The sequence below is a fragment of the Eschscholzia californica genome, unplaced genomic scaffold (assembly GCF_041429995.1).
Source record: "Eschscholzia californica isolate CP2 unplaced genomic scaffold, dmEscCali1.0.p SCAF_1, whole genome shotgun sequence".
In the NCBI taxonomy this organism is placed as follows: Eukaryota; Viridiplantae; Streptophyta; class Magnoliopsida; order Ranunculales; family Papaveraceae; genus Eschscholzia; species Eschscholzia californica.
Window position 1 is genome coordinate 46,931,260 of NW_028238198.1, and position 72,089 is coordinate 47,003,348.

The following is a 72,089-nucleotide window of genomic DNA, read 5'->3' on the forward strand; positions in this document are numbered from 1 at the left end:
TATTGTATATGTTGATGACATGGTAATCATTGGAGATGATCCCGAAGAACGAATGGGTTTACAAAATTACTTAGAGTTTGAGATGAAAGACCTTGGTGAGTTGAAATACTTTTTTGGGATTGAAGTATCTCGATCTAGCAAAGGGGTTTACCTATCCCAGAGAAAGTGTACTTTAAATTTGTTACATGAGGTGAGTATGTCAGCATCTGAGCCAACTGATACACCGGTGGAAGAAGGACAAAGTTGTCCATCAAGCCTAATCAAATCCCGTATTGATAAATGAAGATATCAAAGTCGGAAGGGTTATGTACTTGGCGCACACGAGGCCAGATCTCACATATGCGTTAATTATTATTGTTGGTCAATTTATGCACAATTCTGGTGAAGAACACATAAATGTTATTTTACACATTTTGAGATATTTGAAGGCGACTCTTACATGTGAGTAGAAGATCTTATATGGTGGCCCTTATGTTAATTAAGGTCAAATGTGTATGTATTGAGTATTGGAGGATAACTCAAGTGAAAGAGTAAGTGGGATTAATCATGAGTCTGGCAGGTAGAAACGATAAGAGTATATAAAAAGTAAAAATATCTTTGTGGAAGGTCTATAGGGTCCTCCCACAAGTGATAAGTGCTATATGCGTCTCCTCAAGCTCAAGGCAAATTCTAAGAGATTAAGAGAGGGAAAAGGAAAGGGGGCACATCGGCATAAATGAGTAGCAAGATGTCCTTTTTTTCAATTTGGTAATTTGATTATCCTTTTCAACCATCATAAATAAGCTACAAAAATGTGTATGATCAAATTATCTTTTTTAATTTAATTTCGAATCTATCCCTTCTTCTTTTCCTCTACCCACCTTTTTCAAATACTTTTTCAATTGTCAGATTCTTCTTCATCTTTTACCATAAGTTCTTTTTCCTTAAATCACATATTGCACTAGCACCATTATTCATATTGTACCAGCACCATTATTCGTCTATCAATTATTGTTTGAAGGAATAGTTGTTATCGATCCGTTCTACTGTTTTGGCATATGGGAAGGCAAACTGGTGGTCTATAAGTGGTCATCTTACTCGAGTTGGTTTAGTTTGAATCATGTTTATGAGCTCACATGTTGCACTTTTTTGTTCTTTATATTTCGTTATTATGCATTTCTTTTTCCAAAAGTACCTTGTTTTATGTTTAGATGTGTAATCTCTATTATCTATTACAGTAATCTGTAGATGGTTAGTAAGTCCGTGATATTTTGGTTCTTAACTCTTACTCTTTTATCTGTAAATGCAACGATAAGGAGAAACATGTGTGAAAGAGTGCGACACACTAGTCCTTCTAAAATAACAGGTTTTCTCGAACATCTGAGCTAGATATAAAGTTTTGAACCACTTCAGAAAACATAACGCAACCAGAGCTAGTAAACATCTTGCACAACAAACTCATGAATGCTAACACTTTATCACTATGGTTTTTCTGTTCTCCTAAATCCTTACTTCCCAAGTGCCATAGGTGCAGGTTCGTAGTTTGTTTGCGTGCTTCCGGGAAATCAATACTCTTTAATCTTTATTATTATTATTGTTATTATTTTTGCACAGTAATATTTTGAGTGTACAAACCAACTACATTTCAATTCTTTTAAATGAACTTTTACATATGCCAGAGCAACAAGTACATAGCCAAAATGTTATATTTTCCATAAAGAGCTCTAAATAAAGTTGGACATATATTTTCCAAATTCTCTTTCTGCCACACTAGCTAGACTCTTTCTATGATAGAGTTCTCTTTTAGTCCCCTGAGTGGGGATGGGGACCATTTGAGAGTGTAAGGGGGAGCACATAGGTTTGGCTATAAATACAATATTATCTTGGAACATGCTAATGGGGGGAAATGCCTTCCACTTTTGAATTGAAAGTTTATCTATGTTCAATGGATTTTCCTTCCATGTGCAATGGCATCTTCATTTGGTGGTGATCACCTTTTCTCTTCCATTAATAAGACAGCTCACTTCATATATGTTGTTCCTCTGGTTATCAATCGATAAGTCGATTTCTCTATGTCGCTTGATTTAGACAGAGTTTCCTTTCTCTAACTTATAGAGAAATAGACTATTAAAGAATAATGATTTATCAATATTCCTTCTTTCGGATTAACCGAGATAGATGTTAATGTAGTCGAGGCGAGAATAAATTCTCTTTCCTTAAGACATTTTACACCCCCGTAACAGTACCAAACGTTAGGGTGTATGCTTTCGGGATACAACGACTTTCCTTTCAGAGTTTTAAGATGGTACTTTTATATTCTGAAAGCGGACGAACCTTTGTAAGTATTATGAACTCTTGGACTAATGCGGATGATCTTCTAGACGCTTTAAAATTCAGTCGAAACTTCTTTCTTCCTTTTTCTTCTAGATATTCTAGGCAAACCAGAACCTCTAGAATTACTTTTCAATCAGATATTCTAGGCAAACCAGAACCTCTAATTGTTAGAAGAGAAGAGAAGAAGAGAATGAATTTGATGTCCTAGACGACCTATGATTATCACTTCACTCAAAACTTCTTTCTTCCTTTTTCTAGATATTCTAGGCAAACCAGAACACTCTAATTGTTAGAAGAGAAGAAAAGAAGAGAATGAATTGATTGATGAAAAATGAAGTGGGTTTGGGTTGTTTATATAGGAGTTGAATGGATACATGTGTCTGTTGGGTTGAAGGGACATAACACTTCATTTTGTGGACTTGAAACGAAATCTGAACCAGTTATATAGTCGGTTGGGTTATAGACCGTCAGATCTTGGTCAAATTCTCGGACAGAACGTGCACCCTTAGATGAATCCCGACGCGCGCCCAACAAATCATGAGAATGACCGTTAGATCAGATATCTGGGCTTAGCCCACTGGCTGCCCGACGCGGACGAGACCCGCGCCGTTTGATCGCTCAGATCCAACGTTTCTTGGCGCCTCCCGAAATCGTCCCGAAGACCTAAACGCACGACCGTTAGATCGCGCCAAATCTCGCGCATCGAACGCGAGCCTTCCAGATCTGGACGTGCTCGTTTCGCGCAAATGGACCCCAAATTGACTTATCCACTTTGACGTTCTAGTCCCTAATTCAAACGAACTTCGTGCAAACTTCAAACTTAAATTTCTCATTCATCCGGAGTCGGATTCGAGTGATTCTTGGCTCTAAGTTTAAGAGCTCGACGAGATGAACGCAATGATGCATTCCGTTTCTGAGTTTGACGAGTCGGGTCGAGCCAAAATCGGCTATGATTCCAACAATACTTCTAACAACAAAATTGAGTTTGAACAAGATTGATGATTATAATGAATATGACTCTACCCCAATAACTAATTAGTACTAACATGACCATCCACTGTTTCTGGTTTAACATTTATGCTCTTTCTAGCTCTAAGTTGAAAAGTTTTACTGAATTTGACCTCATTTTAGGCGCCTTCCTAGATTGCCCAGTAAAATTATAAAATCAGAATGACCTATCAGTCTTCTGATCGAATCTGGTCGGGTGTAGTGACCAGGGACGGATCTATGGGGGTGCGAGAAGGAGGGTGTAGTGACCAGGGACGGATCGAATCTGGCCTTCCTAGATTGCCCAGTAAAATTATAAAATCAGAACCCGATGACCCTCCATATTTCATAGTTATGATGTGGACATGCGAGAAGGAGGTCTTTAAATCTCTCCCAACACCCAAAGAAGGTCTCCTTTTTGTGTTGCTCAAAATTCATAATTTCTCTTCTTAAGGTGTTGGTTCGATGGATCGGGAAAAACTTTTTCAAAAACGCCCTAGTCATCTCATCCCAACTTCTTATAGTCCTAGGTCTTAGAGAATGAAACCATATCTTTGACTTTTCTTTCAATGATAATGGAAATAGTTTCAGCTTAGCGACTTCCTCAAGTTCTCCATTGATTGGGAGTATCGAGCAAATCTCATCGAACTCTCTCAAATGAAAATATGGATCTTCATTCTCTAGGCCTCGAAATATAGGAAGTAATGGAATAATCTCAGGGTCTATGTCTAAATTACACTCATTACTCGAAAATATGATGCATGAAGGTATGCTAGCCATATTAGGTTCAAGGTAGTCTCTAAGACTTCTAAGTGGTCGATGAACCTCATACCCATCATCCCAACTATCATTCCCATAAGCATCCATTGAAGCACAATTAAAGCAGAATGCAAGCAATCACAAGTGTTCAATTCAACTACTACTATCAATAATAAACAAGATGCAAATGCACTTAAGCCGCTCAAATAGGTAAAGGTTAGGGAACGATACTAGAGGTGGCGTTTGTTACTACAATTCGATCCTCTTCCCTTTTCTTGTGTCTCCCTTTATATCCCCAAACTTGTTAACTTTCGTCCTTTAGAGCTCCTTGGATGAGTACCTTAGAGAAAATCAAAAAAAATTAAGAAGAAACTACGAAAATAAACAAAGAAAACGTCTAAGTAAACAAATAACACCAAACTAATGAACAATACGAAAAACGATATTCAAACTACTAGACCTATCCCCGGCAGCGGCGCCAAAAACTTGATGCACCCGAAAAGGTTGCACACCCAAGCGGAGGTATCAAGTAGTAATCCGGCAAAGCCGGGATCGATCCAAGGATAGGAATGTAGTTTGGATATCGAATGGTCTTATTCGTCGGTTCAGATATCAAAGGCTTACTTAGACAAAAGCGCAAGTAAATGAAGATAATGAAAGGTTTTTAAACGAATGAGCACTAAGAGAATAGAGGAAGTAAAACAAACTAGAATATCAATGTGAGAGGGCGAGAGAGATTCGAGAGAGGAGTTGAAGGAACAAGAGTAGGGAGGCAACAAATAAGTGAGAGAAGTGTCGAGGTCCGGGAATCCGTTGTGGTGAACCTACAACTATTTACGGTCCAATCGAATATATTGATACAAACCTAGTCTCGATTCCTACGGTGGATGTTCATAAGCACTACGTATGTCCGGAGATAATACTTAGTCAAACAAACTTCCCAAACAATTAAAACCGAATCATCGAAAATGTCGTCTAGCCGCCTAACTATGTGAAGTGCATGACAAGACACATGAAATTTGGATCTAGACTACGATCGATATCGATCACTTTGCCTAATCGATTAACTATGCGAAATACTTGATAAGACACATGAAAAACGATTGAAACAAGTAATCAAAATAAGAGAACATCAATTTATTATCAAAATATTAAATCATCACATAGATAATCACGAATTCATCACATTTCATCTCATATAATCGACACACTAAAGTTAGCTAACATGACGATTGAATAAGAAATGGAAAGGAAATGGTGAGAGAATCCCCCTTTTTCGATGTGGTTCGAGGCTAAGATCGTCGGAAAATATGAGTCTTTAAGGTTCAGCCGATCTCCCATTAGAAAATTCTGGGTTCCCCATAGCGACCACCATCATCTTCTCCATTTAGAACACAACCTCCATTAAAGCTAAACCCTAGCTTTCTCTCTCTAGCAATCTTCAACCAAAACCAAATCAAACCATATAGGAAGCTAGATCAAGACATGGGGAGCAAAAGCCCTAAGGTTTCGGATCAAAAAGGTTGCCGGAATACACAAGAAAAACCGGCTAAAGAGATGAAGATTCCGGCCAAAACCCTAGGTGTGTCCGGCAAATGGCTGCTGTTCCGGCAAGAAGTTGCTGTTCCGTGCGCGTCTAAGGTGCTGTCCCGAGCTACAGTTGCTGTCCCGTGATGCTCCTATGCCATCTCGAGCTATGCACGCGTCCCATGGCCAGATCCCGAGCTGCTCGTGCTGGAGAAGCTGCTGTTCGGCCGTGCTTTAGCTGTCCCGTGCTGCTGGTTGTTGCTGTTCCTCCTCCCGAGAGCTGCTGCCGGAAGCAGCCCGAGCTGCTGTTGAAAGCAGCCCGAGCTGCTGTGAAGACAGCAACTCGGCCGGCTAAGCTAGGCCGGCCTAGTGTGCTGGCCGGCCTATGCTTGGCCGGCCCTCCTCCTTCTTCCTTCTCTCTTTCTAGCTCTCAACCCTTTTTAACCTTCAAGAACAAAAACCCTAAAGTTCCTAGCTTCTTCTTCCTCCCTTTCTTGCTTGGTGAAGAAGATGATGAATAGTAGTCCCCCTTTTTCTTTGACCCTTTCTCACTTGTGTATACACAACCCTAGACTTAGTCAAACTTTACTAAGTCTTAGACCATTTGACTTGGACCAAAGAGAGGGTGCTCATAAGTTCTCCATTATTCTCTTCCTCTTTGGGCTCTTGGGTTGGGCTTCTTTCTAAAGCAAGGGAGTGCCTTCATCTTGTCTCTACATTTAGAACCAAGGGGGGTGCCTTCATAGAATCCTTTTTTCAAGACCGAACCTCGGCTTCTTTCATTCACAACTTCTCCGTCCGAACTCCGAATTGACTTCCGTTTTCACCGTCGGACTCGTCATTGACTTCACGTGTTGTTAGACTTCTGATTTTGACCAAAATGACCAAAATACCCCTGGTGCTCTTTTCTTCCCTTTTGCCGCATAAGATGAAAATGTGATAATTTGCTCTCTTTATTCCGAATTACACGCCAAACCACAAATAAACTACCTAACAATAAAAACACATAAATAATTAGAAATAAAACTCGAAAAGAACTAACTCATCAAAGTTAAGTGACCTAAATGTGGCATTTTCACGCCACATCAACATCCCCAAACTTAGAATTTGCTAGTCCTCGAGCAAACAAACAAAACAAGACAATAAAGTAAACCTAACTCACTTTCGGAGGCATCCCAGTTGCATTTAGCGTATGCAACAAGCCTTTAAACCCTTAGGTTACCCCTAAAGGACGAGTTTTGTCTCGTGAGGGTTTCCAGTGAATACACCCACAAAGTTCTAGATTTCCAAGAGACATAAGGGTTCAACTATCGATGCAAATAAGGTGATGATCAACAAGTGAGAGACTTAAGTATGTCAAACATATGAATCAAACCAATAAACACGAAAGCATGCTAAGAATCTCCTCACTAATAGTTTTATACTCAAATGTAAGTATCCCATCATCATGAGTATCATCCAAGTCTAAACTAACAAAACTTTGTTTCCTATCATAGCACATTTCGCCTCGACTTTGGCCTCACGGTCATACGCTCTTAAACATGAAATCACTCAAAATGGAATCTAATGGTTCACTCTCATGTGTGAGCATGGAATAAAGTAAACTCAACACATATAAAAATTAAATGAGGATATCAAGTTCTAAAACGAAATGATCTCTTAGGAATGGAGATAACCACTAACGGAATGGGGAAGCTCACTCACCCTTCTCACCCACTCTACCCTCTAATAATGTCTCCTAAAGGTAAACGGATACAAGTGATGGAATGGAAGATGATGAAATCCCGAGAATGTCGACGCCTTCAATGATAAAAGAACACTCAAACAACCTTTAACTTGACTTTTTGCTTTGAATACTTTATTTATTCCAAATACTTACATAAACACTCAAAAGTTCACATGAACTTTTACACAAAAACAAGTTTCTTTCTTTTTATTTTTCTTTTCTTTTTTTTCTTTTTCTTTTTTTTTTTCTCTTTTTTTTTCTCTTTTTTTTTCTTTTTCTTTTCTCTTTTTTACACACATAACCAAACACAAAAGTACGAACTAGTATTCTCAACAAATCACCTTTACTTTCACACTTTGCTTTCACATTCTTTCTTCTTTACTTTTCATGCCTTCATTCTCGGGAGTAGTACGATGAATGGATGGTGGAGTATCCGTTTCCCTAAAGTTGACACTATTATCGGGTTTCATGGACTACAAGAGTAAGGTTTATTCGCTATCCTAATGTCACTCCTAGTGGCTAAGGAAGTTGAGCTCATGAGATCGTCTAAGCTCTTTTGAAAGTTGCGAAGTTGAGTAGCTCTTCATTCTACTCGGAGTTAGCGCGGAAGAGTACACTCAAAAGCAATAGAAAGGCTCAGATATCTCACATGGGTTGAAGTCTCCACTAATGACTATTTCAGGTCACTTAGAAGTGTTCCTTCTTCCTTAAGATGCTACTCACATGATAAGACACCAACAACAAAGGACTTAACATTCATGAAAAGACTAAGAGCATGCATAAGATTTATCAAGAAAGAACCACATGTATCAACATACTTAAAAATACCACTAGAGTCATACCAAATCTACCCAAAAATTTTCAAATTTGGTCAATTTGTTGAACCCTCTTGCCTTTTGAAATCTAAGGTCATGATGTCATGCGACCAAAAGGTCGTATCCCCATCCCCAAACTTAAAACTAACATTGTCCTCAATGTTCTAAGCATATGTTCACTAAAATATAAGAGGTACAATAAGTTAAAGAGAAGAGTGGAAGGATATTACCATAGTCGAAGGAGATAAAAGTGATACTACCAAGACTTATGTAGTCGAGTTCCAAGTTGATGATAAGCCCATCGCCATTCCCAAACTTGGAACGAACCACGTCCCAAAAGTATACAAATTGAGAAACACTCCTAACACATCAATAAATAGAATAAGAATGAAGCATAAGCATGACCATATAAAAATGACCACTCACGCAGGATCACTCGATTGCATTAAGCTATGCAACTAGCCTTTGAGTCTCTCGTATGCACGAGAGCACGAGTTTTGTCTCGTGGAGGGTTTCCAGAGATGATACCCACAAACATCAAAGCCCATCTTAATCGGTTCAACGATCATAGAGCAAAAGACGAAAGATTTGGGGGTCTACCCAAAGAAAAGATGTAACCGGTAAGAACCGTCTCACAACAATGTAATGACGTTGGTACATTAGTGAGGCGGCCACAAGGAAGAGGTAATCCCCAAACTTGAATGACGAAAAGACAACAAAGTTTGGCATACTAATAGAGGGCACATGCATTTCACCAAAATGATCTACAAAGGTCTCAGGAATCAAACTAGTCATGTTGTTATGGTCCTCCTGAGCATTAATAGTATTGTCCCTTTGAACTACCGGTGCAAGCATATATATATCACAGGTAGGGAATAATTGTTGAGAGAATGAGGGTTTAGGCCTATCAACTGGTTTTGGCTCAGATTTCGACTTTAAAGCCTCATTATGTTCATCTCCTCTCTCAAAATTTGTAAGCTCCTCGGGTATATCTACCTTCATAGGGGTCTCCAAGTTAGATACTTCATCTATTTCGAGAGTGGAACTAAACGTAACACATTTAACACTAGCACTAGGTGTATTACCCTCACCTATACCCTTGGAATTTGTTGGAGTTTGGGGTTGAGAAACCCTTTTCTCGATGTCTTTCAATTTTTCCTCCATCCCTTTAAGGGCGTGCAAGGTGTTTTGGCTAATCTGGGTTTCTGTCTCATAAAATGATTTCGAAACATCTTCAAGAGTCCTCTCATGATGAGACGCATAAGAACCAACTAAGGGCCCTTGAAGATTCTCATAATCATTGGTAAAGATATCACTCCTCGAACCTACGGGCTTCATATGAGTGTTTACGACATTTGTGCATCCTAGCGAGACATCTCGACAAAGAGAAATAGTAGGGCATTTACTCGCTAGGTGTTCTTGACTTGCGCAAATGCTACAGACACTATCAATCGCTAAATCACCATCATGCATATCTATAAATTCTTTCCGAGCCGTGTAGGCAATTTTATCTTCCACTTCCCCGTTCTCCTTTAAGAAGCATATGCCTCCTTTTGAGTAATGGTTTCCTTCGGCTATATCTCCGTCACTCTTAACGGGTGTGTCCCAATCTTGGGCCTTCTCCGCTAAGAGGTCGAGATACTCCCAAGCCTCATTAGGACTTTTACTCATAAACTCTTCGTTGCACATCACTTCCACGAAGTCTTTCATTTTGGAGGTCAAACCATCGTAAAAGAACCCGATGACCCTCCATATTTCATAGTTATGATGTGGACATGCGAGAAGGAGGTCTTTAAATCTCTCCCAACACCCAAAGAAGGTCTCCTTTTTGTGTTGCTCAAAATTCATAATTTCTCTTCTTAAGGTGTTGGTTCGATGGATCGGGAAAAACTTTTTCAAAAACGCCCTAGTCATCTCATCCCAACTTCTTATAGTCCTAGGTCTTAGAGAATGAAACCATATCTTTGACTTTTCTTTCAATGATAATGGAAATAGTTTCAGCTTAGCGACTTCCTCAAGTTCTCCATTGATTGGGAGTATCGAGCAAATCTCATCGAACTCTCTCAAATGAAAATATGGATCTTCATTCTCTAGGCCTCGAAATATAGGAAGTAATGGAATAATCTCAGGGTCTATGTCTAAATTACACTCATTACTCGAAAATATGATGCATGAAGGTATGCTAGCCATATTAGGTTCAAGGTAGTCTCTAAGACTTCTAAGTGGTCGATGAACCTCATACCCATCATCCCAACTATCATTCCCATAAGCATCCATTGAAGCACAATTAAAGCAGAATGCAAGCAATCACAAGTGTTCAATTCAACTACTACTATCAATAATAAACAAGATGCAAATGCACTTAAGCCGCTCAAATAGGTAAAGGTTAGGGAACGATACTAGAGGTGGCGTTTGTTACTACAATTCGATCCTCTTCCCTTTTCTTGTGTCTCCCTTTATATCCCCAAACTTGTTAACTTTCGTCCTTTAGAGCTCCTTGGATGAGTACCTTAGAGAAAATCAAAAAAAATTAAGAAGAAACTACGAAAATAAACAAAGAAAACGTCTAAGTAAACAAATAACACCAAACTAATGAACAATACGAAAAATGATATTCAAACTACTAGACCTATCCCCGGCAGCGGCGCCAAAAACTTGATGCACCCGAAAAGGTTGCACACCCAAGCGGAGGTATCAAGTAGTAATCCGGCAAAGCCGGGATCGATCCAAGGATAGGAATGTAGTTTGGATATCGAATGGTCTTATTCGTCGGTTCAGATATCAAAGGCTTACTTAGACAAAAGCGCAAGTAAATGAAGATAATGAAAGGTTTTTAAACGAATGAGCACTAAGAGAATAAAGGAAGTAAAACAAACTAGAATATCAATGTGAGAGGGCGAGAGAGATTCGAGAGAGGAGTTGAAGGAACAAGAGTAGGGAGGCAACAAATAAGTGAGAGAAGTGTCGAGGTCCGGGAATCCGTTGTGGTGAACCTACAACTATTTACGGTCCAATCGAATATATTGATACAATCCTAGTCTCGATTCCTACGGTGGATGTTCATAAGCACTACGTATGTCCGGAGATAATACTTAGTCAAACAAACTTCCCAAACAATTAAAACCGAATCATCGAAAATGTCGTCTAGCCGCCTAACTATGTGAAGTGCATGACAAGACACATGAAATTTGGATCTAGACTACGATCGATATCGATCACTTTGCCTAATCGATTAACTATGCGAAATACTTGATGAGACACATGAAAAACGATTGAAACAAGTAATCAAAATAAGAGAACATCAATTTATTATCAAAATATTAAATCATCACATAGATAATCACGAATTCATCACATTTCATCTCATATAATCGACACACTAAAGTTAGCTAACATGGCGATTGAATAAGAAATGGAAAGGAAATGGTGAGAGAATCCCCCTTTTTCGATGTGGTTCGAGGCTAAGATCGTCGGAAAATATGAGTCTTTAAGGTTCAGCCGATCTCCCATTAGAAAATTCTGGGTTCCCCATAGCGACCACCATCATCTTCTCCATTTAGAACACAACCTCCATTAAAGCTAAACCCTAGCTTTCTCTCTCTAGCAATCTTCAACCAAAACCAAATCAAACCATATAGGAAGCTAGATCAAGACATGGGGAGCAAAAGCCCTAAGGTTTCGGATCAAAAAGGTTGCCGGAATACACAAGAAAAACCGGCTAAAGAGATGAAGATTCCGGCCAAAACCCTAGGTGTGTCCGGCAAAAGGCTGCTGTTCCGGCAAGAAGTTGCTGTTCCGTGCGCGTCTAAGGTGCTGTCCCGAGCTACAGTTGCTGTCCCGTGATGCTCCTATGCCATCTCGAGCTATGCACGCGTCCCATGGCCAGATCCCGAGCTGCTCGTGCTGGAGAAGCTGCTGTTCGGCCGTGCTTTAGCTGTCCCGTGCTGCTGGTTGCTGCTGTTCCTCCTCCCGAGAGCTGCTGCCGGAAGCAGCCCGAGCTGCTGTTGAAAGCAGCCCGAGCTGCTGTGAAGACAGCAACTCGGCCGGCTAAGCTAGGCCGGCCTAGTGTGCTGGCCGGCCTATGCTTGGCCGGCCCTCCTCCTTCTTCCTTCTCTCTTTCTAGCTCTCAACCCTTTTTAAGCTTCAAGAACAAAAACCCTAAAGTTCCTAGCTTCTTCTTCCTCCCTTTCTTGCTTGGTGAAGAAGATGATGAATAGTAGTCCCCCTTTTTCTTTGACCCTTTCTCACTTGTGTATACACAACCCTAGACTTAGTCAAACTTTACTAAGTCTTAGACCATTTGACTTGGACCAAAGAGAGGGTGCTCATAAGTTCTCCATTATTCTCTTCCTCTTTGGGCTCTTGGGTTGGGCTTCTTTCTAAAGCAAGGGAGTGCCTTCATCTTGTCTCTACATTTAGAACCAAGGGGGGTGCCTTCATAGAATCCTTTTTTCAAGACCGAACCTCGGCTTCTTTCATTCACAACTTCTCCGTCCGAACTCCGAATTGACTTCCGTTTTCACCGTCGGACTCGTCATTGACTTCACGTGTTGTTTGACTTCTGATTTTGACCAAAATGACCAAAATACCCCTGGTGCTCTTTTCTTCCCTTTTGCCGCATAAGATGAAAATGTGATAATTCGCTCTCTTTATTCCGAATTACACGCCAAACCACAAATAAACTACCTAACAATAAAAACACATAAATAATTAGAAATAAAACTCGAAAAGAACTAACTCATCAAAGTTAAGTGACCTAAATGTGGCATTTTCACGCCACATCAAGTGACTACTACCCATATATTTCTCTCCTTTTTTTTTCTATTCTGTAGAAAAACGTGGGAGGATGAGAAATTAGTGGGGAGAAAATCTCTCTTCCACATTCTTGATCGGGTTTTTTATGAAAAACTTCCAAAGTAACTACTTCGAAAAATATATAAATAGAACTCTTGCCAGACTGATATCTTTTCACTATAAGAAAAAAAAACAATCTCTCACATCTATTTTATAGTTCAGGCTTCAATGAAATATTATTTTTCTTTTTTAAATGTAATTCTCTTTTTTTAAATGTACAATGAAATATTATTTTTCTTTTTCAAATGTAATTCTCTTTTTTTAAATGTAAATAGCTTAGTATTTGATTGCTCCTCTTGGTTGTTTAATGTATAATTATTGTTTTCTCTAAATGTAAAATGGCTATTCAACCTAGTATTATATATATATATATATATATCTAATCGTGTGTATGGATGACATCAAGTGGATTTGGTCTCAAACTATCCTAAATTCCTACAAAATTCAGGTTTGTACATTGTTTTGCAAATGTGGGCGAGTGGGAGTTTAAGGTTCCGGGTTCAAATCTCACTATAAGCATTTTGATGTATTTAACTTTTATATATTGAATTCAACTATCCTAAATTCCTACAAATTTTAGGTTCGTACTTAGTCCAGGGAGAAGCAAGAGGAATGCACAACAAATTACAAACTTTTATCACTATCAAGTGGAGATTTTCCATACCATTATTGATATGCAACATCAAGAATTAAATGGTCGTTTCACTGAGAATAATGCCGAGTTACTCCGTTGTATGGCATGTTTGAGTCTGTCTAGAGGTTTCGCCCTTTTCGACAAAAATAAGTTGATGCGTCTTGCTGAATTTTATCCGTCAGATTCTGAGTTCGAGTCCCACTATAAGCATTTTGATGTATTTAACTTTTATATATTGAAAGTTTTCAACTCAACTATCCTAAATTCCTACAAAATCAGGTTCGTACATAGTTCAGGGAGAAGTAAGAGGAATGCACAACAAATTACAAACTTTTATCACTATCAAGTGGAGATTTTCCATACCGTTATTGATATGCAACTTCAAGAATTAAATGCTCGTTTCACTGAAAAGAATACCAAGTTACTCCGTTGTATGCATGTTTGAGTCCATCTTGAGGTTTTGCCCTTTTCGGCAAAAGTAAGTTGATGCGTCTTGCTGAATTTTACCCGTCAGATCTCAGTAGCATGAAAATACATACAACCGTTAAAATTTCATCCAGTCTTGACACGATGCCACTTAGTTCTCAGCTTAATAATTAAGTTTATGACATGAGGCAGAATGAAGATTTCTCAAATTTAGATGGGATTGGAGCTATTGTAGAACATTGGTGGAAACTAAGAGATAAAACATATCATTTAGTTTATTTGTTTATCACTTTAGCACTAATTTTGCCGATTGCAACTGTCTCCGTTGAAAGAGTTTTTTCAGCTATGAAGCTAGTTAACACACGCTTAAGAAACAAGATGAGTGATCCGTGGCTGAATGATAATTTAGTAGTAAAAGAAGTTTTTAGTGGAATTGACAATGAGTCGATTATGCGAACATTTCAAAATATGAACTCTCGTAGAGGTTAATTGCGTCTGTAATCGTTGATGTATTAATATAAATAATAAATATAAATATTTTGTTAATTACTGTGTTTGTAAAAAAAAAAATTATTTAAGTATATAAATCTGCACCCCTTAAGTGAAAATTTTGAATTTGTCCGTGGTAGTGAATCAACAAAATTTGAAAAGAGAAAGTGTTTACCTTTCTCACTGGATTCTCCTAGATTCTCTTGAACATATATATTTATAATATTATATCAAAAAAAATATTATCTTTGTTTTTTATTTTATTTTAAACGTATTTTTCTTAGTACCAACAGGAGTTCTCCGAATTGGCACACTTGTGTTACTTTCTTTTGTGTTTTGTCAATACTGAGAATTATTTTATGTAATATGTTTTTAACCACAATTGACCAATACAATTGTAAGTTTATGCGTCTTAATTTAAATAATAACTTAAAAAAGGTTAGTTTTGGCTCCTTAAGAATGACCAACAATCAAAATGGGCACTTAATGATTACTAACTTCCATTTCAGTCTCTCTTTTTTTTTCCTCCAACTGTTGGCTTTGATGGTTGAATTTTTTTCTTTTTTACCCTTATAGGAAGAAACTCTTCTTATGTCGGAGAAGAGTCACCAACGAGAGTGAGCCAACTGCCAGCAACCCTTCAATATTAAAAAAGAAATAATTATTTTTCCCTTCCTTCCTCCACTCCTTCATTCCCCTCCTTTTCACCACCGCCAAGACTCATTCTTCTTTTCTATTCCGTTCTTTTCTTCTCTCTGTCTCTCAACATTATTAAAAAAGGTGAAGAAGAAAAACAATTTTCTTTCTAATGAAGGAGCTTCAGCTAACAATCGACGACCTTTAAATGTCTCCTATGATTAAGAGAAAAATGATAGGAAGGACAAGAGTTTTTTAAGAAGGGAAAAAACAGTCAACCGTCAAAGTTGATGGTAGAAAAATTAAAAAAGAGGGGCATATTAGAAGTTGATCATCTTTAAGGATCACTCCGATAACACGGTCATCTTAAGGGGTAAAAAATGAAATTCATCCTAGAAAAGTATAGGAAGAAAATGCTTGGACTAAAATAAATAAACAAATAAATAAGAGATACCTAGTTGTCTATTTGCTCTTTATGAGGAGAAGGGACAAGGACAGAGGAAAGTTCCTTTTGGTACATCTTGATTTGATTTGAAGGTACAAAGTGAGTTTCACTCTCAGCCTCCATTATTGTGAAAGCTTTATTTGACAAGAAGATATTATTTCTCTTCTTTTTCTCTTTCAAATCTCAAATAATTCCCTTTCACTTTTTTTTTTTTATTGTGATGTTGAATTATTAGCTAAAAAGTAATATAAATAACATAAAGAAGAAATACATGGATACACTTTTGGTGATGGAAAAATCTTGAGTAAAACCCTAAGTTCAATTATGGTCTCTGCAATCCTATTTTCCGGGTACACGGTAGTAGAAATATCTGATTTCTTTTTATTAGGACAAACCATCACCAACAAAAATTTGGTTAGATTGTCACTCTTTACATTTACTTATTATTTGCTACGTCTAGTTAAGATATAATACGTAGGTGGAGACACAAATATAATCCCGTTAAAAGATCATATTTATCCACAGGTAATTTACTATTAATGTAAGAACTCTTCGTTTTATCTATGCCAGCAATGGCAGGCTAAAATCACCACGACACCGCGACAAGAGAATTGTATAGCTTGTGGTTTAGCTACTCTTCAAGTAAAGATAAGATAGGTTTGAATCGCTTTTTCTAAATGTCTTAATCTAAATTTAAAATCTTATGAGGGATATCAAGGATTCCAGAAAAAGAATTAAATCATGTATTGTTGAGATTACAATTCTTTTTTGAATAGCTATGCCATCACCTATCCAATCATAACTGTTCAAATATATACAATCCAACATAACTATGCAAAGGTAGTGGACTAACAAAAAATACAATTAATATTAATACCCCTATAACTTCGTATTAACCCTTCAGCCGGTTCTACTGTTATAATTGTTTCTTGTACTGCAGGTCGTAGTTGGGAGGGATTACTTTCATTACAACATGTAACCTTCGAACTCTTATCAACCAAACTACGTCTACACGTTGGGCAGGACGAATGTGAAGCTAGCCATTTGTCAATACATATTTGGTGAAACCCATGATTGCATTTGGGTAAAATCCGAATAGAATCACCCGATCCAAACTCAGCGAGACAAATAATACATTCGGTATTTGACCCGGATAGAGTTAACTCAGTCGTGTATGGTATAGTTGGAATGTCCTTGAGAGTCTTCCGCTTTAATCCTGTGTTAACTAATCGAATTGTTGTATTTTGATTCGACTCGGTGATGATGACTCTGTTCTTACACCATAATATACATCTAATAATTGAGTTTAACCCAAGTGAGCAAATTAATGCACATAATATGACTGAAAGAACCATGACAACATTTGAATCGAAACGAGTTTGGGTAATATTGGAATCGGACGAGTTACTACTGATTGGTGAGGTTGCATTGTTTAATATTGGGAAGATTGGTGTATGGATGATTAAGAGTTTTCTTGAATTCAGAGTTGGAAGAATGAAATTAGAAGAAGAAGAAGACATTGTATTAATTGCAATTTATGGAATAAATGGAATTTGTAGAGGTGGTTGTGAGGGGTATTTATAAAGATAGAGAAAGAAATGAGAGAGAAAAAGGGGTTGGGTTTTTAGGTTTTTTTAATGATAAAGTTTGGAGGGGATATTTTTGAAGATAAAGTTTTTTAACCCTTTCAACAAAAAAAAAAAAAAAAAAAAAAGTAATTTAACCCATTCAGGAGATTTAGATCTTGTATAGCTGAGATTACAATTGAATTAATAATTGGGCTAATTTCCCTTTAGCCTCCAAGATGTGATCTACTTGTATGTTTTGCCCTTACATTTGACCAGCTTCCATTTTAGCTCTCTTTTTAACTTTTTTGTTCAAATTAAAGTTGAGTCTACTTTTTTTTTTTTACTTTCACCATTATCATTTTCTTATTTTTCTTAGTACTCTCTCTCCCTCCCTCCCTCTCTCTCTCAATTAGTGTGTTTTTATATGGAGACCTATGGATATCACAAATACATGTATAGAAGAAATAATCAGTTCTGCTGCTAGAAAAACTATTTATTCGGAAAACAATCATTCAGGTTTGAAGAAGTATTAAATGCTTGTGGGTGGACTCTCACTTAAGTATATGATTGCTAGTTGTATGTGGAATATGATCAGTCAAAGAGAACCATTAAAATGTTTTCCAAAATTTATGAATGACTGTTTGATAATTATTATTTTTTTTCTATTTGATGTTACTTTTTTTTGCATTTGTTTTAACCTAATTAATCGATCGCATGTTTCATGAACTATTTATATTGGTAATTGTAATTTTCTTCTGTACTCATTTAAAACTTGTTTGTAATGTAGGAAGATCTAATTACATTTATGAACAAGCTCTTCAGATCACTTTGACCCTTTGACACTGTCACCCTGTCACGAAAGATACTTCGTGATTCTAGTGAGATTTGTACGAAGGAGATGTTGATAAATCTATTAATAGACCCCTTAATAGGGCCCAATAGGTTCAACTTTTTCCTTTGTTTAAGATAAACCCATCTAGATAGTCTCAAAAATATTACTTTATATTAAAGTAGGGTTCCATGATTTGGGTGCTTCCACAACTAAGATCTCATCTCAAGTAATACTTTCACAAATAAGATCTCTAGTTGGCTTAGAAGATGGGGACCCACTTGTCCAAGAAAGTTACAAGAACTTTGAATTACTTATATATTTATCAAAGTGGGCATGAAAAATACATCTCTTTTCTCTAGTTGAACCCCATTATAATTAATGGTTTGCATATGACTCATCAATTCATATCATTCATGATTTGCATGTGTTTTGTTATTTCGGTTTGTTTTATATCTTTTCTTTGTTGGTATTTTTGCTTTTTCCCTTTGTTTTTTTTTTCGGTTAATACACCGTCTGTACAAACTTTGTACTTATTATAAACTGAAATTTTTGGTCTTGGTTAAAAAGATGTGCTAATGTTTTTCTTATCTAGGTTCTTCTCTCTGCAAGCCTCACAACCCCGTTAAAATCTTATCCGGATTTGCTTTTCGGCCAAAAAAAATTGTACTACGGAGTTCTGGCTAATTTTTATAGAAAAAAAAACTAGTCGCTCTCGGAGAGGAGGCCGGTGAGTAACAACATTGCAATTTGCAAGAGACAAGTCAAATCAAAGGAGAGTCTAGAGAGGACTATCATCTTAACCTTATCTCATTATTAGGGCAAGACTTGGAAGGTGTCTATCTGATTCCCTTAACTCCCAATCTCCTTTATTTTGTGGGGAGTTAGTGGGTCAGGTGTTTCTTCAGTAAAACTTGCCAGTTTGCCCTCTTTATCTGTTGGGTGGAGATTATGACAAAATACATCATTGTCGAGTTATTTTTCATAGCTATATCAGGCTTTGAATCATTGTCGAGCCCACTGTTGTACTCGTGACCTTGCCTCAGCTGTAGTGCGGTTGATCATCTCAAAATACCAGCTAAACATCATTTCTTTCCTCAGACCAACCAAGAAATATCACGAAGCTCATCAAACTAGGATTTTAGCTTTCTTCGAGACTTGATCCGAACAGTTCGGCTCATACTTAGTCACCACTTCATTCTCAAATGTTTTAACCTCCTGGGCAAGATAAGCTAAGTTTCATGAACAGAGGGTTTGCCATGAGCAAGACTTAGGCACATACCAAGTTAAGATATTATAGGCTTGTACTAGTTTGAAAGTTGAGGCCTTACTACCAATCCTCCCAATCAAAGTAATTACAGGATACCCGATGGTCATCAATCAGATGGGTTCAACTTCACCCAAGTGAGCTACTGCTTCAGCTATATAACCAGTGGCCACTGTCTGAGTCTCATCCGGCTGCTTCAGCCATATAACCAGTGGCCATTGTCCGAGTCTCATCCGGCTCTGTTTCATATTTCTCTCAATCGGTTTTATTCAGTGTAACGCTATTTCACCTACCTCACTGTCCAAACACACGCACCTCATGGAAGAAGGGTTTTTGTTGATTTTCTTTGTCTCCTCTCTTTCCCTTTCTCCCTCAAGGATAAAGATCGGCTATAGAAGGTGGATCCTGCATCCTATCGAATATCTGACGCAACAAATACATCCTGCATCCTTCAAAACCATTATCATACAAGACATAAAAAAGCAAATAACTACGATTCGAAAAAAAAAAGCAGATAACTGGAATATCAGAAACATGAGTGTACAAACCTAAACAAGGGAAGAAAGATTTAAGAATGAAGAAAAGTTAAATTACTTTAGTCAGTAACCCATAATGCCAGGATAATATACTGTTACAAGCAACTTAGGGGAGGAAGATGCACATAAAAAAAACACAAGTTCACTGTCTTGAATAATTAAAAGCATCAACACTCCCAAGCAAAATCAGACAGGAAACGAAAATGAGATAAATTATCACCACATTTTATTTAATTGATTCTTCCATTCATAAAATACCTCCGATAATTACGGTGTACCTGATTCTGGAAAAAAAAAAGAACTTCGAATCATGTGCCAGACTGCATAAGCGAAAAAACACATACCCAAGACACCCACGTTGACAAATGTATGCATCCTTTGCCTTGTTCCCTGCAACAAATTTTCTAAGCCTTACCCATGAGCAACTCAAACTATGCTAGGAGGATCTCCTACCCAATTACAAACTGCTCGAGCCCAACGGGTTCTGATGCAATCAACTAAAGGTGCATGCTGCGGAGGCTCGGGCTGAGTCACCTCGATGACTGTGTCGTTCGCACTTGTGATTTCCCCGCTTGAACTAGGTGGCCCTACCACATCTGCCATAAACTCCTCAGGTGTCCACCTTGGAGGAACTGAAACTCTCAATTTTGAAAGCCTGGGTCTTTGAATCGGACTCTCACCACCAGGCATCCCTTGGCTCCCATTTAGAACGGATTTCGCAATTCCGTTAAAATGGTAAAGATCAAACATTTTCTTACCCATTAATCCTGTTGAATCCTTCATACCTCCTAAGTTCTTATCTAAATCTAACAAAACCTGCCAGAATTCACTCCACACTATAAATCCCATACTGGAAAGGTGATTGAGTTTGTCTTGCGGGAGGTTGATGTTTGTTTCTCTGAGGACTTGGTGGAGTCCTTCCTCACTTATAAATCCTCCTCCTCCACTTTGGTCTTGGGCGTCAAATGCTCTCCTGATCTGTGATTCTCGTTCTTCTAGTTCATTTTCATCTTGAACACTGGGATCAAGAGCGAAAAGAACAGTGTAATGGGATTCACTTCCGACTACCCAAATTGGGTACTTTGGACATTTCAGATTCTGGCCAACCTTACAAAAATTTAGAGATTCGAGCAAAGTAAGGAACCCGACTTCTACATTTGTGGGTATGCCCTTCAGAAACATGCCACCTCCTAGATCCATCCTCCCATCAAACACATTAGGGACAGCCTTTCCACAAAGAAGTAGGTTTACAATTTCCTGTACCACAACAAGAAAGGGCACAGTATCTATTAGGGTCTCGAGTAACCCTAATGCAATAAAGGAAATGAAGAGGAGAAATTTGCAGCAATCATGAAATATTACCTGTGATGCATGACCAAATGGAGCGGTAACCAAAGGTAGACTAGGATCGTCTCTGTCTGCTTGAACAGCCTCCTATAAGATGCAAATTCAATCTTAAGAAAATTGAATACATTACTTTGCGTCACTGCATACTAAACCATTGAGTTTAAATCATCTTATGGGGTCAACGACTTTATTTAATTTGTTTATAAATAACTAATTGACTTTATATACCCACTATAACAACCTCTATGGTTATATTGTAGTCTAACAAAATGCTTCCAATTTGCCAGGTACACAACAAAACCAGCGTTAGAACTTCTTGACATCTCTTCAGGCGTCATTTACAATTTGCTAACTTTCTAACTAACATTTCCATAACTTTCATGAATTTGAATTTTATTCATGCTGACCAGAATATCTTCAGAAACCATTTCTGACCCAAACGATACTGAAACCGAATTTAACCCCCTAAATATAACTGTTTAAAGACAGTAAAAACATACTAAACAGTCCATGGTTCAGATAAAAACATAACTGTTTAACCCCCTAAATATAACTGTTTAAAGACGGTAAAAACATACTAAACAGTGCATGGTTCAGATAAAAAGTTGTTCCGAGTAAAGTCTTACCAGTCCTCGCGAAAGTAAAGCAGAAAGTAGGAAGAGTAATGCCCCCAACCGACTTTGAAAAACAGGAAGCAATGCCTTAAGCTGATGACAAGCACTCATCTGTGAGGTGTATGTGTTAACTCTGAGAACTCTTTGCAAGTCAGAAGCTGATTCAATTGAAAGACCAAGCAAGGCTCTTGTGATCGTCTGTCAGATGAATTTCACAAACACCATAAGCAAAATCAGGCAGCTAAAAGCCGCAGCTTTTACACACAATGAGTAACGACCTAAATATAAGGCCATGATCAGAAATCATGCTTTTTATTTGTGCATGGTCCTTCGAGTGTACAACATGATGCCACGAAAGAGAGCCCAATAAACAAGAAAGAAATAAATTTACTCACCTCTTCCTTTTGACCATCTTCGAGCCCCTCAGGGCACTGGCTTAAAGTACCCACATTTACAATTACAGCCTTGTTCTTACTTCCACATAAAAATAATATGTCTGCCATGCTTCGAACCAAAGCGCTGCAAATATTTCAGCAAACCATGCATTAAGTTTTTTTCGGAATATTATTCTTCTTAATTGTAAGTCATAAAACCCCAAGGTGCAACAAAATATGGAAATAACCATTAACCATATTAGTGCTAAGTACACATAACAAGAGCATAATATGCAGGTGTTAAGGTTGGCAAAAGCAGGAGAAAGCATCAGCTACAGACCAGTCAACCAACACTCACAAAACTTGCATTTCTGGGTAACTTAGCGGCTGCTTTCAGATAGGCTGCGCTAGTTGCTTAATTAATAGTCGTGCATGGTTATAGTACAAAACCTCCATATAATCAAATTTAACACAGAGCCCCAAGATTTTAGAACATGTTATGCTGTGCACTGTTTAAGCTAAAAACCAGTTTTACCACTAGTGAGTGCTATGAGTGGTTTAAAGATTTTTAAAACTAATGAAGTAGCATTGCATTGCCTTAATCTATGAGCTAAAACTGTTTATTTCAACAAATTCACATATGGAAAAGCAGAATGGTCTATAATTGAAATTCTACAAAGGACGACCATGCATCAAGCTCATGGTGCCCACACTTCAAGCAAAGACCAACCATGGATGTCATTACGCATTAAGAACATCGTATGTGATCTTTCAAAAATCTTATGAAAATAAATAATGTGATCCAAAGTGTTTTAAATGTTTCCATCTCCTACTAGAAACATAAACCCTGTACAAAATGAAAACTATCTTAGCCTCAATGCAGAAAAAAAGATACAACCGTAGCCTCTTAGGCTTATCCCTGAACTTGTGAAACAAGTAAAAAAGAAGACAAAAAAGAAGAGTGAAAGTAACTTCAACAAATAGAAACCCGATCAGTCAGGGGCAGCTAGGTTGAGCTAAAAGAGAGCTCAGACATAGGATGCTCGTGGTTCGAGTCACTTAGATTCTCAAAAATAAGATGCTACCAAGCATACTATACTTATATAAAGATAAAACAAGTTACTCAATTCCTTCATTATAGCATTCCTAAACAAAACTTATTGTATAACTAAATACAAGCCAAGTGAAGCTAGTATGAAACTGGAAAAGGATTTGTAAGTGACTTGTTCTATGATTCTATCTTCTGCTGAATATAAGTCAAAAGTCAATTTGTCGCGTGGTACTTCAAATTCGAGATATGTAAGTTGTAAAGACAGAAATATTTTGGTTTAGATGGCCAATAGCAAGAAATTCAAACATGAGATATTGCCGCAGCTATTTAGGATCCAAATCGCCCTCTGGTTACCATTATTGAAGAAATCAAGGACCATATTCCACTTCTGTGGATCTGCAGTTTCAGCTCCATAATTCGGATCCAGGGCTGGTTCGGCTCATCCTCACTCAATCTTATTATGATCAATGTTGGTTAGAGCTTAAGCCAAACTAAAATCGCCTCATCTTGCATCAGTTGGAACCCCAGGTCACCAGGTGTGAACTATGGTGCACCTGGTGGTTGCTGACCTCTCATCTTGATGACTATTGCGGACTCGACAACTAGGGTGTGATGCAACAGTTGTGGTAGTTGACTTTTGTGCTGGTGAGCCACAATCATATGATGGTAGCCTAGATGGCATATTAAGGATGCCACGCGTCTATCGTTTACTATGTTGTCAAAAGAGTGCCAGGGCAACGCCAAGGCACGAGGTTGGACGAGCTGTCGACTCACCTTCATGAGCTCAGGCGACCTTGATGGACGGGGTTTAGCCCTAAAAATGGAGAAGAACAGCAGATTTCGGTTTTTAGCCGCAAATGAAGAAGATGAAGAGCAAGGAGACGTGGCATATTCTGGTTCAAGTTTGAAATTAGAAATTGTTGGTGTAGACTTGGGAGTTTGGTCCACCACATTTAAATGGCATTAAAGTTGGAAGATTGTACACCCTTTTAAAAAGGGAACACTCCAAGAAAGAAAAAGCAGAGTTAACAAATTTAAACCCTTGGTTGATCTAGGTCAACTGTTCGGATCTACACGACTTAGGATTTCTAAACTTTAAAGGCACGGGAATTAAAAGTAACTTTTTTTCTGATCTTTTCTCCATTTTACAATTTTTACTACAGTTCTGTTTCAACCCTTCTTCGCTCCTTCACCTTTTTCAACCTTTCTTCATATTTCTGCTACACACCATAATAGTTAATGGTGATAATTGAGTAGCGAGTCAAAACGCACGTAGGCGATCTAGGTGCAGGCGAGCTTCCTCGCCTCGCGCCTCAAACAGCATAGATTGTTTATGACATAATCACGTGTTTCACTGACTTTCGAACCCATCACGAAGTTCTACACATAATTCTAAAGAATCTAAACTAAACTGATAGAGTAACTTCTAGATAGGAGTTACAAATTATAATCAAATGTTCATTTTTTATACTTAGAAAGGTGGTAACTTGTCAGAATTATATGAGAATTATACATCTTTTAAGTATTTGCACTTCATATCAAATGGAAAGTTAAGATAATGCCATTTCGATATGTAAAAAGCCTATAATAACGGCAGTTGTTTATAAAATAATAGTACTGCAAGATAATCATTGGCAGAGTAGTCACCTTGTCTTTCCATCTTCAGTTAGAGAAGCAAAATTACCCAATGTCACAGATTCACTTTGAGAATATCTACTTGGAATGGAATTTTGTGACATCAATTCATTTTGGAAAAACAATAGGTACTTGAGAACAAAAGCCTGCATTACAAAAAGAAATATCGTAAGACAAATTACTTGCAACAAATGACGAAATTGTCATAAAACATAGAACTATTTGATTTTAAGTACTTTTGAGTTTTGACCACATCAAGTTACTAATTTCCGAACTTTGAGAATAAATAGGTATTGAGCATTCAGCTAGTGAAGCACTATTCAGGAATGCTTCTAATTATGGCACTCCCAATCTTTAAGGACAGAGGTACAAATAACTTCCACAAAGCTGACAAGTAAATAAGGAAGTCTTACTGCCGTAATGAATAGTGAACTATTAGCACCTAGCTATGCTTGAGAAAAGAGGTTAGTCCTTGAATGCTCAATGCCAAATTCAATTTAAAGAGAGAAATATTTGAACTTTAATATGACTTCACAGTTCTAACAACTGTTAAGAGGGGTGATATCAAAGAACTCGAACTTAACAAAATAATAGTGCAAGAGAAATGTGACTAAGAGAAATAGCACTAGAAAACATCACTCAGAAAGCCTCTCCTTGCGATGTAATATTTAAAAAGGAGCTTCCTTATTCTTGCTTCTTTTACCAAGAGTTCATTGTGTATTCATGTCATAAGACTATTTGAAAGAACAAACAAGGAATTTCTAAGATGTGTTGCATATTGATTAAGATGTACTCATTGCTGTGTCCTACATATGCAGGCCATGCCCTGCATATATGTCGAATTTTCGAAACATGTTAACAAGGTTAAAAATTTGAAAATTAGAATCAATTAAAGGATGGGTTTGCCAAATGTAAAATATGAAGTCAAACTTAACCACCATTCAGAATACAACATTAGCTGGGCTTCGCATAAATCCAACATGGTAAAATATACTTCTACCTCATGCAACAGAGAATTGCAAGCAATTCAATGACTAAACAATCAACTTATAACGTATTAAATAAAAGGGCAACCATTGACTAGATCATAAGTAAGATTTAGTGCTTCACCTGTATGGTTGCTAACACACCACAAGGCCCCCCTTCATGTTGCACAAGGCCCATAGAAGTTTCTGGATCAGAGCTAAACCTATAGGATTTTGTAACCCAAAACACAGAAACAAAATTAAATTTTGGCAATAGCTACCAACTAATACTGTGATTCTGAATTTTTCAACCATGTAAAAAAGTAAGAACAGAGACTTCTTTTACCAAACCAATTCAGACAAAGGGTATAAAAGTAAGAGCAATGTGCAACATCAGAGATAAAGAATATGGAAAACTGAAATTAATAATATATATGAGACTACTGTGACTAGTGAACTAGTTATAAAAGGAATACATGAGATATATGAAGAAGCGGTGGAAGTTAGTATGGCAAGATATTCCTTAGAGATTCTTACGTATAAGAATCTGCTCTATGAAAAGTGGTGAATGTCCTCATATTATTGAGGTGATGAACTGGTTGATCTACAATTGAGGGGTGAGAAATACAGCAATGATCAAGAAAGCCATGAATAACTTAGCCATTTATTGGTTATCATCCTTCATTTCAATACCAACTTACAACCTACTGTTACTAGAAAGTAAAGGAATTAATGAGACGAATCCAATTCTGACTAGATGTGGCTTGAAGATATAACAGTCTCACAATAAATACAAGAACAGTAGAAGATTTTGAGGCCAATCATGTTGCTTAGGGCCTGAAATTTTGAATAGCATCAGGACAACACTCTCTGAGCATTGATTTCAAAAATCTGAAACAGCTACAGAGCAAATTTTAAGCTAGTGAGCCTGAACACAAGCACATACAGGATGATTGCTTTTATGCTTGGTCCAAGATTTATGTAGTACTTCACAATTGAACTTACCAAAAAGAAGATGTGTATGTAGTACTTCACATAAGCGTCTAGCTACAAGCGGGGTTAACTACATTCAAGTCACCTATTAGATTAAATATTTAATAATAGTTATTATCATAGCAATCGGAATATTTTCCTACTTATTAACTTTTCCTTGAAGTATTTACCTTGTTATTATTTTCATATTCACCAAATATAAAGAACTATTTTAGATTAGAGAAGTTGATATCCTATGGAATCCTAGTAAATGTGGATACACCCAAGCTAAGCCCTATAGGAAGGGTCTCAATCTATGTTATTCGTTCCATCGTTCATCAATTAAATTTGTTCCTATTTCTAAATCTTTAGTTACTACTGCCTATAAATCGTGAAATTTACATGTTTGGTTTCCAGAGTATCAAGCAGAGTACCTAAGAAAGCTTTCGAGTGTCTGGACGATATAAAAACTGCATTTTAGCTACTGTATTTGTTAGTACAGAAGGGGATTTCTATTCAACGGAACTGAACCAAATACTACTTCCGGACTCCATTTACTAGTTTAATATGTAACTACATGAGTGTGGCTTACAACTTCACAAAAGTCAAGAGGGCTTCAACAAGAACTCTTTCATAATTTTTGTGGAAATAAAGCATTTCAGTGAGATAACATTGAGAGAGACTTCATAAGAACTTGTCTAGTTATTTAAACACACATTGTGGCCATTCATTAAAACTCAATCAGATATTCTTCAATTTATCTACTTTTCAATATAAACAAGTTAAAAATGTCATCTTTGTATATAAGAGCAAATCCAACCAAGGCCCGGCTGAGGCCAAAATTTCTATTGTTGTTTAGTCGTATTTAAGTAGATTTGCTCAAGGCCAAAATTTCTAGCCGTTGGATTTGCTCAAAATTTTGGCTTCAGGTGGGCCCTCCAGCGTCAAGTCGGTTGTGGCGGAGCCCCAACCGACGACTTCAGTCGACCCTAACATTAGGGTCGACTAAAGTCTCCCCAACATGACCGTCGGGGGTCCTTCCTAGCCGTTGGATTTGCTCGACGTCTAGGTCTGTTGATCTGACGTCGGATTTGCTCCAACGGCAAGTCGGCAAGGTCTGTTGATCTAGCCTTTGGAGCAAATCCAACGGCTAGAAATGTGCCCAACCCCTATAAATAGGGGTTGAACCCATTCATGTCATCACTTTCATCTTTCTATCTCTCTCAGTTTCCATCTCTCTACTCTTTCAATTTCTTTCTCTCTTTAATCTCTTTAAAAAAAATTCTATATTTTCCATTTGATCTTCCCATAATGGATCCACTATATACTAACGAATTGTACGGCGAAAGTTTTACGGAAATGTTGTCTCCTACTTCTACTTACCCGTCGACTCAATTAGGGGTTGATGATGATGAAGTATTTGATGATTCTTGTGTGCAAGAATGGACGACTTCGACAGATAACTAAACGGGAACCGTATAAGCAAGATGAAGATACCTTACTTGCTAATTGTTATTTGAAAATCACATTCGATGCGGTTGTCGGAAATTGTCAAAAATATAAAATATTTTGGCAAAAAATAACGGATGAATATAATGCTCATGCGAAGTATCAACGCACACTCAGGAGTTGGAAATCTCGTTTCAGTGAGATAAACTCTGAATGTCAAAGTTTTATCTCTACTTTGAGGCTAGTAAATAAAGAATACTTGAAATGTATTAAAAAATTCACCAAGGAAAAGAGGCTTTAGATTCCAACATGTTTACAAAATTTTGATGACACACAACGAGTGGAGCCAGATATGCCAGGAGAGTCAACATCCGGCAACAGAGATTCTAGTACCAATCCATAAGAGGAAAGACCAATTGGCCGTAAACAAGCCAAAGCAAATGCAAGAGTTGGAGAAGATTCAACACATTCCACTGCTTCAAAATCTCCGAATGAGGGACATTGGTAAAAGAGAGTAGAAGATTCCAACGGAGAGCAACAACAATGGTGGAAGCTATACGGTTCAACAAGAGACCTTACGGGTTTAACAAGAGGCTCTACAAATAGATAGAGAATACAAGAACGGAAAATATGGGATGCACGTAATGACGATTGATGCTAGGTCTCTCGACGAAGTTGGTGCACGAATGCTTTAGGAAGCGCGAGACACTTATTTATCCGGTCGTCCACGAGACCCAAGAAACCCCTTCTAGCTATCTTTAATTTTTCTATTGTTGTTTAGTCGTATTTAAGTAGATTTAAATTTTTAATCAATTATTAATTGTAATCAATGTTTTTTAATTGAACTTATTAAGTAAATTGGGAAATTTCAAATTCAAATTTTCGGCCTCAAGAGAGGTTGGTGTTACTGTGTTAGAGCTAAATTTTTTAGGCTGAGGTGAGGCTGAAAATTTTGGGTGAAAAAGTGGTTTTCTCGGCCTAAGATAGGCTGGGGTTGGAGATGCTCTAATCGCGGTCTAAATATACTCAGAAACAGTACAATGCACCAACGAAAACCCATCAAAATCTTATAAATAAATGTAAACCACCATGAACACATACCTGATACCTTGATTACTCCACTGCGAAAGAATATCCTTTGATACTCCATTCCCAAACACCATTGTAAACAGTTGATCTGCCTCAGCCAGTGTCAATTCTAACCCAAAGTCCAAATCTTTCCCAACTTCTCCTTGGATAGAACTAGCAGTATCAACTTTACCACTTAAATTCTTTCCAGTTGCCCCTTTTTCTACCTTATCAACACCAGAATTTTTACCCAAACCATCAATTTGACTACTTTTCTCCTTAATCGGAACTGTAATATCGTTCTTGGCTTTCACAACTTCAACGTTCCTTCCCATCGCCATCATCCTCTTCTCAGCAGCTGCTGCCATAAGTTCCCTCTGCAATTTCCTAGTTTTAGCTTCTGGTGATTCTTCCTGATCAGTGGAAACCATCGGAACCACGGCATTTTCCCCTGGTTTACTTCTCTTCGCCTCTGGTGGAGATGTCTGGAGACTCATACGTAACGCCATACGCAAATCATCTTCTTCTTGATCTGCCATTAAAGCTACTTCCAATTGAACGGATGAGAACCCCAAAACTTCAATGAAACAAAAAAAAACGAATTTCTAGGGTTTCAAGCTAGAATCTTGAAGATCAAACATTCACAAACTAAAATCCTCTAGATTACACCGAAATAATATCATCCAATTATTACTTGGAATAAATATCGAATCTCAGAAAAAGAATTTCGTTTTCAAAATCTACAAGCCTTCAAATTCGAAAACCCTAGAAATCAGTAACCTAATTTTTTTTTTCGTTTTATTCGCAGGTTCGTACGACAGGAAGACGAGAAACTGAAAATAATAATAAAAGAGTCCAACTTTTTTCTAGTGCTTTTGTGAAATGACAGATATAACCTTGACAACTATCTTTATTACACCATAAATATGCATAGTGGTTTCGGTGTTATAGTGAAAAGTGAAGGGTAAATATATTAAATTACGATTTTGTAGTAATTGTGATTATACTGCCCGAGGGACTTACCTTGTTAGGGGGGAGCAAGTGGGAGAATCTTACCGAAAAAAAGCAACGAAACCAAATTGGGGTATATGTCATGTTTGGAATGGGTGCTTCTAAAAGCATCCATCTCTGTTAGCACCAGGCCCAACCGCTCTATTCTCTGTTAGCACCAGTCAACTATGTAGACACCAGTCAACTATCTGTTGACCCTAACCCCTCAATCTATCTCTCACAAAATCCATCTAAAATTGGGAATTTGAAATTTTCTCTCTCTAAGCTCTTAAAAAACCGAATTCTACTGTCACCAAATCGCTCATAATCTCATGAATCTCCCTCAAATTTTGCTGAGAATAAGTCATTCGACTCTCTAAGTCTTAGAATCAAGCATCATTTGGTGGAGACGAAATTGAAATCAAGCTACAATTGCTCCTTCAAGGTTGGTTAAAAAACCCTAACTTTTTTAATTTTTTTGAATAAATTTGTTGTTTGATTGATTGGGGATGTTAATAGTGTGTTGTAACATGTTTAGATTATTGTATTATATCATTTCGAACATATTTAGAGCCATTTGTGTGAGTGTTTGATGTCCAAACAAACTGCCCTAGATCTACACATAAGCTGCTGGAACGACTCGGACGGACTGGCCCAGTCCGTCCGTGTCTTCCTAGTCACGGATCAGCTAATCCGTGGGTTAGTACAATGAAACGAACTCAGCTTCCGGTCCGCGACGGACTGGGTAATCCGTTTCCGACTGAAAGGCCCCGGATTACCTGATCCGGGACCTGGGGTTATTTTTTTTTTAATCTTTCATATTTTTCTTTCTTTATTTTTCTCATCATTTTTCCTTCATTATTTGAATGACCTTTTTTGTAGCGATACGTGCCTATAAAAAGTTATTATTTGAATGACCATTTTTGTAGCGATATGTCCAATTTTTCCTTCATTAATTTAGAGTATGAAAACATATTTCGATTATTTATTGTTTGTGCATCACGTATCCGCCTATTATTCAAAAGTTATTATGGCACCACGTAAGCAACGACGAACGCAAGGAGATGAGAACGAAACAGAGCCTCCTATTTCGACTGCAGAAACAGAAGTAGGGGTCATCTTCATTTTCAGACCCGTACTCTGGAGGTCCGATAGATCGTGCGCTTCTACCTTGTTTCAAGAATCATGTTGCTTATACGATTTGGAACAAACCGGTAAGCAAATATTATTTTCTAATTTTAGTAGTTATGATAAAATTTTGTTAATCATCAATCTAAAACAATATCTTTTTTATTTTCAGGAGAGGCCGGTGCTGAAGTTACACAACCATGCGTCTAAAGGAGTTGAAGGAGATGTCCTTAGACCAAGATGACAATGCGAGCAATATGTCGGCTAGGACAATTGATGAAGAAGATCATCAAGTCCGATTGATTTAGGGTCGTAGCGTTTAGCTAGAAACCAACTACGATCGCCGAATTACGAAGTAATTCGCGGCTAACTTCGATCGGATCCTACATCGGGTTACACATAAGAATGGGTATTTAATCGGATGATATGACTAGTGGGAGTGTGATATAACATTGGGAATGTCCCATAAACATATCTCACAGGCCTAAATAGAATTTGGGCAAAAGATAGCAAAAAGGCCCGAAGTAAGGGTTTTGGGCCTAGGCCGATTCGGGCACTTTTAGGGCTCGGATTGGGCTGATTTTTGGAGGGACGTTTCCTTATGTTATGAACATTAAATCTGACAATTTTGGCTGGGTTTGGACGTCATCTCCTTAGGGAATTGAGAAAATATCAACTAGTTGCTATTTTCGACTATTTCCCTAAATCTTATTCTAAAGGGTGTTTTAGGAAACCTAAAAGGAGGTGGATTCTTATTAGGGTTCTATATAAACACTCTTAGGGCAGAGAATAAGGTGTGGAATTTATCTCTAAGCTTTCTTACTCTACCACATCAAGTAGAGAGGAGAAAGTGAGCTAATTCCCAAGCTATCTTCTAGTCAAGCAAGAAGAAGGTCTTCTTATTATCAAACCACCATTAGAGTGCTAGAGAGCTTTCAAGGAGGGAGATTAAATACACTATTCGGTGTCCCAAGTAGAGGAGCTATGTTTGAAGCTCTTGGTCTTCTTTAATCTATACAACTAGTTCGAGGGAAATAGCGATTAAGGTAATCTACTATCTTCTTATTGGTTAATTACTAGTTTTGCATGATGATCTTGGGGATACTAGTGTTAGACATTAGATGTCGTTATCCGCTATAAACACTAGTATGAGGGTATAATTCCCATCAACGTCTGTCGTAGTTGTGGGTACTGTTTTGAAGAAGACGAATGGGTGGGATCTGGAAACTGAGTGTCAAAGTGTTCGAGAGAGAGTCCGAAACACGGGATTGGCCCACATCGCCAAATATTCATACATCAAGCTAGATCGTGTTTTACTCTCGGCATTTACAGAGCGGTGGTACGAGGAGACAAATACTTTTCACATGTCGTTCGGGGAGATGACGATCACGTTAGAGGATGTGCATCGCATATGTGGTCTTCCAATTGAAGGTAAACCCGTTGTTCTGTCCAAGACGGATGATGAAGATGTGAACGATGACGATGATACAAAAGATCCAGATGCATTACTAGTCTCTCGTTATTTACAATTAGATTACGAAGGTGTAAAACTGCACTTAGGTAAATCTAAGTCTGTGGAGCTTAAGAGGTTGAGGAAGCAATGCAGTGGGTCGAAAGAGGATGACACCGACCTTGTCAAAGATGTTGTTGCACGGGCATACCTCTTGCATCTTTTTGGTTGTACTCTTTTTGCTGATAAGAGTGTAACTAAGGTTTCTATTATCTATCTACGTTATCTGAAGAACTTAGATGATATTTCGACTTACTCGTGGGGAACAGCGGTGCTTGCCTATCTTTATCGGCAGATTGGTTTTGCTTCGAGGGGAGGAAATCAATTGGCTAGTTATTTTACTTTATTTCAAGTAATTTCATATTTATTTTTGTCTCTCAATTATTTCTTTATTATGTTAGAGTAGCGAATAATAAATGTGTATTTAACATTACATTTGTAGGCGTGGATCGATGAACACTTCAACCTTGGGGTGTCTGTTCCCAACCCAAAATATGATCCTACATCTAACGTGCCCCGGATGTATAGATGGGAGGAACACATTTTGAAAGGCAACAAGGCATGTGCTCTAGGAAGCACTCGTGAGCAATTGGACGGTCTGACCGAGAGAGATGTATGTATTTTATTTATTAATTTTTTCCTGTGTTCTATAATACCTGACGTATGCTATAGGAATCACTCGTTAAACGTCTGTATCATGTAGGTCATTTGGGATCCATATCGTCCCTTATTGTCTGGTGTTTCACTGCCACTTCCTGAATACTCTTTTTACACTGGTTGCATCGCGGTTAACGATATTGCCGAGCCCTATCACCATGATAGGGTGTTAAGGCAACTTGGGTTGGTTCAAGTCATCCCTAAAGAACCGATTCGACCAAAAAAGGTGTCGAAGGATGGAGATTCTAAAAACTTTGGTAATGTGGCTTCTTATTAGGGGCGTTGGGAAGATCACCTACTAAACATGAGTGATAGACCGAAGGAGGTATCTTTGGCTCCGTGGGAGGCAAGCGCTCAGTATAACAATTGGTTCAAGAGAGTATCTCACCCGTTTGTACAAAACCCAGCTTTGTACAAATCCAATAGACCAGAATAGTACTAAGGTTCGGTATCGTATTACGTGAGTATTCGTTTTATAATTCTTTTATTTTTTTACTTTTGAATTTGTAGCTATAATTTGTTACCTAATTTGTTATTAATCCATTGTTGTTTTTGTTTAGAGAGATGTAATTGATCGTGCCATTGTAGCGATTCAAGCGTTTGACGTTCCGTTAGGGCTTGAAATCCTAACTAATGCGAGGGTTGAAATGCCGCTTCCCGATTGTCCTCATCAACCTCAACCAGAACCCGAATCAAGAAGATCGTCTAGAAAAACTACGGTGAAGAAATCGAGGAAATCACAAAGGGAATGAAGTAATATAGTATGGTTTAGGATCTCAAGGGTAGTCTCGCTATTTTGAATTGCTTTTGTGAACAACGGTTAATTTTTTTTAACTTCTTTTGTGAACGATGTGTATCGTACATTTTGATCGATGTTTGAACATCGTTACTCTTGTTTTAACAAGTTTTAATATCTATCGTACATTTTGATCGATGTTTGAACATCGTTACTCTTGTTTTAACAAGTTTTAATATCTATCGAACTGTAATGACTCTAAGATCTACCGAACGGAAGGTTTAGAAAACGCCACCTTAAGTACCAAGGTTTGGAAAAAAAAGCCCGTACGGATCGGATCCGTGCCTTCCCTTCTCAGGTCCCGGATCTCTGGATCCGTTCTCTGCAACTAAGTGACGGATCTATAGATCCGTCACTTTCTAACAGGAAAACAGTAACCCTTGTTAGAAAGTAACGGATCTCTGGATCTGTGACATTGTTATAAGAAACGGATCCGTTTCTTTCTAACAGGGGTTCCTGTTAGAAATTGACGGATCTCTGGATCCGTAACTGTGTGAACAAACACGGATTCAAGGATCTGTGACCTGTATGAAATTCCTGTTTTTCTGTTTCTCTTCGATTATAAACCCAAAGAAAAAAAAGTTAAATAACGAAGACAATTAATCATCTAAATTTATTCAAATATTAAATCAAAAAGTTTGTAACTCGGTATTTCAGTACACCTTAATCATCACTTAAATTTATCACACTACTACTTGGCTCATTCGAATTATCATGAGAATAAAATTTCTTTCCATCCTCGATTCTATCTCTAACAACTTCAAGCCAACCCGTTGTCTCTAGCGATGCATACCTAGACCATTGCGGTGCAATAGGAGGGAGTATAGAATCTTTTTTGAGTTTAACGTTCATAAAGTGACACCACTATATGTAATGCATGCAATTTTATAACCCTCAGAAGGTGGATCACTAAGTAAGGGTAAGAAAGTTGTCGAACAACCTTAAGACAAATGAACTAATATGCAATTGAAGCTACTCGCCACAACTATACTAGTGTACGGGTGAATGTAGAACCAATCTTCCGGACATGTAAAATTGAAGTTGTTCGCGGCACTTAATGTTTGAGTGTATTCTCTTGTTCCAAACATCTCTTTCTAGAGTGTGTTACGTACCTCAAGTTCTTTTATGACATTTTCGCGAACTTGTTTCCAACCATCTTCTAGTGAAAACCCAAGTCCTTTACCAACGGTATGAAACCCACAACGACCATCGCCTGGCACATCTATAATGACATCCAAGAATGGATCCATAACTGACGGAATCTGCCCTTTGTATCATTTAAAATTGGGTATGGTTGCTTTCGGTGTTTTGGTTTCTTTGTTAACTTTACGTACTGTCTGAGTGGAGGGAACACATTCATCAACACACTTTGCATATTCGAAAGCAGATGGGTTCCTCTTAGTAGATTTTGCAGCTTTTTTTTCTTTTTTGCTCATTCTTCTTTGTTTCGGAGCCCCTTTGGTTTTTGTTTGTTGCAATGGCTCACACAAGTTTGTGATGACCGAAAAAGAAATTTCCCTCAACTTCTCAAGTATTGTGGTCCTCTCAGCATCACTGGATTTATCCCACATTAAATAAAGGTGCTCCATCTCATGTGATGCGTCAAGATCATTATGAATCGGTGGAGTCGGGTTAATGGATAACTTGGTCCACTGAGGGTGAATGATGTCCTTTGGACATACCTTATCTTGATTCATCAAAGATACCATCTCATGAGCACAAGGGAGACCATAGACATACCTTAGAACACATCCGCAATTTTGAACGTTAATATCAATCCCATTTGCACGATCGATCTCATCTACCATAAGATCTAATGCCGTGTGCGAGACATAACCACGTAGCTCTTTAAAAAACTTGGTTTGATGCCCTTCCTTCACCTTAATACGACTGTGCTCAAAAGATGTTATAATTTCACATGTCTCGGTTTCCGTCATGATATGCATAAATTCACAGCACGTAACGTAGTTACCTTCAGAGCTACATAGATATTTCTTCAATTTGGAATGAGCACCTTCCACACGATTTGTTGTAGTATTTCCCATGTGAATATACCCGTTAGTCCATGCAGTCACAAATCTCTCTTTCAATCCCAACCAGGTATCTTGAACATAACTAACATCTTTATGATGTGTGTTTGACCAAAACTTCACAAAAGTTTCCACCGCCTCATTATAACCACTTTCAGTCTCAGCATACATGATAGCTCGAAACATTGTCATAAACACATTGTTTTGTTCTTGTTTGAAATGACCTTTGACTTTGGCTACCACACATTTGTCGATGTGGAAAGTACATAACAACCTTTGAGCATTTGGAAAGACTTCACCAATGGCGTTAATCAGTGCAAGTTCACGATCGGTAATAAACACGATTGGCATTGAGTTGGGAGGAAACAACGTCAGCAAACGATTAAGGGTCCATGTGTACTGATTAGTTGTCTCCCCATCCATAAATGTAAAGGCCGCGGTGAAGGATTTCAACGTAGAAGTTACCCCGACAATCTCAAGCAATGGCTTGTTAAATCGGTTGGTTTTATACGTACAATCGAGCAATAACACGGTATGGAAACTCTGTAATAATCGAATACAACCAGGATGTGCCCAAAATAGATTTGTTACCTCATCAGTGTCTTCGTTCTTTGAAAAATGGTAGATGTAATGGTGTTCCACCAACAACTTAATGAGTTGTTGCGTCGGACTCCTTCCTTCTTGTTTTTCCATACGTATGTTCGCACGTGCATTGTAAATGGTTTTCAACGTTGATGTGTTATCCTTGAATTGTTCATGAATTTGAGAAAGAATTTGAGCTGGCTTCGAACCAATTTTTAATAGATGTTTCACAACAGCTTTTTCATCGGGTTTCAACCTATTCACATATGCGTGACCTAGAAGACTTTCAGCTAACTCGTGGTTATGGATTCCAGACACAACTGACACTTTCCACGTGTCATTAACCCCCGGTATTCCTTTGAGCTTGAACGGAAATTGACATTTTTTGGTGCTCGATTTCCTTTTCTTTATAGGTGGTTGATGGGATTTTGGAACTAAATTCTTCTTCTCATGTGAATGAAATACTCCACTTCTTTCGCAACATAATTCTAACCGGGGTTTCTGTCCACCTCTTCTATTACCAGACCTGGAGGTCAATACTACAAACTTATGTTTTCTCCAAATTTCTTTAGCCCAACCGATTAACTCCTCTTTAGTTTGAAAAACATCTTCAATCACAAAATACTGACCAACATCAATACTAATAAATTGACACCCATCATTTGAAGGTCGATTTTCTTCTTCGGCATGGTACTCCTCTTTAATAGGAACAATATTAAGGTCCGGAATCTGTCAAAAGGTGAAAAAAACATAAAAATTACTTAAAGAAAAAAATATCTTCAGGATAGAACAGACTGAAAGAGTCCGGGATTTATTAGATAAGGACGGATCCGTCTGTCCGTCCCAATCTACAAGGGCACGGACTGTCTAGTCTGTGACTTTTCATTTATAAACGGATAGTCTGATCCGTTAAGGACTAAAAAGTACAGGACTGGTTCAGTCCGTTCACGTCACCGAAGTTTCACTTTTGTTTTTTCAAAAACTCACACAACACGTATTGAAACATATAAAAAAGGGTCGGGGAATGGTTGTATACCTCATGAGAAACTTCTCCTTGTCTGGAAATAGGTGAAAGAGTTGGAATCGATGTAGTTGTTAAAATTTTAGAACTCTCTTCTTCCATGGTTAACTTCCTAATTTCTTTTCAAAAGATGATATAAAGAAGCTATAAATGAGATGTAACACAGTTTAATGATGAACAAATCAACCGGATTGATTGTTTCGAATAAAAGAATAGTCGCCGGTAGGTGTCGGAGACGTTGCCGTCGCCGGAGAATGTTGCACTCTTTTCTAGGGTTTTGTTTTGGAAGAAGAATTGATTAGGATTCCTTTTTTGTTAGAAGAAGAAGATGGAAGAAGTAAACGAAGGTGAACGTCACCAACATTAAAAACCGATGCTTATAGAGACCTCGGGTCAAAAATCATTGACTTGAGTCAACAATATTTTAGGATGCTAACAGCTGTTTGGCCAGGTGCCTTTAGAAGCACCCGTTCGGAATTAGGGTTGTGTTTTTTTTTTTTTGTTGAAATAAATTAGGGCTATCCTTATAAAACAAAAATTATTTGATTACTAGGAATTAGGGGTGGGAATCGGGCGGGTATGGACGGTCGCGGGTAGTTCTGAGTCGGGCTCGGGCGGGTCGGGTAGATATCCCCTCTGACCATTAGAGTACTCGGGCGGGCTTTTTTAAAATTTTCTCTGCTCAAAGCCCGCCCAAGCCCGCTAAAGCATCGGGTTATCCGGGCTTCAGGCGAATCAGGCTTAGGGTTTCGGCTGATATTTTTTTATCCAGAATAAACTTCTATGATTTGAACAAATCAAAACTCTAGAGATCTCCATTCAATAATTATATGTAGGTCTATAATTTAATACACAAAAAATGTTCACATCAACCACTGATTTACATGGATAATATTTATTACATAATATTATAAAGAGAGTTAGCAATTTGGAAAGATCTATTAGTGTAGAAACATATCATTTACAAACCTATGCAGATCTTGTTCGGATCTGTACAAAAGGGTTAAGAAGAACGTGAGTATTACCAAGAAACGGTATACAGAAAGAGAAGAAGATAGAAAGAAAAATAAACAACAAATGATATCTTTCATCTTCTCTAAAGTTTTATTCTTCTGGAATCACTAAACGAACCATAAGTTTTATTCTTCTAGAATCATTCAAGTTAGGAGAGAGACTTAGATAGGGTAATGAAAGGAAACGTGAATGAGGGATGATGTGGAATCTCTCTCCAGTCTCTCGGATGGACTTAAGAACATCTGCACATGGAAGATGGCTTAATTAAAAGATGTTAAGAATATATATAGGGAGGCAAATGAGTTGATTTAGGGTTGCTATTAATCAGACGAATGTGGACACTCCACATGAATCTCATCGAACGGATACCACTAGTTTCATTATTTGAAGTTTTAATAAGGCAATTTTATGGGCACCCACCGGGTATATCCCATCGGGCTCGGGCTTGGTCGGGTGGAGCAATTTACCCGAGCCCGCCCACTAAAACATAGCGGGCTGGGCGGGTAGTACCCGTCATCGGGTTCGGGCGTCCACAAACCTCGTCGAACTCGGGTGAACGTATCGGATATCGGGCTTTCGGGCATTCTTCCCACCCTACTAGGAATAGACGGTGACTTGGGCAAGAATAATAATAATATTGTGACAATTTTGTGCAAAATTGAGTATAAGAGAACGTGTAAAATTAGGAAGAGAAAGCGTATATTGAATTAGAGTACTCGCATGTTCAGGAGTAGCGTGAAGAATATAGAGAACGCGAAGAGGATGAGAAGTGTTTGTTTGTTCTACCTATGATGATCTTGAAAAAGGGAGTTACTTTTTTTTTATATAGTCGTAAGGAGTAGTATGTTGGAAGGCGTCGAGTAATGGTTGACTGTTACAAAATAAATACATGGGCGATTCTCGGGATAAAGTGACATGTACAAAAGTCGGTGTTTGTTATCTTGTAACTGCTCTGAGCATATGGGCACAATATATTGACACCGGTAGGATGTTACCACGCTACGGGTTGGTTGATGAGTGAGATATTCACCTTCGGATGTGAGTTGACTAAGTCCACGATCCTCGTTGGGGATATTTGACGCGTGGAGAATCTCTGTCTCTGCCAATTATTTTATGTGAAGGATAGAGATCCGGATGCGTCAAAATTTAGACACTTGGAGATTCAAACACACTAGAGTGAAGTACGTGGAACCCCTTTTAATTGGTTTTAGCCTTAAACGTATTCGAGTTTTGATATGAACTTTTGTAGTCTGACTCAAAGAGCCCACCAAGAGACTTTTAGGTTGAGCCTTGACGGGAACTAGTAGGTCGAGTTGGATTTGACGACTAATGTGGTCATATTTGTCGTTGATGGACCTAATACGATTTCTGATTAATACAGAAATCCCGCGGGATTTGTATCGAAAACAAGGATTTTTTTAAAGATAGGTTACACTATCGAAATCAATTGAGACAGACCTTGGGTTGTCATTGAGTATGGCGTAATCGTAGGCGTAGACCGGAAAGAAACGAGTAATCAAGTAACACAGGTTGAGGTTCCTTCTATAAGATATGAAGTATGAACAACATGCACAATTACCATTTCCCATGATTTTATCAAATTATTAAAGTTCTTGATTGGGATACAATTTTTGTATAATAATCTAAGTTACTAAATATTTAGAGATCAATTAGTGTTCTTCTAGTGAAGAAGAGGACGTCAAAGGACATTGATGGGAAGCTAAGATAAGTGACAACTCATGTGCCTGACGAGGCAATCACAAAGTAACTCAAACAGGAAAACTAATTGCAAGGCTCAATTTAAGGCAGGTATTTGCTTTGAACTAAGGTGTCGTCTGAACCCATTAAGCTTGATTATAACCATGACTTATAATTCTGGCGAGTTTTCAGGTACAATTGAGTTATGAGTTTTTATATGAAAAGAAACACTGAAGTTGATGACCAAACACAAAATAAAAAGAAACAAGACTTATAACTATGAGGTTGAAGAAGTAAAAGTACATGAGAATACCTTGAAAAAGTTAGAAAGAAGGTTATGAACTTATGGCTCAAGGAAGGTGATGCTACTGCACTTCAAAATTATTTATTAAAGATGCAACCTCGAGATTCAAGTTCCTTTATGCAATTGATTTAGGTAATGATGGTCAATTAAGGAATATGCTTTGAGCAGATCAGAGTGGCATGAAGACGTACAAGGACCTAAGCGATGTTATCCATTTTACATGACTTGCGTGATAAATAGGCTTGTCTGCTCCATTTTTTGGAGTAATCATCGTGAATAATCAATTTTATTTGGGTATAGACTAACTTCAAGCGAAGATTTATAACATTTAGTTCGTTGTTTCAATCTTAGCTTGCTTGTATGTCTGACACGCTCCAAGTGGACTAATTACTAGTCAACAAGACAAAGTCATGAAAAAGGCGTGTGAATGTCTTTCCAAAATTTACGTCGTTGGTGTTTGTGGAATACGATTTTATTAGATTAGCCTTTTAAATTACGATATGTGATTTACTTAAACATACTGAATTTGAGATAGTTGGATAAGAAAATATTACGTTGATTGGTTACTCGAGCTATAAAATGAGAGATAAAGTTGGGTGCCTAAGTTCGTTCAAAATTGTTTTTGGAAGAAATTTTTCTACGAATGGGAGTTTGAAGGTGTACACATTGTTCGAAGATAGTATAAATTCTAGAAACACATTAGAACACTTGGTGAACAGTATGAGCATTACATTGATAAGTAAGGTGGGAAAGGAGAACCTTTGTAAAAGAAATTCTTCCCTTGTCAAAATTTACCAAGCTCCGAATGTAAAATATATTGTGATTTTGCTTCAATTAAAATGGATGTTGGGCTTTTAGAGTACCAAATATCGGAGGATATTATGAATAGTGATAGACAAAAGAGTGTATATATGAATACCAATGTTGTCAAGTCATATATCGTAGGCCGAATCGTTTTTAAATTTTATAAATCGCATCGTAGATTCAAATCGAAAATTGTAAGATTTATTTCTACTTATATATATATGTATATATTTAAATATTATAGATAGTGTTTATATGTATTATTTATTATGTGTATCCATATATTTATATATGTATGATATCTATTTTGATTTATTATAAGTTTATAATAGTTTAAACTCAAAATATACTAATACGAAACCAAACACTACTTCCTCGAGAAAATAATAACATAATATCTATTCTAAAAATCTAAGTTATATATAAAATTCATTTAAAAAACAAAATGTTAAGCATTGCTTGTCATTCTTCGTTGCCATTATCAAGATCAAGAGCATCCAAGTCTTCGTTATGTTCATCATTATCCGACTCTGAAGATTCATCCTTATCAATAAGTTCCATCTCTTTGTTTTTTTTCCTTTGGTAGACCTTGTTAAATTTCTTGGTCCTACAACAAAAATAATACATATACCATCAGTTTTTTTGTAGATGGAAACAAAGTTTCGTATTAATTTGTTTTTAACTTACGTCAACGTCTTTGAAGACTTTGTTTCATATTAATTTTTTAAACCAAACAATCTTCAATATTCAACCAATCTGTTTCTTCAGGAAGTACTGGACTCTCTTTCTTCGTTATCCACTCATTATCTGATTCCATGTCTGATAACGAGATTGAATGTGTCCCATGTTCTCTTTTTTCATTTCGTACTTCGAGTTGAAGATTTTACTTTACAAAGACAAGAGTGTTTAAACGTTTCTGTTCTAACCTATTTCTTTTCTTTGTGTGTATCTACAGTGACATGTGAATAGAAAAAGGTTGTAGTCACATGTAGCTTAATAAATACATAATCACGCATTATGAATTTCTATTAGTTGTTCAAATGTGCTCCAGATTCCTTCGCACCCAGTAGCTTTGCAAGTTAAGCTCGAGGTTTTAATTGTCAATCGTTGTAATTCTGGACAATGACCGCCATAACTTCCCACCATAAAGTTATATATGAAAGAATATAAAATGTAAAAAAATTGATATTCACTTTGAAAGTTGTGACAAAAATTTATAGGTCGGTTGCCTAGTTGCCTTGAAGTTCTCGAAAGCTTTGCCATTTCTCTTCCAAATGACCCCTCTGCTTTTGAGAATTTGTAAATTTGTGAATCAACTATTCTTCTTTCCTGTGAAGTTGGACACATTCTTTCAATAGTATCACTATCACATAAGCCATCTCTAATCTCTTGGTATGGATTGAAATCATCGCTATAATAAAATTTTAGATTAAGAAAATATGTTGCAGCATGCAATGGTCTATGAAGTTGAAGATTCCAACGCTCATCAATTGTTTCTCTCACATTGTTGTATCTTGATCTCACTTTTCCTAGATTTTGCTCCATTTTCTCTTTAGCTCTATCCATAGCTTCATAAACGTAACCAATTGAAGGCCTATCATCAGAATTGACAAGGCGTAAAACTTTCACTAATGGAGATGTACATTTAATTGAAAATTGTACTCCTGACCAGAAACTCTTATCTGCTAACACAATATCTCTTACCTAAATTCCTTCACTCTTCTTTGGAAAAGGACTCTTCTCCCACTCCTGGGAGGTAAACATTGTCCTTAACCCCAACTTTTGTTCATGTATGTTTTTCAATATAAGAAAGCTAGTGGCAAATCGTGCCACTGTCGGTCTCTGAACTTCCCTTCCCTTTGTATGAATTCGCATTAGATTTAACACCCATATATTCTTGTAAATATAACAAATATTTACTTAGCTTTTGCAATCTCAGATGACTGCATTGGCAATCGCTTAATGTCAACAAACATAAGATCTACGAGATGTGCTGCACAAGGTGAGCAAAACAAATGTTTCCTTTTTTCCATTAGTAAGCCTCCAACTTTGACATATGCCGCTTCACTATTAGTAACAATTTGAACTACATTTTCTTCACCGACTTCTTCAACTATTTCATCTAATAATGAAAATAAATTTTCAGCATTTTTGGATATGTCAGATGTGTCATTCGATTTCAAATAGTACCGAATGGACTATTCAGTAATAAATTAGTGATAGACCTTTGCTTCCCATTTGTCCATCCATCAGACATGATAGTGCATCCAACTTTCTTCTACTTTTTTTTGTACATTCCAATTTTCTCATTTATTGTGTCTATTTCTTTCTTGAGAGAGAGATTTTGTATCTCATGCTTCGATAGTTTTATTAAGTATTAACAAAAGAAATTCATGAAGAGCAAGTGGAATCAGGAAGATAAAGAGTCAATAAAAATCCATGAGAAGATGAAGATATCAGGAAGAAAACACTTTCTCAGTCTAAAAAAGATAGAAATAAATTCAATAAGAAATCAGGAAGTAGAAAATAAAGAACAAAGAAACATAAAATTAACTGAGTAAGTAGGATTCAAGAAAACTTTAATCTTCTCTTCTTCTTCTTTTGTTCTTTAATCTTTTGTAATTTTTTTCCTCTAGAAATCAAAAGTTATAGTGAGAAAAACTTTCGTTTTTAACTAGTTTCTATTTTATTTAAGTTTCTTATTGAAGATTCTTACTTAAAGACTTTTAAAACCCTGAGATTTCTGACCTAATATAAATGAAAATCATAAAATCTTATCTGTTTTTCGCCCAAATCAGAATCGTGGGATTCACTCGAAATCCCACGATTCAAGATATCAGTACGATCTGAGTTTCGAATCCTCTGATTTTGCCTTACATTCGATTTTCTCTTGAATCAGATCAATTTAGGGTCGATCTGACTCAGATCGCCCGATCTGAGTCGTGAATCAATCAATTTTAACAACATTGGTGAATACGATAAAGAAATTAGATTGTGGGTATATTATGCAGGCATCGTTTTATGTCACTCACCACAATATTAACTTAATCTAAAGCATGATTTAAAGATGGAGAAAGGGTGTGAAGAGATGCCAGACAATAGTTACAATGATTGGAAGACGACACTTGAAACACAATGATCCTACAACAATTTAATTTGATGAATTGACAAAATGTTATGAAGACTTGTGATGGATTGGATGAAGAAACTAAATGAGCATCTGCATGACCATAAAGACCAAATCACTTGTACTGATAGTATGGGAGGTGATGTAACAGCTTCCTACACCAACGCACAATTGACAAGTTTGAGTCCTGATATACTTTATTTTTTACTCTTTTTAGCAATAGGTTTTGTTTTAAAGTACTTGTTTACTTACCTGAATTCTGATTCTATTTTTCTTGTATAAAAGTTGTTTATTTTCAAACTCAAAATATATTCTTAAGTTTTGTAAGCATATAATAGAAAAATATTGCAACTTTTTTACCACACCAAATATATAAATACTTAAGGAAGATTTCAGACCAAATATCATCTAATTAAACTAAGTAGAAGAAATGAGAATACATAAATAACTGATGTCTTCACAAGTTACAATATAAAAGGTATTAAACTAAGCAGCTACATATATCCTAACTCAATTTAGCAAGAATCGCGACTGTACTTAGCACGTGCAACAAGCCTTTAAACATCTAGATTATCTTTAGAAAAAAGTTGTGTCTCGTGAGAATTTGCAGCGAATCTACCCACCAAATTTATATTTATACATCAAATGAGTTAATAAGAAGAAACAATAACATAAATATATAAGTAAAATAAGAATATATAGGCCATAATATAATCTAAAATTACCTGATTCAAAAGTGGTGAACCACGCGTAAGAGAGAATTTGGTAAACCAAAGTTGTGATGGTAATGAAGAGCAATACAGTAGCGGCAGAGAATCTTACAACCCTCAGCGGGTACCATAATTTTTTTATAATCAACGAATATCTCCATGTAGACCATGATCTCTTTTTGTACATGGAAATTTCTTGATAGATTTTATGATAGTGACTTTCTGTGCGTACTACTTCTTGAAGCAAAGTTTTTATAAATTCGCCAACTTCTTTATTGCTCACACTCGAAATAGATATGATACCATTATTAACCGATGGAACAACATTTTTCTCAAACCCGATGAGTGAAGCCATTAAACAAGCATACAAAGAAAAAAGATGATAAACACTCTCTACATCCTTAAATTTCTCAAATGCAATCATGTTTTTCAGAAAATGCTTCGTAGTGTTGACGACGAAGAGAGTGGGTATAACAAACAAACCGTTAGGGTTAAAACCTATACAAAAAAATGATGTTTGAGAAAGAGCCGCCTTGAATTTGACTCCGAGTTCAAATAACTCACTAGCACACGACAACTTATTGAGTCTTATGGAACATATATCATTAAGAGTTGGTATGAATGATAAAATGAGCTAAGAAGCGCTTCAAGTAAGTGACTTCCTTGATTGCTTGTTAATAAATCTTCGATTTTCTAAGGTTGGAACTTATTGTAATATTTCTGAATAGCTTTACTCAAAGAGAAACTATTAACGCGAATTCTTAGTGTTTCTAATATAAGAGGAGAAATGCAATTTAGAACAAGGAGTGGTATTTGGTTTTCGAGTAATAATAAATCTCGTTCAATATTTGAAGCATAATGTTTGATAAAGAATGCATCATTAATGCCAGGAAAACTCAAATAATCCTTTAGTAACATATCTAAAATGAACATCCCATCGACGACTAGCATTTCCATGAACTCATCGCTTGGTATATCTTCGAATGATTTGGAGTAGCATTTCTGACATTGTTCTTCTATCTCTTTAACCCTTTCTAGCAAAAGATTTATAAGAACTTGATGGGGGTATTCCTTCTGTTTTGATTAGTAGGTTGTTTATAGCATATAACTTGTTACACTTATTCAACATCTTATTTTCATTTGTAAAGTGATTAGCCCAAATCGAGACCACAGTCGGAACATACAGACTTTGAGTGCCAGAGTTGAGTCTCTCATCTACTACATAGATGCAAACATAATCTCTCGATGCCTGACCTCGCATGTTGATCGTAAATAATTTTATCCATAATTTTTTTGGTAGATTTGGTAAGATAAAAAATTATATCTTCTCCCAAGTTAAGCATCCTTTTTTCTTTGTGTCTTCTCTCAAAATCATCTTTTGTTTATATACGAGGAAATAAGTTTTAAAGGGTCAAAATTTTTAGACTAATCATTAGATTCTTCTTCACAACTTTGAAGATGATGCTCATTTAAAAAATCATGTCTTATTATCTTGAGGGAGAATATTTGACCAATTAAAAGTAAGCCAATTATTAGCTATTCGACTACAATTTCAGCATGCACGTCAAAAACTTTGTTTGCAGCCAGTTTTGCTATTAGGTTGAGGATTGTTTAGTTTCAAATTGGATTTCCCCCTTAACACATGCTATTGCAACATATCTTGAAATTCCTTTAACTCTTCCCAGTGATGTATTTTTCATTCGATGACCCACTTTTTTAACATAACAGAGACAATAGTCGTACAACTCTCAACACTATTAAACTCTATCCCAGCCTTAGGCACTTCTAAGTATGATTCTATTCCAATATTGTGTTTTTTCATCCTCACACACGCAACAATCAAACTCTCTAACTTAGATTGTCACATAGTATTTTTTAGAGTTTATCTTTAATTACCTTCTCCAATACAAAACCAACATCAATCTCTAAAATGATGTTTTCTTTTTTAGCAAAACCATACTTTCATTTATAGTGATAATAATCATGAAGTTACATGGTAAAATTCTTATTTCTCTCCTCAACTTCATGAGATTTACAGAAGATAAGTTCATAGAACTTTCGAATGTAAAGTGCCTCGTGAAGAGACAGAAATTGACATGACGCAGACGCAAAAAAACTGACCCTAAAGGTCGACAAAAAAAATCCTGAAGATCAAGAATGAAATAACCATAAAGGTCGACAATAAAGAAATTATTAAACTAATAATACAAATAATATTGAAACTACTAAGAACTTTATCTTCTTGAGCGAAGATAAATTCGTCTTTCTTTTATTTTCATCTTATTTGAAAAATCAAATCGAACTTGTTGTATGATTTTCCTCTTTCTTTCCTTTCTGTAAGACATCTTCGATTTGATTAAATTGAAGAAGAACCCCATGAAGAACGGAGAATCTCATCATATCATATACCTCTTTTCTCTTGTAAAAAGATGAAGAAAAAACAAAAGAAAAACTTTATTAATACTAAAAAAGAGGAACTCTCCTTTAATAGTGAAGGAGTTTCCGGCCGTACTGCCGGAAAACGATGATACCCTGTGAAACTCTCTTGAAATCAATGACTTATTACTCGAATCTCACTTGGAGAAACGGTTATGAGAGAGAGGAAAGAAGGAAAACTCTTCAAGAAAGGTAATGTTAATTTTCCCTCTAAAATGATGTTGATGATCTAAAAAATGGTCATTAGTTGACTAAAGTCAATGAGTCAAGAGAAGAGCAAAAACTTGTGAACCAACCCACGTCAAATCAACTGGGAGGTCGAATCGAAAAGAGATCTACCATTCAAGCCCAGAATTGGGGGGTCGACACGATCGTCCTATGCGCTTTAAGTCCTGTCCTAACTCAAATATGACCAGGTCTGCCCTGAGATTTGCGAAAAGACTAGGGAAGTCCATGTTAGCAAGGCCAATACCTTAAGCCCGAAACATGGGAAGGTTTTGAAGAGTTTCTCACACTTAACGACGTAAGACCGAATCAAAGATCTCAGACGACATCTCTGAGTATTTAATAATAGAATTCTCTTTATTTTTTTGTCAGAATAATCATTTTACTATAATTATTTATAGGGTTATTTCCCAAATGTCCCCCAACTTTGTGACCAGCTTCCTGCATGGCCCCCTACTTTAGCAAAAATACCCATATGGCCCATTTTTTCCGTTATCTTTAACTTTCCGTTACTCCCTCTCCTCCATCTCATTTTCTCTCTCTGCCACATCATTTGAGCACGCCACATCATCGTCTTCACCGGCAGGGGTCGCTGGCCGGCCAAATTTCCGGCCGACGACCTTCAAACATAAAAAGAAAATTCTCTCTCTCTCTAAAAAAAAATTCCCTTTCTCTCTCTAGATCTGGTACATAGACCTTGAACCAGATCTAGGTCTGATTCGAACAAACCTTCATTGAAGGTCTGATTCGAACAAACCTTCATTGAAGATCTGTTTCAGTCAATGAAGGTTTGTTCGAATCAGACCTAGATCTGATTCATGGTGAACCAGATCTAGAGAGAGAAAGGGGAAAAAAAATATTTTTATTTTTAGAGAGAGAGGGAAAAAAAAGGAGGCCATATAGGTATTTTTGTTAAAATAGGGAGCGAGGCAGGAAGCTGGTCACAAAATTGGGAGTTATTAATTGGAGGCCATTTGGGAAATAACCCTTATTTATACACGTGTCATCTCGAGTAGATCTTTTGCATTCAAATATCATCGTCAACTTCGACTCAGCAATCAGAAAAGACAATAACCAATTAACGACTTCAACAAAGAAATTGTTAGAGAGAGAAAGTTTTATCAGCAACGAGTGACGAGAATCATGGCGGATCAATACAGACACGTGTCAGTCAAACTCCCATCGATATTCAGATAACCCTATCTCCTTCCCCTTCCTTTCATCACTCTTTCCTCACAATCTTATAAATTTTCTCTCTCTATCTCATCTTTTTTCAGTATCTGATTCTATTCAGATTCTTTCAATCATTCCTTCCTCGAAAAGAGGAACGCCTCTTTCAAATTGGATTTCCCCCTTAACACATGCTATTGCAACATATCTTGAAATTCCTTAAACTCTTCCCAGTGATGTATTTTTCATTCGATGACCTACTTTTTTAACATAACGGAGACAATAGTCGTACAACTCTCAACACTTTAAACTCTATCCCAGCCTTAGGCACTTCTAAGTTTGATTCTATTCCAATATTGTGTTTTTTCATCCTCACGCACGCAACAATCAAACTCTCTAACTTAGATTGTCACATAGTATTTTTTAGAGTTTATCTTTAATTACCTTCTTTAATACAAAACCAACATCAATCTCTAAAATGATGTTTTCTTTTTTAGCAAAACCATACTTTCATTCATAGTGATAATAATCACGAAGTTACATGGTAAAATTCTTGTTTCTCTCCTCAACTTCATGAGATTTACAGAAGATAAGTTCATAGAACTTTTGAATGTAAAGTGCCTCATGAAGGGACAGAAATTTACATGACACGGACGCAAAGAAAATGACCCTAAAGGTCGAAAAAAAAATCCTGAAGATCGAGAATGAAATAACCCTAAAGGTCGACAATAAAGAAATTATTAAACTAATAATACAAATAATATTGAAACTACTAAGAACTTTATCTTCTTGAGCGAAGATAAATCCGTCTTTCATTTATTTTCATCTTATTTGAAAAATCAAATCGAACTTGTTGTATGATTTTCCCTTTTCTTTCCTTTCTGTAAGACATCTTCGATTTGATGAAATTGAAGAAGAACCCCATGAAGAACGAAGAATCTCATCATACCATATACCTCTTTTCTCTTGTAAAAAGATGAAGAAAAAACAAAAGAAAAACTTTATTGATATTAAAAAAGAGGAACTCTCCATTAATAGTGAAGGAGTTTCTGGCCCTACTGCCGAAAAACGATGATATCCTATGAAACTCTCTTGAAATCAATGACTTATTACTCGGATCTCACTTGAAGAAGCGATTATGAGAGAGAGAAAAAAGAGGGAAAACTCTCCAAGAAAGGTAATGTTAATTTTCCCTCTAAAATGATGTTGATGATCCAAAAAATGGTCATTAGTTGACTAAAGTCAATGAGTCAAGAGAAGACCAAAAACCTGTGAACCAACCCACGTCAAATCAACTGGGAGGTCGAATCGGGAGGAGATCTACCATTCAAGTCCAGAACTGGGGGCTCGACACGATCGTCCTATGCACTTTAAGCCCTGTCCTAACTCAAATATAACCAGGTCTGCCCTGAGATTTGCGAAAAGACTAGGGAAGTCCACGTTAGCAAGGCCAATACCTTAAGCCCGAAACATGGGAAGGTTTTGGAAGAGTTTCTCACGCTTAACGACTTAAGACCAAATCAAAGATCAAACGACATCTCTGAGTATTTAATAATAGAATTCTCTTTATTTTTTGGTCAGAATAATCATTATACTATAATTATTTATAGGGCTATTTCCTAAATGGCCCCCAACTTTGTGACCAGCTTCCTGCATGACCCCCTACTTTAGCAAAAATATGCCCATATGGCCCATTTTTTCCGTTATCTTTAACTTTCCTTTACTCCCTCTCCTCCATCTCATTTTCTCTCTCTGCCACATCATTTGAGCACGCCACATCATCGTCTTCACCGGCAGGGGTCGCTAGCCGGCCAAATTTCCGGCCGACGACCTTCAAACATAAAAAAAATAATTTCCCTTTCTCTCTAGATCTGGTTCATGGACCATGAACCATATCTAGGTCTGATTCGAACAAACCTTCATTGAAGGTCTGATTCGAACAGACCTTCATTGAAGATCTGTTTCAGTCAAAAAAGGTCTGTTCGAATCAGACCTAGATCTGGTTCATGGTCCATGAACCAGATCTAGAGAGAGAAATGGAAAAAATTATTTTTATTTTTAGAGAGAGAGAGAGGGAAATAAAAGGAGGTCATATAGGTATTTTTGCTAAAGTAGGGGTTAGGCAGGAAGCTGGTCACGAAAGGGTGCTTCTAAAGGCACCAGGCCAAAAGGCTGTTAGCATCTGAAATTTTTATTGACTTGGGTCAATGACCATTGACCCGAGTTCTCTATGAGCACCGGTTTGTTCTTTTTGTTGGTAATAAGAGTTCTTTCTAGTAGTAGATGAACAAGAACAATTAACAGGGACTATAACAAGGGTGTTAAATGGAATTTTTTCGATATCAGTATTGTTGTTAAGTTTGGCACTTTCTGGTAGGTTTGATCCTATTAGATAACTAATATCAGCTGGGGAATCATAAGGTGGTTGAGCTCTGAAAGTGAGATAAGAAATACAAGATCTTTGATCAGTTTTGTTGCAAATATAACCATTTGTGATGTTTGAAACTTGCGAGTTGTAACAATCTGATTGTTTGTTGTTGATGTAAGTTTGTTGGGCATCTGAGCTGGTTGGGTAATTTGAAGCTGATAGAATTATTATTACGAATAAGAAGAACAAGAAGAAGGAATCCATGGATGAATCAAACCTCTGTTTCTCTCTCTAGCTATCTATCTTTCTTTGTTTCTCTCACTAGATCTGGTTTGGGTTTGGGTAGGTGATGGAATAAATTGCAGAGAAAAGGGCAGAAGGATTTGAATTATTGAGGATACAAGTCAAAGTCGTCTGCTTCATCAAAAAAGAAGAAGTCAAAGTCGTCTTTGATGCTCACTTTTCTTGTTATGTTGTTTGTTCTTGAATGGTTTACTACATAGATGGGTTGTGATCATTAGGCTTCATGTATAATATAGTCCATGATAACTGTTATATGAAATATAATGTGGTACCTAATTTGGAATCGGTTTGGTTAGAGAGAGAACGTTTGAAATTGAGATTTCTGGTTGGTTTTGTGAGAGATGAATGAAGGGGTTAGGGTTAATTGAGAAGGGACCGGTGCCTACATAGTTTGTTGGTGCTAACAGAGAAAGGAGCGGTTAGGCCTGGTGCTAATAGAGATGGATGCTAACAGTCTTTTGGCTCGGTGCCTTTAGAAGCACCCGTCACGAAATTGGGGGTTATTAATTGGGGGGCCATTTGAGAAAGGCCAGCGCTTTGGGGAAATCAAAATAGTTTCCGGGGTGTAAAGACTTTGTCAAAAACTGGTCAACTTTAGTTGACCAGTATATTTTCTAAATGTTAGAGGGAAAGCAATTTTTTGACCATTTCTTCTCCATTCCGGCAAGGGTTGTCGGAATCCGGCCACCACCATCATCACCAAAATCCGATCACCACCATCTTCACCAAACCCTAACTAATGCTCCCCTCTCTCTCTCTCTCTCTCTCTCTCTTTCTCTCTCTCTCTTATTAATTTTCACTTCTTTCTCTCTCTACATTTCTCTCTCTAATCGTCCAATGAAGAGGAAACAAGATCTCTGTTTCACCAACCTTGTAAAACCCAAGTTTGTCAGATGACTACGAAGACGACGACCCACTATCCTTTTCCCCTCGTCATGCTCGCCGGTGTCTTTTCAACAGTTCTATTAGTTGAAAGACTTGGTTCAGTTTCTACTATTGCCATTACTTATGGTTCTGGCACAGTTTGTGGCATTCTTGCCGGAAAACCCAATCAAGCAATCGAATGTGACAGAGAAGGAGAAGGAAGAGGAGGGTATATGCTCAAATTGGAACCCAAAACCCTAAGGTAATAAAAAGATGGATGGAAACTTATAAAACGTTAAAGGGAAGAGATCTAGATTGCATTTAAGTTAAATTAAGTAAAATCATTGGCATGGATGTGATTTGATCATCCATTAAAACCTATATAAATATCAGTTACTAAAACCAGCCAAAAGATTCATTAAGTTTTAATCTGGGTATACTTCTCTTTGTATAAAAAGTGTATCATAGTTTATTAAAAAGAGTGAGTGAGAGGAAAAGAAGTTTGTAGAGAGAGAAAATGAAGTCAAGCTCATCATCACTTATTCTCTTCTTGTTATACTAAATCTTTGTTTGTTATTGTTGGTGTCGGAAGCTGGAGATTCTCATGTTTGTGGGTTGAATTCTCATGGGTTTTGATCTGTAAAGGAATGAATTATTCAGGTCAGCTGAATATTCCTTCTCCAAATTCATCTTCATCTTCATCATAGTTGTGGCCGGAGATGGTGGTCGGAAATGGTGGCAAGAGTTGTAGATGATGAAGAAGAAGAAGAGGAAGAAGCAATGTTTGATTTCCCCTTAAAATTTGTTTCCCTAGAAAATTTCTAAAATTTCACATATTCTCTTTAAAATTTCACACTCCGGAAACTATTTAGCTTTCCCCAAAGCGCTGGCCTTTGAGAAATAACCCTTATTTATACACGTGTCATCTCAAGTAGATCTTTTGCATTCAAATATCATCGTCAACTTCGACTCAGCAATCAGAAAAGACAATAACCAATTAACGACTTGAACAAAGAAATTTTTAGAGAGAGAAAGTTTTATCAGCAACGAGTGACGAGAATCATGGCGGATCAATACAGACACGTGTCAGTCAAACTCACATCGATATTCAGATAACCCTATCTCCTTCCCCTTCCTTTCATCACTCTTTCCTCACAATCTTATAAATTTTCTCTCTCTATCTAATCTTTTTTCAGTATCTGATTCTATTCAGATTCTTTCAATCATTCCTTCCTCGAAAAGAGGAACGCCTCTTTTTGTGCTTTTCCATAAACCCTAGAAATTTATCTTCAATTTCAATAGAAAGTATTGAAAATTTGGTAATCGGTGCAAAATGGATCACGCGGCTGAAGCTTATCGAACGGATTTGATGACAATCACTCGTCATGTTCTTAATGAACAAAGTAAACATCCTGAATCCCGTGGAGATTTCACTATCTTACTTAGTCATATTGTTCTTGGTTGCAAATTTGTTTGCTCTGCCGTCAACAAGGTAATCTCTCTTTCTCTCTCTCTCTCTCTCTCTCTATATATATATATATATATATATATATTACTCTATTGTATTAATGAATTATATATATTTATCTTACTCTATTGTATTAATGAATTGGGAATTCTGGGTTAAGATTTTGTGAAGATAAACAATTTGATTTTGAAAGTTTCTACTGGTTTTGTATTATTAATATTTTGTATTATTGATGTTGGTTTGAGATAATAAATGAAATTTTTGGGTAGGTCTTATCATGTATAAGCTTCAATTATAGTTGCTGAGATAAGAATGAGGATATTGTGAGAATAGTCCCACATGGGAGAAAGAAAATCTAGGAATATAATGTTTAGGTCTCTCCACTCATTCTCAATTGGTTCTGAGTTAGATGACCACAACTTAACCACTATTTATATAGCGTAAAAACCCTTTTATGAATTAAAATAGGTTTAACTCTGTCACTCAATAATGAAATGATGCTTAAAATTAGGTTATTGAAGAAAAGGGGTATCGAGAAAAAATGACTATATGTTGAATTAAAGATTCGAACATGCTTGTTTTAGACTTTTGGTTATATAAGCTTTTGACTTGTATTGTTTATTTGAGTAGGCTGGCCTGGCGAAACTCATCGGACTTGCAGGGGAGACCAATGTTCAGGCAAGTTCTGGTTATTGTGGGGAAATGATTGTCACTATCTGAACATTTGTTATTAAATGATTATTATCTTTTTGTTTCTTTCCAAAATTGAGTTGTCGAGTTCGGTTATAATTTCAGGGTGAGGAGCAAAAGAAGCTGGATGTGCTTTCGAACGAAGTTTTTGTTAAAGCTCTCGTAAGCAGTGGACGGACAGTAAGTCTATCGAAATCCAAAGAATTTTATGTGATGTAGAAAGTTCCCGAGTTTTATTTATGCGTTTGGTGTAACCTTGTTTTTTTTTTTTATCTTAATCTGGCAGTGCATTCTTGTCTCAGAAGAGGATGAAGAAGCCACGTTTGTCGATCCATCATTGCGTGGAAGGTGTCATCTAATTCTATCTGTTTTTATTTAGTCCGTTTTACATGCTTGATGGGAGACTCTTACTGACACCCGATTTTTTGATAATAGCACAGATATTGTGTGGTTTTTGATCCCTTGGATGGTTCTTCGAATATCGACTGTGGTGTTTCCATTGGAACTGTAAGAACCCTAATCTTGATGCATATTTTGTTTCTTGGTTATCTTAAGGAAATTGAAGTCTAACTCTCTTTAGCGTAAAATATGTCTGTTGTTTCATAACTCTATCATTTTAGATATTTGGGATTTATATGATCGAAGAACACGAGGACCCAAATCTAGAGGACGTGTTACAACCCGGAAAGAATATGTTAGCAGCTGGATATTGCATGTACGGGAGTTCTTGCACGGTATAATCACCTTCTCCATAATTTTCACTTTTTTAATTAACTTTGTAAGTGTTAATATGGAGCCAAACTTTTCAACCTGCAAATTCAATCGTTACTCTTAATTATGATCTTAACTTTTAATTACTTACTAATATATGTATATATCACTTTAATTATGATTCTTATATCAGAAGCTTAATGTTGCAGTTTGTGTTGAGTACCGGAAGTGGTGTTCATGGTTTCACACTTGACCCGTCTCTTGGGGAATTTATCCTCACTCATCCTGACATTAAGGTATAAATTGCAGCTAACTTTTACGTTCTCTTTTCTTTGATAATCTCTCTAGTTTATATCACTCATATATTTATGTAATGTTTGTGTGTTTGGCATTGAACTTTTCATGTATTCAACGTTTTATCCGTGAATTTTTATATTATGCTTAGCTCACCACTTTTGTTATGCAGATTCCAAAGAAAGGGAAGATTTACTCGGTGAACGAAGGAAATGCCAAAAACTGGGATACACCGACTGCAAAGTATACTGTTCAGAGCTTGTGAATTTAGTGATTCTTAATCTTTCCAGTCCTTACGCGGGTCTGTAGTTATTTGTGTTTCTCTTTCTACCCAGGTATGTTGAGAAATGCAAGTTTCCAGAAGATGGTTCATCTCCAAAGTCTCTTAGATACATTGGGAGGTATTCAATTCTGAATAATACTTTGCTCTGATTTAAAATGCACCACAAAGAGGCTTATTTTCACTATTCTCATTCTACTTTAATTTTGATTTTGGAACTTAAAACCTTGAGAGATAAGTCGAGGGTAAATTTGGCGACCCACTTCTAATGTGGCTCTGTTCATTGACCATGCAACCTTGTACCAGTTGGCTTGCAGTTACTTCTTCGGGCACTTCGGGATAAGAATATTGTCATATAGACATTAAGAACAGATCTGTATTTCCTTATATTTCTCAAGACTTGAGCGCATAATATGAAAGTTGGTGTTTCTATGAAGTGGTATTGTCTGTTAAGATGCATACACATACAGTGAATGAGCTGCTCCTATTTACATCTATATTCAAAGAGTTTAGGAGCTTTCCTTTCTCATAATAAATTATATCTTATGGTCGGCAGCATGGTTGCTGATGTTCACCGCACATTACTGTATGGAGGTATCTTTTTGTACCCAGCTGACAAAAAGAGCCCAAGCGGAAAACTACGGTATGTTATGATGGACAATGGCACCTTTATTTTATATATATATTGTTGTAAGAAAAGATTCAGTGTTTTATTTCGATATGAAACAGTGTTCTGTATGAAGTTTTCCCAATGTCGTTCTTGATGGAACAAGCAGGAGGTCAAGCTTTTACAGGCAAAGAACGGGTGAGTTTAACTGGCTTTTCTTCATTAGCGACCAAACTAAACTTCTGCTGCTTATATCATTATCTAACTACTAGATTAAATAGAATGCTTTAGGAAATATGAAATTTCCTAAAAACACATTAGATTAGATTGTGTATGTTTTCAGTAAAATTGTTTTAGTTTTCACGGTTTACTTTGTCTGAATCTGGATCGTCTGAATCAATGGACAGAAAATCGACTAAAATCAGCCATTTAGACGAGTTAGACAAACACGAACATTTTAAAGTTTGGCTTAAATGAATTGAGTCACAGAGTCAGATTTCAGTTCCGACTTAGAAAAAGCAAACACTACCTAATACAATCCCTATTGGCGCTTCTTCACGACCCATTGACTCTTGAGAGTATGAACACGATTGGTTAGGTCATAGGTGCTTATGTAAATCAGTACATTTCTAGTGCAACCCTGTCAAATGCTTTAGCATATAGGGAAGTTGCTAATTGGTTGATAGATCTTTAAATAAATTGATCCCATATGATATTATGTAAATAAGTACTCGAGCTCATGGCTATATCGAAGTTGTAATCTTTCATTCGAATTTCTCGTTGAGAAACCCATTTATGTTCTTAATGGTGATCTTTGCAGGCACTTGACTTGGTTCCAAAGAAAATACACGAGCGATCACCCATATTCCTTGGCAGTTACGACGATGTGGAAGAAATAAAAGCTCTTTATGCCGCTGAACAACAGAAAGCATAAATCTCCAAATATATACCATAATAATAACCTCCTATTTCTCTTGCAGGTAGCAAACCTCTTCTTTCTTCATCTATCTATGATGACAGAACTTCTCATAAGCTCACTAAGGAAAAAACTACATTTCATTGATGTAAAATGCGTTTCTTTTTTATTGTTTCTTTCAAGTGAGTATTTCTCGATGGATTTAAATTTATGCATGTGTATCTCTATTTGAGTCGAATCTAACCAATCATGCTTGTGTGAAATGAGCGGGTAGTTGGTATGTTAAACGGAGCATCAATCAGGTCCATACAAACCCTGTCGAAAATGACTTTCTGAGAAAACAACACTTTTACGTAGCGAAGTGATATTCACAGTAAGACAAAGATTAGTAAAAACAACTATGACTACGTTTTATCTCAATTTTGAACCAGTAGAACTAGGCGGAAATGTTGTTGAGAGAGAGGCTGCAAAACCACTCTTATGGTTCACCTCTTGGAGCCCAAAACTTCTCTGGTCAATTGGCTCTCAAAGTTAGATTCTTTACAGTTTCAGTCCCTGAAGTTAGTCTTTTATACTTCAAGATTGTTGAGTGCGAAATCTGCAATAAAACGTCTATACAGATTATTGAAGGTGAATATGAGAATATTGCTTGAAGTTTCTTAGAAATTCCTGAAAGTTGTCTAGAGTTGTGCGTGGGACGTGGGAGCACAATATGAGGATAAAAAATTGTAGGGCTTACAGAAGGCTTCCTTATGTATGATGTGATCATTGTATCTTGGAGACAACAAATGTCTAGAATGTTAATACCAGTGTTGGACATGATTATCTTAAGCAAATGCATCATTCGTTCACATATACAATATATTTTTTTTTAATATTTCTGCTTGTAATGCACGGTCCTTTGAAGAGCTGAACTGCACAATCGATACAAATGATTTTCTCTAATTATTCAGGTTAGTAAATCACAAGTATTATCCGGAGTATTAAAGCTTTTGATATGCTTGTCCTATTTGATTCAAATGTAAGAATTTGATATCGGTTACACATTCTATAATGATGTTTTGGATGAAGGTATGATTAGTTCACTGCGATGATCCTGATAAGGTATTGATCTCTTACATGTGATTTGAGCCAATGTTTAAATTTCAAATTCGATTTGTGCACATCTTATTTTCATCTTCATATTATGTAGTCTTGATTGCATATATGATAATATATTATCAAATATTGTAGATATTGTTTATTTATGTAAAATATTCAACATGTATTGTAATAATCTAATTATGATTAGAAATAGAGACTATGAATTCCATTCAAGGGACACAAAGAAATTCACTCTTTCATGGTATATTGAGCTGAGGTTTTTTCTGTCTTATTTCTACTCGGCCTCTCCAATGGCTCCTACTAATTCTTCATCTTCCTCAAACATCAACTTCACTTATCCCACCGTAACAAACCTTGTCCCACTTGTTTATATTAAATTAGACCACAATAATTATCTTATTTGGAAGAAACAAGTCCTCCCTATTATGAAAACACAGGAACTCTACAATCATGTTGGACCTAATTCTACGTCTCCCCCTTCTACCATCATTGACCTCGAAAATAACCTATCTAATACTAATCAGACATTCCTTCATTGAACACGGGTCACTCACATGGTTATTTCGTAGCTTAATACCACCCTAACACCTTAGCCTATCTATTACTAATCATACATTCCTTCATTGAACACGGGTCACTCAAATGGTTATTTCAACGATCTTAGTTGCAAAAACAACATCTACTCAACCTTTCAAGCCCACTCACCATCGAGGTAACTACCAATTACGAGGAGGTGCTCGTGGTGGTCGATCAAACGCAAAAGGTCGAGGCCGAGCTCGATGCAATAATCAATGGGGATCTTATTCTCACAATCGTGATTCTTCTTCTTCCATACTTGGGAATCTTTCCCAATCAGAAAATCGCTCCATTGTATTCCAGCTTTGTGGTCGTAATGGTCATTCGGCTTTACAATGTTATCATCGAGATGATTATGCATATCAACCCAATGATGTCCCTCAAAGCTTCGCTGCCTACCAACCTCCAGAAGTGTTTGTTGATCCTAATTATTATGCCTGTTCAGGAGTATCGAATCATATGACCAGTGATGCAACCAACATGACCACTCGAGGACCGTATTTGTTGTGCCTTCTCTCTCAAAATTTTACTTTCGGTTTCTCAACTAACAAAAGATTTAGATTGTTTTCTTTTTGTTTTTGACCCTGATATGTTTTTTGTACATGATCGGCAAATGGGCAGGTCCTTCAAGGTCTTAACAGAGGGGGACTTTATCAATGTTTGGGCAAGGCACTAAAGGATTTCTCTAAGAGTTTAGGACATCTACAATCTCGTATTGTTAACAAAGTAGTTTCAAATAAATTGCTTACTCAAATTAAGAATTTTTCATCATATCAAATATGTGAATCTTGTGTTCTTTCTAAACACCATCCTCTCCCTTACTCTTTATCAATTAATCATTCCAAAACACCCATTTCCATAATCCTTTTTGGGTAGTTGTTTCTCTTGTTAGTTGTTAGATGTTGGGTAGTTGTTGCTCTTGTTAGGTGTTAAAATACCCAATAACAATATATCTGTTCCTCCTATAGTTTCTTCTCTACACTCCTCACAATTTCTTGAAATCGAGCAACTTCATTCCAGAAACCCGATACAGTGAGAAAGAAAGAGGGAAGAGATAAAGAGAAGGAAGAGACGCGTGAGGGAGAAAAACAAATCATGGTGTTGGTGGTTAGAGTTGTTGATCGAAGAGGAGAGTTGAGAGAGAGAAAATTTTGATAAAAGAAAAGATAAAGGTTGTCGGCAATTGCAGTTTTGCAGCGATTCTTACCGACATAGAGAAGAAATAGTCAACAAAACTTTTCCCCATAACAATTAGAAAATATACTGCTTAACTAAAGTTGACCAGTTTTTTTTATTAAACCATAATTCCATTCATAACAAGGATAACAATCCAAGACATTACATGGTTGAGAGATTAACTCCCCTCTTCAAACAACATAAGAGACACATAAGTGAAGTGCAAAACTTCCAAATGTAAAGTACCTTATGAAGAGAAAGAAGTTGCAAGACATAAACTAAAAGAAAAGACCCTAAAAGTCATAAAATAAGAAGATCCTCAAGATCACGAATGAAAAGATCCTATAGATCACAAAATATAATCGAACTAAAACATAAGAAGAAATTATAAACCAATCAGATAAGTGAAAATCGTGTGAGTATAGATTGATGATGAAATAAGATGTTGTTTTCTTGATTTAATTGATGTAGATATTCCTCTTTTGATTCTCTGAAAGGACTAATCGTTGATTCTTTCTCCATGGCAACCACTCCAATTCTTTCCCTTTAACACGAATATAAGCAACGATGCAAATTCAGCTAAGAAAATCTGAAAGAAAATTTGTGTGATCCGACCGAACGAGAAGAAGATGAATCATCAACTGAAAGAAATCGTTGCACACATCAACTTACTCCCTCCTTTTCCTTCTCTGATCTACTACAAATAACTAAAGTTAGAAACTAGATCTAAACAACCTAAAACGGATAATTTTTTATTTCTCCAAATCAGCGGCCATAAAATATTACTAATATCATGTGAAAAGTTATTATACTTGCATTAGTTGTATAGATTATATAATAGATTATAATAATAAAAAAATGAAAAAATAATAAAGTTAGAAGTTGGGACAGAGAAAAACTTACTTACAGAGTCACGAGAGAGAGAGAAAGAAGAAGATCGATAAGAAATTGAACAAGATTGAAGGTGTTAGGTTTTTTTATAGAGAGAAGAAGAAAAAAAAAACTTACCTTCTTGACAGGGTTTATCTTTTCCTGCTTACTTTCTTGATTCTTTCTAATTTCTTCAAATATTTTTCTTTTATCTGATTGAATTCTTTCAAACCCTTCAAATTCTAGAGTGAAATGAGAATTGTGGGATTCATTATGAATCACACAATTCACGATTCCGTATCAGTTTTGGAATGAAAATCGTGCTTTTTATGTCTATTTGCGATTTCAGAATCGATTTGAATCGATTGTTTCCCGATTTGATTTAAAGCGTACGATTCACATCGTAAATCGTACGATTTTGATAATGTTGCATATCACAACGACAACGTAGCCAACAAACCCACCTCGAAGGATTATTTTTTATATATAGAGGGACTATTTTCTAAATGTAGAGTTGTAAATCTTAAAGTTGTGATACATACTTCCTGGAGCTCCATCGATGGACCGACAACCCACTACACATAGCTTTGACATAAATGAGTCGCAGACAATTGTTTTATCTAACATAGGATCCACCAAATCATACAGTGATGATTCTTCCTTAAACAACTCGATTTACAACTTAGTCGAATTCTCACGAATCTCTTGTGTAACTTGTTTGCTTGTCGTAGTGGAAATTATCGCGTTGTCGCCGTGGAGTAGGTCTCACCAACCGAATCACATAAATATTTTGTGTTATGTGTGATAGTTCATTACTATTTCCTATTACTTTTTTCTTGGTTTAATCGATTACGTCGCAACAATACCCTTGGATTTTTCTCACTAGAATGACTTTTGGAGAGTCGATATGCTTTTGCATATCGCCTTTGGGAACGACAAAATATTGCATTTGGTATTGGAAAACGGTTGACGCTATAGCCGAAGTAACCGTTCGGCCAGTTTAAGAAAGAAAGTTGTTATGCCACTTAGAGAGTTTTGATGAGATTTGACCCCAATATCTCCAAATGTTTCATTTTTTTTTTCTTCAGTTCTAGGCATTTTATTATGTTCATTTTTATATTATCCACCTCATTTATTTTTTTTTTCTCTCATTTACTTCCATGTTTCACTCTTATACCTCTATTTCACACTCATCAACTTCGTCTCTCCCTCCTCCTTCACCGTTCCTTCTTCTTCTTCTTCTTCTTCTTCTTCTTCTTCTTCTTTTGTCTAACATTGCAAACAGAAGATCACATGACCGACTCTCTGCAGGCGAACTTGTCTAGAATCTAATTTTTTTTCTCTTTTGTTCCTACCACCATTACCACAACAACCATCATGTTCTAATATTTTTTTTTCTCTCGCTCGCTCGAGACCCCTTTTGTTGAAACATAGAGATATGGTGGAAGAGAAAGAGAAAAAAAAAACGAGGAAGGTGATGATGGTAGTTTTTTTTTAGAGAAGAGGAAGAAAAAAAAAATTCTTTTTTTCTAATTTTCAACCTAGTTCCACGGATCGACCATCGACCCTCTCTCGACGACAGCACACTGAAGAGAAAAAAGAGATGAAGTGGAGTAACGAGAGAGTCAAGTCAAGGAGAGAAAGAGAGATGAGATGAATTAAAAAAATAGAAACTACAAAGGATTTTTGAGTTTAAGGTCCAAAAATAGGGGGGGTAATGAGTCATATATCCACTCCTAAATTAATAAATAAAATAAAACCAAAATAAATCGAAAATGTAAAATAAGTCCAAAAATTAACTATTTGGTGGGCCCCATGCATCAATCCTTTGATTATCTCTCATTTTTGCCCTTTCATAAATATTTTTTAACCATTGGTAAACCAAAGGTTTATACTCACTACAAAAATACGTCACATTTGTAACGGCCAGAACCGTTACAAAAGCAGGAAAAAACCGTTACAAATAGTCTATTGTAACGGTCAAGAGCCGTTACAAAAAAAAATCAAGCCGTTACAAAAAACCCCGTTGCTAATAAATTTGTAACGGCTTTTGGCCGTTATAAAAAGTCTTGTTGTAACGGCTTTATGAAGATAGTCCGTTACCAAAAAGTCAGCCAAATTCCAAAAACTGACGCTTGTTTGTAACGGCTTGAGGAAGGAAAGCTGTTACAAATGGACTTTTTATAACGGGTTGAGGGGGTTAGGCCGTTACAAATAACTAATAAAAAACAAAAAAAATTAAATCTGTGAAATCCAGCACTGCTTTCCCTGTTTGGACATCAAAAAACCAATGCAAACGAGATAACTTAAACTAATACAATAATCAAACAAAACATATTATATTGACTTCATACTCTTAATACAAGTTTCAAATTCATGGTTTCTAAACCAAACATCCTATCTTTAAGAAACACTTCATAGTACTTCTTATACATCGTTTAATGTTTTGGATGAAGATCGCATTTAAGAACTCAACTAAAAGGAAATGATTGAAAATATACCAAAGTATCGGTAAATATGCTATTCGATTAAGCTCCAACGATAGTTCTCAAAATTTCTTGTCCTTGTCATCCTGAAAAAGGAATATTGAAAAAAATAGAATTAAATGGGTTCCCGAATTAATTCCGAACTACGTAAACAAGAAGTAACAAAAGGCAAAAGAACATAACAATCAAAACATAATTAATAGTCCACTTTTCCTAGTTGAACATTCCAAAAACAGATTGAATTCGGCTCTTACATGTTTGTTTGACATGAATTTTCAGTCTGATTCTTGTGTTGTGACATTTGATACCAAACTATGTTTTTTATATATTGATGTACTTCAGGCAAGAGATAGTCCCAAGGCATTAACTTGTTATAGGTTGTACACAAAAATTATCCAACTTAACTACACTTTCAACTTCAAGCCAGAGCTATGCTAGGACTTAAGTCATGGACCTAACAGAAAATGCTAATTTAAGGCATACAAATGTGACAGGCATCATTAATCATAGAAGGGGATTTCCCACCCATAAGCATAATAGATAAGAATTACAACATTTTGAACTTCACGACCAACCTAGGTTATAATACTTAACAATAACATATTGTTCAAGAAACTATATCTTAGCGTACAACATAAATGAAAGAAAGAGGAGATTAGGTTATAATACCTAACAATAACATATTGCTCACTTCAAATGAATTAAGTCCGTTCTTGACAAAAAACGGAAGAAGAAACATCCGAAGGATCACTCCTGCTTGAAGCATGAAAGCAGTCAACCTGAAACACTGAAAAGAAGAAAGAGTTCTTGTTGAATACACCAGATGTAAATTGCCCACCATTAACCAGTGATAAACTGATAATAACTTATTTTGTGTCCGACTCAAATGCAGTGACAATTAGTTCGAGTCTATCATTCAGATGAGATAAACATCACGCGTCAGATAGGAGAACATCCTAATTAAGGAGTATCTAATCTTATCACAAGGTTGTCAGTTGTCACTGTATAAGTGTACTTAACCAGTATTAAGTTGTGTTCATGTGTGAATGTTAAGCGGATCTTCCGACTGATCCAAATTAAGAGAGAGCAGTAATGCAGTCGACCTAGTACCCTTCTAAAAAAAATTACCTTGTCATAACTCACCTCCTTCCTTGCAGCTCCTTTTGGAGCAGCTCTTGCCAATCTCTTGGCTATACCCTGTACAACAAACATAACCACTAACATCTAATTAGGAAATGAAGGTCGTAAGTAAATATATCTAAGCGATTTCTTTTTCCGTATTTTGTTTAAACTTGAAAGACTGAAATTCCGAATGTAGGTGAAGTTTTCAAACTTATAGTCTTGGGATTTTGAAAACAATGTCGACTGAAATTTCAACAGTAGGATTGATTTTGCATTTTAACCTTTTAGGTCGGTTTGATTTAAACCGCAGGATTCAAGCCATGAGAAAAAGAAACTAGAAAATTTGATATTCCAACAACAAAATCCTTGAGAGTTCAACCAATAACTGAAATAAGAAAAACAAAATTATCCCATAAAAAAACAACCATCAATGAAATATTGAAAACCTAATTTCAACCACTTATTAAGTTGAAAGTTCAAACATCAAGGAAGATTCAAGGTAAACCCTCACCAGAATCTCTGTTGTTGTTGGAATCAAATAAATCCTAAAATCTTTTATAGATTTACACATCAAAGTGGTTAGAAATTGAAGAAATAAAAAATAACTAAAGTAGTTAGAGATTAACACAAGAATGTGAGAAGATCTTACCACAAATCAGAGAGAGTGAGACTGATAGACCAGAGAGAGAGAGAAAGAAATTACATACCCTCCTTATAAATTGATTTCGCTGCTACTTCCCTTTTCATCAAGAAATTACATACCCAATTAGTCATAAACACTAATCACATCTAAAGCAAAACCCTAAAATGAAATAACTAATTTTATAGTTTTGATCAAAGAAAATTACATACCCAACTATTCATAAACCCTAACCAGATCAAAATAACCCCCTGTTATGAGAAAGAAAAGCAAAATTAGGGTTTCGATCACAAATTAGTTATTTCATTTTAGGGTTTTGCTTGGCTCCTTCATTGTTGTCGATTTGACTGATAGACCAGAGAGAGAGAGAGAGAGAGAGAGAGAGAACGAATCAGACTCAAAGATAAAGTCGAACAAAAACAAAGATGAGAGAGATCTTACCTGAGTTTGAGAGAGTGAAGGAGAATGAGCTCATATTGAAGGAGAAGGACGGAGAGAACGAGTAGCAGTTAGAGAGAGAAAATAATGATGGAGGGTCTGTTTTCTAATTTAGGGTTTCCAACAATTATAACGGCCGTAATACAAAAGAGCCGTTACACAAAGAGTTAATTATAACGGCAGGGCAGCCGTTATAACAAGCGTTTTAGGCGCGAACGTGTGGCGCCATTAATTCAGTTTTTGTAACGGCCTTATTTTAACAAAGGCGTTACAATAACCCAACTGTGAGCGCCAAATCTCGCGCCGACTCAATTAGGTTTTTTGTAACGGCTTTTCAGCGTGGAACCGTTACAAATGAGCTAAGATTTATAACGGCTTTCCACAAACCGTTACAAAAGTGTTATTTGTAACGGCTTTCATGGAAGCCGTTACAAATAGCCGTTACAAATGTGACGTTTTTTTGTAGTGACTGGTTAAGTTAATAACTCTTTCCATATATTTTATGAAAGAATATTTATGTTGGATATTTAATACCAATCTTTATTTCCATAAACTTCATAAATATTTAACCAAATCAGTGGATATTTAACAAAAATGAGTTGCACTCTAAAAAAACCGAGTTTCTATCTTTGTAACTCTATATTCTTTGAATTCAAGAAAGTATATTATTTCTAAATCCGTTGTATTTGATTAAAGTAACCTACCAAATCAATTGATATTTACCTAAAACGAGATGCTCAATCCCAAAAACGAATTTCTCTCTCTGTAACCCTTTGTTCTTTGAACTTCAAGAAAGTATGAAGTTGTGATTTGCGTTTTATCTCTACCTCGATCTAATTAGACATCTACAAATTCGTTTGTGAGGTATGTCCAACTTAAATTGATCGTCAGAATCTATAAATCTCTATTACTACAATCTTCTTAAAAAAATTATTTATTCTAACAAAAATTTTATATGTAACATTTTTTATCACTTTTTGGTAAAAAGTGAATGTTGAAATCTCTATTAATTCAATATTTTTTCATAAATAAGTTTTATAAAGTGAAATTGTGTTTGCTACATTTTCGGTATTCTACTAGCATTTTATACATTCTATTAGCATCTGTTATGAATTTGTTACAATAGGTTAAAAAACAAATACTATTTTCTTAGCATCTTATTGATTCTAATAACATTTTTTAAATTCCATTAGCATCTGTTGAATGTATTTATTGCAGTAGGTTAAAATGCAAATACTATTTTTCTAGCATCCTATTGATTCTACTAGCATATTCTACATTCTATCAGTATCTGTTGAATGAATTTGTTACAGTAGGTTAACAAATATTTTTTAGTAATTAAAATGTATAAGGTGAAATTGTTTTTGTTACATTTTCCGTATTCTACTAGCATTTTATCGATTCTAGTGACATCTACTAGCATTTTCTACATTCGTATTCTACTCTGTCAATCTCATTGATCTCACATGTAGGTGCGGTAGGTGGTCGATAGATGGTATCCCTTGTCAACATGCCATGTTGTGCATCAAGAATTATGATGGTGATACGACATGTTTTTTTTTTATCATTTTCACCAAACAAGCGTTCGTCAACACTTATCAATGTTATGTCTACCCAATACCAAATTATGATGAGCCAATGGAGTACATCGATGAAACAAGAACACTACCTCCGTTAACAAAGAGAAAACTGGGAAGACCAAGGACAGTAAGAAGAGAGAGCTCAGGAAACATACCCATAAAAAGGAGGGTTCGCGATCGGTGTAAAAAACCGGCTTATCACAATAGTGCCTCATGCACGGCAACTATATAATAACTAACTTAAACTTTGATTATGCAGGTTTACTTATTCTGCTAGAAATATAAATATTCTACTTATGTCTTTTATATGTTTAGAGAATTTGATCAATGTTACCAGATTATCGTATTTAAACTAGAGGATTTTCCTATTTCCTATTAAATTTTATCAATGGTTACGATATTATCGTAGTTATACTCATATGTATTTGACTAGAGTAAGTTACAAAATGTCGAAAAACTGAAAAATGCTGGTAGTGTTGGAGAAATTTTGTCAACATCTTACTGGTATCTTTATACCCATTGGACCATGCTAGAAAAATTTATTTGATGTTTCTAGCAATTTAGCAATTTCCAATACAATCAAAGCAGGTTGGTTTTAGCCTTTGTTATATTTTAATCAAAATGTCTAGATTTTTGATATATTTTTGTACGAACTATTTGTTTCCTTAGTTATATATGTTATCAATGGATTCAGCATTAAGTGTTTGATTTCATCATGCCTTTGCCCTACCACGTATTATAATTGTATAGTTTCAGTAGTGTCCAAGAAATTTGAGTAACATCTTTATCGTATCTATAAACCTGTTGAACGACATCTAAAATATAATATAATTGTGGTATCATAGAACATTGATAAATAATCCCATAACTGCTCAAGATGTTATTCAAACTTAAAACATAAACATGTTTGCTACGTTTTATCACATAGTCCGTTACAAAATACAAGTTAAAGTACTTCAACATATTTTCTCCATATATCCTTCGATTCATTCAGCAACAACCAAGTTAGTTCACCCCTCTTCCTTTGCGCTAGTTTTGTCCAATCATCTTTTGGCATCTCGTTAGGAAAATGTTTATAGTTCGATTCGATATAAAGTTCTTCCGTGTGCGAAATCGCATACAACCTATAATCAGGCCTGTCAAAGTTCAAACAACAAACCAATTCAACATCTTTGGGGTGTAACCATTTATGCGTTTCTATAAGAAACTAAAAAATGCTAGTCAAACAAGTTATTTTTCTTATGAAACCAGTTTTGAACAGTAACTATTTCAAGGTTCTATGATAAACTTCAAAAATGCTAGACAAAAAAACAACATTGTTTTTACAATCCAATTTATTCTCTCATTTTTTTCCCATATTACACCATGTAATGTTCTATGGTTGTCAAAAAATCAGGTTTGACAGGTAACCATTGATAAAGTTTTACAAGAAACCTAATAAAGCTAGACAAAATATTAAGTTTTTATTGAAAGTAACTATATTCTGGATCTAACACTATGCTTGAAAGTCTATAATACAAAATCCTAAATTAGATAGAACCCTAAATTGCCGGTCTAAAATAAAAAATTTAAGCAGAAACCATTTCTTCAAAGAAATTACACAACAACAGAGACAAGGTAACAATACAAATTTTTTGTTGCATGCAAAAAAGAAACATACTCTTCACTTTCAACTAATTTAGGGTTTTGAAAATAACTTCCATTAAACCACTTCGAAACAACTAAACCCTAGAAATTTCTTATTAACTAATCAATTTCAGAAAAATAAATCATAGTTAAAGTTGTAAAAATCAAAACCTAATTCGTTTTGCGTTGTAGAAATCAATCTATATCATAAACAAAGTTGAAGGAACAACAAAAATGATGAAAATCAAAATAACTTACTCTTTACTGTTGATGATGATGAACGAAACTAACAATGGATTCTCCCTCTCTCCTACTCGATGCTCTCTCTCTCTCTGTTAGGTTTATTTTGGGCGTGTTTAAGAAAGAGTTTCCCTCTCTCTCTTTCTCTCTCTTTGGTTTGATATTTGAGGAAAAGACAACTTTTTTTTGGTTATTTTTTTGAAACAGAAAAGGCTACTTTTTTTTGTTATGCTAAACGAAAAAGGCAAATTTTTCCGGAGAAAGAAAATTTGTTTTTGAAGAAATAAATGTAATGAATCTCTATATATTATGGTATCTTTTATTTTGGGTTGTTTTTTTTTTTAACTTAGGATAGGTTAGGCAGTAAAAGAGAATAAGAGGATAGACATGTAATTTACTTTGAGTGGATTTATTTTTTATTTCAGATTATCTTTGGTCTCTAGACTCGTTGATCATGCGATTTTGGACTTAAATCTCATCCCCCGAACTACAAATATGCAGAAGGGTGAAACTAGAAAAAAAAAAACTTGGGCCCTAAGTCGAATTGCCATAATTATAGGGGCCAAAATAGCCCGTTGGTCACAAATTGGGGGTCAAACCGGAATGAACCCCTTTCTATTTCTTATTATCCTCCCATAGAAAGGAGGTTAAACTCTTCTACTTCATCGACTGAATTCCTCCGAAGGAAGCAGAGCCACCACTACCACCGAAGCACTTTCTCTCTCTAGTTGCTCAGATCAGGTATGAAGTCGCACATCTCTCTCTCTCTCTATCTCCTTTTTCGTAGTTTTTTCCTAGAGTACGAAATATCAAACCAGTCTTCTCTAGTTGGATTCCTTTCTTCATTAGGGTTTGGTAGTAGTTATTCTTTTTCGTTAATGTAGCATAGTGACTACTAGCTTGTGATTTTAAACAATCATTCTCTAATTTTCACATCTGGTATTGGGATTTTGCATTCGTTCAAACCCTAGGTAGAATGGTTTTCTTTGAATGAATGAAACCCTTGGCGTAATGGTATTTGTTTGTAAACCCCCAAAACACCAAATTTAGGTTTTTTTTTATTTTGTTTTCGCAAACACCAAAGACTACATCTATAGGGACTTCCTCTCCTTCTGAAATTGTGTGAAGTGAAAAAATTCCTGATTGCTTGTATTACTTTGTTGGATATTAGGGTTTTGATTGTTCGGAATTAAAAGATGGCTCGGAATGAAGAGAAAGCGCAGTCCATGCTGAATAGGTTCGTTACGTTAAAGAATGAAGAGAAGAAGAAGCCTAAAGAGCGTCGTCCCTTCCTTGCTTCCGAATGCCGTGATCTTGCCGAGGCCGATAGATGGAGGCAACAAATAATGCGTGAGATTGGTAAGAAAGTCGCAGAGATCCAAAACGAGGGTTTGGGTGAGCACAGACTTCGTGATCTGAATGATGAAATCAACAAATTGATAAGAGAGAAAGTACATTGGGAGCGTAGGATTATTGAGTTAGGTGGTCCAAACTACACTAAGCATTCTGCCAAGATGACGGATTTGGATGGGAACATCATTGATGTTCCTAATCCTAGTGGCCGAGGACCAGGATATCGATATTTTGGTGCAGCTAAGAAATTACCCGGAGTAAAAGAGCTATTCCAGAAACCACCTGAACTTAGAAAGAGGAGGTCTAGGTATGAGATCTTTAAAAGGATTGATGCAAGTTATTATGGGTACCGAGATGAAGAGGATGGGATTCTCGAGAAGCTTGAGGGTCCTGCAGAAGTTGAGATGAGAGCTGCAGCTTTGAAGGAATGGCAGAGGATGGAAGATATCAAGAAGGAGGCGAAAAGGGCAGTAAAGAGCGGGGAAGTTGCAAATCCAACTGCTATTCTGTTCGAAGAAGAGGAAGATGTTGTTGAAGAGGAGAGAAGAGCAAAAGAGGAGAGAGAGAAAGAGCAGGAGTTTGTCGTACATGTTCCACTTCCAGATGAGAGAGAAATTGAAAGGATGGTTGTTGAGAAGAAGAAGGGCGAGCTCTTGAAGAAATACACGAGTGACAACCTACTGGAAGAGCAGAGCGAGGCGAAGGCAATGCTTAATGTTCACCGATAGGTGCTGATTCCATGAACCTGCCTGTCCTGTTGCTTCTGCTATTCCATCAGGTATAACTTGCACTTTTTGTATCGAATTGTAAGAAGAAAAATATGCCTTCTTGATCATGGTGTTTCTTGTCCTGATCGATAAGTCTTACTTTTTGGGGATTACTTTTTCTT

At 36.4% G+C, this 72,089-nt stretch overlaps 5 protein-coding genes and 1 long non-coding RNA gene across 7 annotated transcripts in view; 2 read left to right on the plus strand and 4 right to left on the minus strand.

Moving 5' to 3' along the window:
* Positions 1–16,331: 16,331 nt before the first annotated feature.
* LOC147567209 (RING-H2 finger protein ATL78-like) lies at positions 16,332–17,204 on the minus strand. Its single transcript, XM_086669121.1, has one exon. It carries the CDS (start codon positions 17,129–17,131, stop codon positions 16,460–16,462), a length of 672 nt encoding a protein of 223 aa, XP_086525247.1. The 5' UTR covers positions 17,132–17,204; the 3' UTR covers positions 16,332–16,459.
* A 2,638-nt stretch (positions 17,205–19,842) lies between these two features.
* LOC147567210 (ubiquitin interaction motif-containing protein) lies at positions 19,843–30,347 on the minus strand. Its single transcript, XM_086653818.1, has 7 exons — positions 29,320–30,347; positions 25,943–26,021; positions 24,845–24,978; positions 22,168–22,291; positions 21,785–21,970; positions 21,174–21,245; positions 19,843–21,068 (listed from the first exon to the last, which is right to left on the minus strand). Exons 1-7 carry the CDS (start codon positions 29,823–29,825, stop codon positions 20,238–20,240), a joined length of 1,932 nt encoding a protein of 643 aa, XP_086509944.1. The 5' UTR covers positions 29,826–30,347; the 3' UTR covers positions 19,843–20,237.
* A 5,294-nt stretch (positions 30,348–35,641) lies between these two features.
* Positions 35,642–38,102, minus strand: LOC147567211 (PKS-NRPS hybrid synthetase cheA-like). The gene is made up of 3 exons (XM_086657378.1): positions 38,016–38,102; positions 37,473–37,708; positions 35,642–37,235 (listed from the first exon to the last, which is right to left on the minus strand). Exons 1-3 carry the CDS (start codon positions 38,100–38,102, stop codon positions 35,642–35,644), a joined length of 1,917 nt encoding a protein of 638 aa, XP_086513504.1.
* A 15,863-nt stretch (positions 38,103–53,965) lies between these two features.
* Positions 53,966–58,252, plus strand: FBP (Inositol monophosphatase family protein). Its single transcript, XM_086653819.1, has 12 exons — positions 53,966–54,515; positions 55,122–55,169; positions 55,287–55,361; positions 55,468–55,529; positions 55,622–55,688; positions 55,802–55,915; positions 56,102–56,188; positions 56,359–56,429; positions 56,522–56,587; positions 57,023–57,109; positions 57,196–57,271; positions 57,894–58,252. The coding sequence occupies exons 1-12, from the start codon at positions 54,357–54,359 to the stop codon at positions 58,005–58,007; spliced, it is 1,026 nt and encodes a 341-aa protein (XP_086509945.1). The 5' UTR covers positions 53,966–54,356; the 3' UTR covers positions 58,008–58,252.
* Positions 58,253–62,402: 4,150 nt separating this feature from the next.
* The window catches only part of LOC147567213 (pre-mRNA-splicing factor ISY1-like protein), a 9,814-nt gene continuing 127 nt past the window's right edge, over positions 62,403–72,089 (plus strand). Inside the window, exons 1-3 of the mRNA XM_086653820.1 lie at positions 62,403–63,405; positions 70,349–70,588; positions 71,019–72,089. The exon at positions 71,019–72,089 is cut by the window's right edge and continues 127 nt beyond it. Coding sequence (XP_086509946.1) covers positions 71,044–71,928 — 885 coding nt within the window. The 5' untranslated portion in view covers positions 62,403–63,405; positions 70,349–70,588; positions 71,019–71,043 and the 3' untranslated portion in view covers positions 71,929–72,089. The remainder of the gene's footprint in view (positions 63,406–70,348; positions 70,589–71,018) is intronic.
* Positions 64,118–66,470, minus strand: LOC147567214 (uncharacterized). 2 transcript variants are annotated; one of them, XR_015237599.1, is made up of 7 exons: positions 66,405–66,470; positions 66,176–66,214; positions 65,835–66,062; positions 65,605–65,708; positions 65,330–65,398; positions 64,871–64,988; positions 64,118–64,287 (listed from the first exon to the last, which is right to left on the minus strand). It is a non-coding gene; the product is annotated as an uncharacterized LOC147567214 (long non-coding RNA). The 2 variants fall into 2 exon arrangements; XR_015237600.1 differs by lacking the exon at positions 66,176–66,214 and having other exon boundaries at positions 66,405–66,467.

Excerpts from the sequence above, each read along its gene's own strand:
- LOC147567211 (XM_086657378.1), bottom strand. The coding sequence starts at position 38,102 with ATGGAAGAAGAGAGTTCTAAAATTTTAACAACTACATCGATTCCAACT. Across the intron at positions 37,709-38,015 it reads AAGGAGAAGTTTCTCATGAG|ATTCCGGACCTTAATATTGT; the intron begins GTATACAACCAT and ends ACCTTTTGACAG. Across the intron at positions 37,236-37,472 it reads AGAGGTGGACAGAAACCCCG|GTTGAAACCCGATGAAAAAG; the intron begins GTTAGAATTATG and ends ATATGTGAATAG.
- LOC147567209 (XM_086669121.1), bottom strand. The coding sequence starts at position 17,131 with ATGTCTTCTTCTTCTTCTAATTTCATTCTTCCAACTCTGAATTCAAGA.
- LOC147567210 (XM_086653818.1), bottom strand. The coding sequence starts at position 29,825 with ATGGCAGATCAAGAAGAAGATGATTTGCGTATGGCGTTACGTATGAGT. Across the intron at positions 21,971-22,167 it reads AAGATGGTCAAAAGGAAGAG|ACGATCACAAGAGCCTTGCT; the intron begins GTGAGTAAATTT and ends TTCATCTGACAG. Across the intron at positions 21,069-21,173 it reads CATTTGGTCATGCATCACAG|GAAATTGTAAACCTACTTCT; the intron begins GTAATATTTCAT and ends GTTGTGGTACAG.
- FBP (XM_086653819.1), top strand. The coding sequence starts at position 54,357 with ATGGATCACGCGGCTGAAGCTTATCGAACGGATTTGATGACAATCACT. Across the intron at positions 55,170-55,286 it reads CAGGGGAGACCAATGTTCAG|GGTGAGGAGCAAAAGAAGCT; the intron begins GCAAGTTCTGGT and ends TTATAATTTCAG. Across the intron at positions 56,430-56,521 it reads TGGGATACACCGACTGCAAA|GTATGTTGAGAAATGCAAGT; the intron begins GTATACTGTTCA and ends CTTTCTACCCAG.